Source organism: Chenopodium album, chromosome 4 (assembly GCF_948465745.1).
Source record: "Chenopodium album chromosome 4, dcCheAlbu1.1, whole genome shotgun sequence".
NCBI lineage: Eukaryota > Viridiplantae > Streptophyta > Magnoliopsida > Caryophyllales > Amaranthaceae > Chenopodium > Chenopodium album.
In genome coordinates, this window is record NC_137837.1 from 64,287,511 (window position 1) to 64,359,599 (window position 72,089).

The 72,089-nt window shown below is 37.8% G+C and overlaps 1 protein-coding gene across 1 annotated transcript; it reads right to left on the reverse strand.

The window, feature by feature from the left end:
- Window positions 1-4,806: 4,806 nt before the first annotated feature.
- LOC145629193 (uncharacterized) lies at window positions 4,807-16,771 on the reverse strand. The gene is made up of 18 exons (XM_081681732.1): window positions 16,188-16,771; window positions 14,779-15,289; window positions 14,420-14,677; window positions 14,227-14,318; window positions 13,214-13,423; window positions 12,704-13,108; window positions 11,799-11,959; window positions 11,555-11,648; window positions 11,390-11,446; window positions 10,935-11,069; window positions 10,500-10,562; window positions 9,517-9,648; window positions 8,162-8,323; window positions 7,926-8,054; window positions 7,231-7,332; window positions 7,057-7,133; window positions 6,243-6,383; window positions 4,807-5,621 (listed from the first exon to the last, which is right to left on the reverse strand). Exons 1-18 carry the CDS (start codon window positions 16,707-16,709, stop codon window positions 5,057-5,059), a joined length of 3,816 nt encoding a protein of 1,271 aa, XP_081537858.1. The 5' UTR covers window positions 16,710-16,771; the 3' UTR covers window positions 4,807-5,056.
- Between the last annotated feature and the right edge of the window lie 55,318 nt (window positions 16,772-72,089).

Consider the following 72,089-nt stretch of genomic DNA (forward strand, 5'->3'; position numbering starts at 1 on the left):
TGCTCCATATATGTCCTATATTGTTAGTAGATCTTCGTTTTTTAATTTTTTACAGAATGGCTTCCTAACCCAATATGTAGCACACAATTTTTGGGTTTTTGAGGCCCTGGAAAAAATGTTCGAGAATCATAGGGGGTTTGTTGAGTAATGCAATGCGCCTACGTGAGTGGAGACGAGACAATGGTGAAAGGAATAGTGTCCTTCGAACAAGTGTATTATTCTGATAGCGGGTTCAGAATTATTAGAAAGCTAATATATTCAGTAAGGTCAAGTGATCGGAATGCCTGGGTGGAGGCCGTTTCCGATCAGTAATATTAATATAATTAATATTACAGCTTAATCTTGACTGAACCCTTCGGGTCACACCCAAGCAAATATATGCGAACCAACTCGACGAATTAATTCGGAAGAAATTAATTCGTCGCCCGAGTGTTAAATAATTAGACGTCGGTAATTCGAGCTTAGAGCGTCGAAACCGATCGTCGAAAGTCGAGTCTAAATAATAAAAGACGAGACGCGCAAAATAATAATAAATCAACAATATTCCCGAAAATACCCCAAGCATCGGAGTGCCCCGAGCATCCGAATGCTAGGGGCAAGACGAGCCAGCGCGCCGTGCTGCAGCCACGGCTAGCCGCAGCTAGGCACAGCAGCAGTCGAGCCGCACCACGGCAGCAGCCGCAGCCGCACCATGCCACAGCAGCAGCTGGTGCGGGCTGGGCTCGGGCCAGGTGCGGGCCAGATGCGGTCTGGTTGCGGGCTGGGTGCGGGCCGGGCTCGGGCCGGGCTCGGGCTTGGCTCGTGGCTTGGCTCGGGCCATAGGGCCGTGTATAAGTGGAAGGTTGGGAGCAAGTGGGTTGCCATGTGGCACAAGGTGAGGGAGAGAGTGGGGAGCAAGTTTGGTCCCCATCTCCAAGTGGTCCTCACCTACTCTCTCATGTATGCTTGACACTTGTTGATTTATTACTAGTTTGCTTAATAATTTTATTTTAGCTTTAAAATAAAATGAGAAAATCTCATTGTCCCACATTGATGGGAGAGATTTTCATACTCCATCATTCCCTATAAATACCCAACTTTGGGCATAGGAAATGATGCTTGAGTGGGAGTTAAAAAGAGCATTCCATAATATTGGAAAAACTCTTAAACTCATATAACACTCGGGTTTTGGTCGGACCTCGCTAACCCCCAGGTAGTAGACCTTAAAGTTGTGTTCGCCTTTTTGTGGGTGGATACCGTCGGAGGCGCGGCGCTTGACGTGCTCGTAGCTTTCAAGTAAGAGCCCCGGTTTTTGGGCGAAGCTCGCTTCGAGGGTAAGATTCGTAATCTTTTCTTTGTGATTATTTATTTATGCTTTATGATTTTAATTATTGCGAGTGGTTCCTCGGGTAGGGGTTTGTTTCCGCGGTGAGTCGGACTCACCAAACCCCAACAAATGGAGGCCCTTTGAAGGTGTCAAAAGACACATTATTCCGCCTAATTCGAAAACCGTGCAAACGTGATTCAAGTGCAATGCTAGTTACTAGGTGCACTACACGTTATTTGAGTTGAATTGCTCGTTATTTGAGGATAGGAACAGACATGAGTCCTGACGAGATCTTGGACCACCGCTATAAATATTAGGGTAAATGGCGACTGACCTCGGAATAGCTTCTCGGACAGCCAAAATTGAAACCTATAGTACACGATTTTTCCATAATCTTTGAATGGGCAAGGATTGGATGAGGTCCACGATTTTCACCAAGAGATAAGGTTCGATGAGGTCCACAAACATCAGTGTGAACGAGCTACAATTTTTCTGATGCTCTCCACACATTATCCTTCGGGAAAGGCAGCCTATGTTGCTTGCCAAATTGACAAGACTCACAAAGATCATTAGATGCGCAAATTGCAGGAAAATCTCTCACTAGATTTTTCTCGTGTTCATTGAGAGCACGCATATTTAAGTGTCCATACGTCCTATGCCATAGCCATGCGTCGCTTGAGTTTGCTGCATTCACACTCTCTACTGGATAATCCCACTTCAATAGAAAGCTATTGTTTTCCATCGGAACTTTTACAATCTCTTTCTTGTTTGAGTCAATGATAGTGCAATGGTTATTCTCAAAGACAAGTGAATAACCATTGTTGACCATCTGAGCAACACTAAGCAAACTCTCATTCAAATCTGGAAAAAGGAGGACATCATTGATGTACTTCATACCTTCCTTGGTTTGAACACCAATTGTGCCTTTTCCAGTGGACTGTACAACAACACCATTCCCCATACGAACTGGAACTTTGATGGAAGATTCAAGCTTGCAAAATAAGCTTGAATTGTTTGTCATGTGGGATGTGCACCCACTGTCAATCAACCATCTTTCCTTGCTGCTACAGGCGCTCATCGCTTGACGTGCATAAAACAAATAGTCTTCTGATTCATTGGAAGCACGAGCATTTGTATTTGATGGTTGTTGCTTCTGTTTGTTCCAACAGTCCTTCTCCAAATGGCCTAGTTTTTTGCAATGGCTGCATTTCGGTTTCCCCTATGATAGCAATTTTTTTCAAGATGATTTGTCTTATTTCATATACCACATGAAGGGAATTTCCCTTTTGATTGTGGTTGTTCTTTGTCTTTTCTGTCAGATCGTGAGACTCCCTGATTCTTCCTGTTATTGCCTTTGTTGAATAGAAATTTTTTATGAGACTTTGACAGAAAAGCAATCTCCGAGGGTGGGGGTTTCGCTAAGTCATCCTTTGCAAATTTATGCTCATGGGCAAGCAACGAACCCATCAACTTCATCACACTGAGTTTTGTGACGTCCTTAGATTCAACAATTATTGTGGACATTGTGTTAAACCTTCTGTCCAAAGATCCTAAGATCTTTTGCACTATTTTTGCATCTGAGATCTCTTCTCCATAGATCTTCATTTGGTTTACAACTTCCATGAATCTAGAAGTGTAACCTTTTATATCCTCATTCTCCTTCATCTTCATAGACTCCTCAAAGTATTGAGTCGAATATTTCTGATTTTTTCATCGCCATGGAACTCCTCCTCGAGAAGACTCCAAGCTTCTTTTGCTGATGAGGCTCTCATGATCTTGGGGAAGATTGTGTTAGAAACACAATTGATGATATGAGATAAGGCTCTAGCATCCTTCATCTCATCATCACTTATCTTCTTTAATTGTGCTTTTGTGTACTGCACTCCTTGTTTTCGAACACAACCAATTTCCACTATCTCCCACAAAGCACTTGCTTTTAGAAAAAGCTTCATTTTTATGCACCAATAATCATAATTCTCTCCTGTGAAAGTAGGAGGTGCTGGCATAGAAGTTGTGGAAGAGGTTGACGTTGAAGCCATACTTCAACTGCTCAGTTTCTTCTTCTTCTCGTCTTCTGTTTTTTTTTCCAGGCCCTTAAGATCATAAGGCTCTGATACCAATTGTTAGAGCAAAGCTGGACAATGTGTATAGAAAGAAAGTAGGAAGATTTCTTATATTGTTTTGATATGTACAAGAGTACTTTATATAGGGGTGAGGGATGCCTTCTACATTATTGTGATGCAATGAAGAGTCACAACTTTTGGCATTTCAACTACTCCTAATAACTCTAGTACATTCAAGTTTATTCACTGATTTCTTCACTAATTGCTGAACACTAAAAGTCTCATTTACTAACAATTGTCATTCATGCTCAACGCTCATGTGCGCTCTCTCATTCTTTACTTGACTGGAACAAGTGTTGCACTTATTTGATGTATCTGTTGTCATGTTGGGTAGATTTAGACTCAATACTGGTGTTGAATACTGTATTTTTTTTATCTTCTGAATTCATAACTAAAACAAAGGTGTAAGTTTCAATGTAAATGTACTTTAAACAGAGTTGATTTGATGGGGTTCAAGGGTACCACTAAAACTGATGTCTAGTTGATTATAGGATCATTATTTTCATATATTGAGACTCAAAGTTATGTGAGAAATAATCTAAGCTATTAGCTTGACATTATTTTGTATGAGACAGTATCACATTATTTTGCTGTTAAGGTTGGTTTTGTTTTGTGGGATCCTAGCTTATTGGGTTTGTTCTCTGTGAGATTGAAGTCGTTTCTCATCGGTAGCTTAGTCTTTTGAGTTTTGATTTTAGGTTATTTTAAAATTTTGGAGTTTATTGTACGTTTTGAGTCAGTCTGTATCTAAAGCCAGGATCTCATTGTAGTCTTATTAATTCTTGTATTTCAAGTATATTTCATTAAAAGGGATAATTGGGATGGTATGCTTGTTGCCTTTTCTAATCTGTCTAAAAAAAGTCAAACTGCTTGGCATGTTCATTTCAAGTATATTGCAATTTTAGGGGTAGCATGAAATTTGAACTTAGTGAAGAAACCGAAATTTTAATACTTACTCCGTTTCTATTTAGTTGACACGTTCAATTTAGACATACATATTTAGGAGAGCATAGTGAATAGAGAATGAAAAAAATGATAAAGCAAGTAGTATACACTAAGAAAGCAAGGTATAAAACTTACCTAAAAACAAAACATATTAACTAAAAATAAACTTCTTTAAAAGGAATATGTATCACCTAAAAATAAGGGAGGTAAGTATTTTGCCAATGCATTTTAAAAAGGTAATGACGTAATGTTACTCAACGGATTACAGGCTTTACAGCTGAATGAGTAGTAAGTTAGATCACAAAATACAGTAGCACAGGGACAATCAGTATTCAGTATTGTGTTCCCATGAAAACTTTAAACTTTGCACACGACCTCAATATTTAATTAATTGTACTGCACAAACTATAAAAATAAACTAAAATGAATCAATTTATCATTGAATAAATTCATTCATTAATCAATTTATGATGCATCATTACAAAACCAAATCATGAATTTACATGACGTCAAAATTAGACTACACTTACATTGTAGACTCATAAGTCATAACATATGTGTACAAGGGAGAAAAATAAAATAAATTCTTTTCAAAATTCCTATTTTTTTTCCTATAAATAACACGAAAATAAATAAAATAATAGTAACAGAAAATTGAGCATTTTAACTTTTTAAGCTATCTTCATTTCTTATGAGCCTTTTTTACCTTGCTCTTAATGGAAAGTGCACTTGCAACACTCCTCCCTTCAAGCTTTTTCGTCAACTTAACAACACTACGCATACCCCTTCTAGCAGCAGCCCGGTGCTCAGGTCTACGGCTGAGCATCTTACGGTCCAGTGGCCAGTATGCATACGGCTCAAATTTGCCCTTCTTTTTCACATCTCCACGAGCCTTCTTACTAGCATACTCATTACCAGTATAGGCCCATCCTGACTCGGATGTTTTCCTGCGCTTCTGGTCAGCCTTCTTTGATTTAGAAGAAACAAAGCTTCGAACATCAGTTTTATCTTCATCATATTCATAATTATCATCATATTTCTCACTCTTGGGTTTTCCTTCCTCACGAATTATTAGTCGTCCATCCTCATCAAACTCGGGCTCATCTTCTGAATCAAGCTTCCTTTTCAGATTTCCACCAGAACGAAGAGCTAGCCTTGTTTTACGCTGGTCCAGAAGATCAAGTGGTTCATCTTCTAGGTCAAGCGAGTCTTCTAATAAGCTCCTTCCTGACCTCGTTTTCCTTGACCTAAGAGAAATTTATTGAATTAAGGTACATATAGAAAATCTCTCTAAGTTATAACTTGTTTAAATACTTTACAGATTCTTCCATTTTATTGGACCTGTATAAATCAAGAGAAACCCCAATCCTCCATCCTTAGAGGTGGCAAACAGGTTGCAGTCATTTCTGGCTATATTCCAGTCTATTGAATATTAGGTACTCTCTCCGTTTTTATCATAAGCTAGAGTTGGAATTTACACTATTCATATGTCATCAATGACTTAATTTTTTTTACCCATATATGATAAATAAATATGATCATATAATATATTGTTGGATTCGTCATAATGCAATTCTTCTTTTATAAATTTATTTTTACATAATTTTTACTAATCTCTAATTAAATATATTAATGGTCAAAGTTGTGTCTCAGAATACGTGCAAATCCAACTCAAGCTTAAAAGAGAGAGAGAGAGTATTATAGAATAAATGAATTTTGGCTGGGTCTTTCCAAGTCAGGTAATTTGGGTATCAAATGAAAGAGAAACCAATTCAGTGCAAGGCCAACAGAACAACAGAAAAAGTAAACAGTGCATACTTCAGTACCTTGTACATAAAAGATGAATTGACTAATAAAATGCAAGATACCTTGACGAAGGCGCTTTTGATTTTAACTTGGAAGATGATCTGCTCCGTCGACCAACAGATGTCCCAGCATCCATATCATCCCCATCACTAAATTCTTCATCAAAGTCAGAAAATATCTTTGTATGACCCCATCCACTTTGCCTGCAAAGTACAGTCACACACTCACACTCGTTAATCACAACACAAGTTGGTATAGACCAACAGCGTCAAATAAAAAGAGCAATCTTTACAATTCCTATTAAAAGAAAAAATGGTTAAGTCCTCAACTATAACCAGCATGCAATAACATCTACTCTATACTTGTATCACTCTAGCTAGTATACATGTTAGACATGGGTATGTCTCAGTATCAAATTCAGCCATTTATACTTTCCATACTTTTGGTACAAAATGAAGTGTGAATTGTCCATACACAATAACATCTGCTAGTATTTGTTATTCAAGTAAGATCTCGTGTTACTGTGTTAGACATGAGTATCTGTCAAAGCAAAATATTCAACCATTTTCAAATTTCCATGTTTTTGGTCCAAGTGTTAAGGATGTGACATAGGTACTTGAGGTGAAATGAAGCATCCAGGTGACAAAATATTTGTTAGAGAAAGAATGAACATAGCATTTGGCATTATGATACACATAACTAACATAACTTCAAATAATTTGCTTCGAGCTGGAGTTATGATACACATGCATTTTCGAGATAAGGATAAAAACTATAGCAATTGAAAAATCCCAAATATTGACAAGACATGTCAATAAATTTCAACCCGTAAGCACGCAAGCAATATGAAGAAAACAAAGATGGAATAACTTAAACCTGGACGTAGTTGCTCTTGACAGGTAGGAACTTGTCTCAGAATTGGCCGCCAACTTCCTTTCTTTCCGCTCTTTTATCTGGAGAGAACCAACAAGTAAGCAATCACAGACAAAAGAACAAACGTCAGGTAATAAACAGCAACTAAAAGATTAAAAATTATATTCAACTTCGCACCTTGCGGATATTAGTAAGAAGTTTCATATGATCTTCTGGCATTACAGCCTTAATAGCATCAAGGCCACATTTCTTGACAAGCATCTCCAACAAGTGTTTAACCTAGCAATAGACGTGAAACCAAACTTAGGAAGAGAGAGAGAGATGTTGATATAAGCTACCACAGTAATTCCTTTATCCATTGAAACAGAATAAATGAAGAATTACAGTACATGGACTGAAAACCCAGCTGGATCCTCACTCCTCAAGGGACCCAAGGGTACAGTTCTTAGATACACAATTTTGGCAGGGGTGAAGGGGAGGGCAGGTGGCAAATTTTACTAGCTTACGTGTACATATGAACATGAAACTAGAAGAAAAGAGGTAGAGAGGACCACCCTAACAGCCCTATCTATCATAAATTCGAATGTACAGATCCAATATTTGACTCAATTACACAACACATCTACCTTAGCCAGGGTTAGGAGAAAGAAGGATAAGTTCAGTGTCTTTACTGGTCAAAACCTAAGGCCATATACTACTGCTAACCAACTAAAGCTAGTTGAGCCAACGAGCTAGTTTCAGAGTTAGCGGATAACTAAAATGAATGAAAAAGGAAACAAAGTAATAGTGCCAAGAACACGAGCACATGACCCAAATGCGCTAAAAAAGGCTAAAAGGAAATGAAAGTCTCATAGCAACAGTAGGCCACAAACCTTAGCTTTGAAATGCTTCATGGAGTCATCTTGCCGTACTAAAATACCATCAACCATGCCTTTCAGGTAAATTTGCAGGATCTCAGATGGTGATTTTGCAACCAAAACCTTAAGTAGACCCAAATTAGCCTGAAGCAACACAACCATTCAACATAAATATCCCTACGAATAAAGTTACCAAAAAAAACCAAAAAAAAAAAAAAACAAAAACCAATGGTCAGTTAAACAGGACATACTTTAATGATCTCTTTGTCCTCCCTCTCAAGAAGTAAAAGTGAAGGGGAAAACAGATCGCATGCACCAGAAAGACAATCAGAAAATTCATAAGCCAAGCGAGCCAACCCTTTCACAGTAGCACTGATCATATGCGAACAATCGCTGGCAAGGCCTGCAGCTACCTGTTCAAATGAAAGATCCCTAAAATCATTTTGAAGTTATATTGGAAAACAAGTCTATTTTTTAGCCAGATATATGTCACAGATGTAAGCTCTTTTTTATGAAAAATTGTAACTTTCCTTTACCACACAACTCTCCCTTTTTCATGTTATAGGGAGTATGAGATACTCACTACTCAATTTTCCCTAGAAGCTTCTGCCCCACACAATTTTTAAAAAACTTATTTTGATATACCTTCCAAAAATATCAAAATATTACCCACGAAAATTATATACACAGTATTCACATTAACCCTTCTCCATTTAATACTTCCTCTGTTCTTTTTTACTTGACCCGCTTTGACTTTTACACTATTCATCACCCCTTCTTTGACCGTCTTTTGTGAATAATATGTGAGGAAAAACATATTCATGTAGGATCTTTTTGAATTCATCTCAATAAGTACTATCATAATATATAACTTTTACAATTTTTACTTATACAGAATTAAAAGTTATTGATTATTAAAGTTTTGCATTGGCAAGCGTGATAAAAGAAACAGGTCAAGTAAAAAAAAGAACAGAGGAAGTAGTACAATATTATACTCTTATTGATAATTTCATCAAGATGAGCGAAGAGAAGTTCGGCTGAGATCCATAGTGTTTTCTTTGTTGTTGTCATAGAGATCTATGCAAAAGCACTTGCAGGTGGAGACCATGTTTAGGGTTGAAGGATTTGAAGAAAGTAGAATATTTTGAAGAGGATAAATAAAATGGCAGTGGTAGATATTGACGGGGGAAAGGGGGATTTTACTGAGAGTTAAGGATTGATTAGATCAATTGAGAATTTTTTTTTTCTGCTTTTGCTGCATTGTTATCATCTTGATTTCATTTTTTATTTATTTTGTAACTTGTTCCAAAGTTAAATACGGTTTTTTATTTTTGTTTAAAAGAAAAATAAAAAATAATAATAATAATTTCATTAAAAAAAAAAATAATAATAAAGCCAAGCCCAATCGGTTCCGCGACCGGTTCACTATATTTAACCCAATTTGACCGGTTCCGAGACTGGTTCAAAATTTTCGGATCCGGTCCTGACCGGTTACCCCAAGTAAATACTTCCATAGAGTGGAACATAAGATGAAACTAGCCATATGATGAGTAAAACAAAATGAGGTACTCCAAAAACTGATAAGAGAAGCAACGAAACTACATACTTTCTCAAAGACTTGGAGTAAGTTCTTCTTTTTCCCTCCTTGATCCTTCTTTTTCCCTCCCTTCTCCTCGTCACAAGCATGACCAATTTGGACTAGAATATCATAAGCCCGATTTCTGGTTTTCTTATTAACCTGCAAATAATTTCAAAATTAGCATTCTACCTATGAATTCTACTGAAGAAAATGACTAAACAAAGTGCAAAGATACTATGAAGCTATGCCATCAGGAAGAAGTAAATATTATACTCACTCCGTTTTTTTAAGTGAAGTGTTTCTCATGTGCACGTATGCCAATGCAAAAATTTAATCAAAAATATCTTTAATAATCAATCACTAAATATTATAACAATTGAATATTAATAATCTATTCATTGAGATGATTCCAATCCACAAGACTATTATTTCTTATGTGTAAATCACTTACCTTAGTAAAAGTAGATTAGGTGAATGTGCAAAAAGTCAAAATGTTTCACTTAAAAAATACTAAGGAAGTATATATGCAGTCCACCTAAGCCAATAATCAATGCAATCAAATTTGGCATTCAACCTATGAATTCTACTTCAGAAAATGACAGAACAAGTGCAAAGATACTAGGAAGATAATTCACAGAAAATTATGTATGCAGTCCATCATAACAAGTGCAAAGATAATAGAAAAAGAATAACTATATATGCAGTCCATCAAAGCAGATATACAATGCAATCATAGGTTAACTTCCCAGCCAGAATAATTCACAGAAAATTATGAGCAAAGCAAAACTAGAAAATTTTAAATAAATAAAGTAATAATAATAGCCCTCAAAAAGTCAAACCACAAACAAAAATGAGAAAGGTTTTGTGGGATGGATGGAAATTATGATAGTACACATAAAAAATAAAAAATAAAAAACAAATATAAATAAATAAATAATCAGAAAGGAGTTAACACCATAAAAAAAATTGTAATTCCAAAAATGCAATTTCAAAAAAAAAAACAAACATACCTCTTTCAATGCAAGTACAATTTCAACTATGAAAGGACTGATTTTATCCCATCCTGCGTCATCCTATTGAATAAAAATAAGATAAATTATTTGATTAATATAATTTACTCCATCCAACTCCAAAGTTTCTTCACATGTGGGTTCAGCATAGAAATAATACTGGTAAAATTAAAGTACCAGAAGTGAATAGAAAAAAAGAGGGGGGGGGGGGGGGGGGGGGGCCAGTGAAGTGAAAGTAGTGAGAAGGAAAGAGAAAAAGGATTTATGTGATGGAGAGAATACATATTAATTATTAAGTATTACGGGATTGTCATCTTCAACCCAAATTGTAGTAACATATAATTTGGACAGCTGATCAAGGAAAATGTGAAGCATTTCGGGGAAGGAGGGAATACATACAGCTAGCATGTAGAGTTTAAGGAAAACAAATCAAACCTTGATCACATGGACAATAACAAAATACAAACAGTCAAGCCTATGACGTTTGGCTGAGAAATGGCATTTAGACCGCACTTCACTCATCAACTTGAGAACTTCTTCAATCTTCCTTGAAATAAACACATCCGAATTCTACCAGCAAACCCAAGTCAAATGAACAGTTAAAAAACTGACTAGAAAAAGATCATTATATTGCGCAAAGAATTGAACTTTCATTCTAAACCATTACAAACTCTGCTTACTTTAACCGTAACCATAGTAAATAGAAGAAGAAATAAATTATCTCCCTATTAATCAGAAACAAATGCTAAAAACCATCATCTACCTCTTAGCCAATGATAGACCCATTTCAAAAGGCTAATTAATGGGCACTTTTCATTTTTGAAGCATAAAATCCTCAATATTGTTGTGGCGGATTGAATAAATTAAATCTGTAAAGAGGTTAAATTCACCTTGAGAATCATTGAAAGAACCTTGTACGCCTTCTTTTGGATCAAGCCATCGACATCCTGCAGCTCATTATATCAAAGATGCATCAGACATACCTCACAACCATAGCTCAAAGAAAACTACAGTGAATATAATGAGATGATCATATATATTGGTGAATCACAAACCTCCAGTGCTGGAATTATGGAAGAAAACAAGATATCAGTATCCTGAGGACCAAAACCAGGCAAAAGTGAAACAGCCAGATCAAAATGCTGAGCTCTGCCAATATAAAAGAAGAAATGAGGAATTATCATTATAAACAAAGAAGAAACCGTAAACATTACACATTGGTAGGAGCAAACATGGAAAATTCATCTTTTGGCTTTAACACAAAAGACATACTACTAACAGAAAAGACAAGTAACACACCTCTTGAAAGAAAATGAATTATTGCCGGATGAAAAGTCGATCTCCATTGCATCTCTTTTATTGCCATCGTCCGTGAACTTCAAAAGTTGTTTCATTTCTTTCCTAAGTAATTTTGACACAGTATCTTCACCCGCTATTGATGCGAATTCACCTATTGTAGACTAGAATCAAACCAGAGCTGATGTAAGTTTTGAGAAGCATTAAAAAAAATTATCAGCAAACAAATATAAGAGCAACGGATACTTATGCATATACCATTTGGTATACCAAGACTGGACTACAGCTTATACCACAAATCAATTATTACTGGTCCAAGAAAGAAATTCTAACTTCAAGAAGAGGATTCTAGGTTCCAATTACATCAAAAGAAGGCATCACTATCCTTAGAAAACATATGAACCCATGAGGAGAATAGCAGTAGTATATAGCAGATTAATATGTTTTTCTAAGCAAGTTTAAAATATAATAGTTAAATATCACTCATCAGTTTAGCCCTGGGGCTTGGGAAAGATACAAAGGTATTAAGGTTGGGGCTTCCTGTGCTCACAAAGCCCATCATACCTAATTATGGCTGAGCATTGGATTATAATTGAAACAAAATCAATCAATCTATGTAGACCAACAACTTGACAGTACAGAAAATTTTGTCTAAATAGCCTGACAATGCAAAAAAAATAAAAAATAAACAAATAAACTGGAGCAAGAAAAAAAAAACCATAAACATATACCTGCAACATTTAACAGGATTGATATTGAATAATTATGTGATAAAAAAAAACAATCGACATGAATTATGACAAACAAAAATGAAGTCACTCTACCCGAATCAGCAAGCAGACACGACTAACACTATATAACAGATAGAAACTTATGACTGTAGCACGAAAAAGAACATAGAATTGTACCAGCAAGCTTCCACCAGGATCATTTGTGGAGTTCAGGAAAGCATTGAATAAAACTAACAAGAAATTGCGAGCAGAAGATCTCAGCACTCCCAAATTAGCGGAAGCCACCTCTTGATTGTAAAAACCAATAGCTCTCTCAGTGGGAGCATTTAGTTTATCGCTGGGTACATAATTGTTTCCTTCTAGAATACACTTATTCTGTTGTATGAGGATTTGCAAACTGGAGCAAATAATTCCTTGAAGATCAGGCTCTTTATACAAAGCATTGCATAAAACTTCCTCAAGAAGTCTGAAGCTTTCAGCAGTGTCCAAAGGGTAATTGCAAAATGAAGGCAATAAGGTCCACACTTGGTATACAATCCTGTCTGCGTATCTTGATGCCTGGACTTGCCCCTCTAACTTAAGCTGGTAAAGTACTTTCGTTTATCAATGAACGAGAAAAAACGTATACAATATTGATGAAAACTATGTAGAGTATTTATAGAGGCAAAGTAACAAGACTAAAAGTACCTTTTTAGATTTTTGCTTGAGGTTTTCAACCGTTCCCAGCAATGACTCGACATAGAACCTCACACGTGCACCAACTGTATACTGTTTTAGAATTGGGAAAAGCCAACCATTGATATCAGACAGAGTGTCAGCTTCCAAATTCAGTGGCAAAATGCGTAAAAAGACTTCAGGTCCCACTGCCCCAAGTGCTGATCCAATGCAATCTTGCAGCTGTACATGAGAACACGCGTCACAAGTCAAAGAGGTAGATTGAAGGTAAGAAAACATCAGATTGAAGGGGAATAGAAAAGGGAAGGGAAAAGTATTGCTATGACACAGTTTCCATAAAGCATTAGTTGCATATGCCATATCAATCATTAGAATCTGAAAAAGGATATATAGTTTGAGTAATTATGTACACTACAGCACAAACTATTAATCCATATACAACAATTTGTTGGGAAAACCAGGCATTCTTGGGAGAGATGGCAGAGGTAAACCCAGGCATTTTTGGGGTCAAAGACTTTCTTACCCAGTTGAATTTCAGTTAGGACAACATCCAAGACAAGACTGGTAACAATCAAATCATGAAAGTTCAAAAAATCTGTTCTTTGCATGAGGAACTTTCCTTGATAAGAGGAGAACCGCTCACATTGAAACACTTTCTAACTATGTGGTGAAGTCAGCAGAAGCCAGGGCTTACTAGGACACTTAGTAGATAAAACTGGATTTTAGTAATAAGGATTAAAGATAAGATAGCAAATGCTTTGGGCAAGAACCATTGATAGCTTGCAAAATAATGAAGTATGTGACAGCATTTGCCTGATATTTCATGACGATTCAAAAATTTTCTTCGCTTTCTATTCTGATCAATTAGGATATTGTGAACAGCAATGATCCTGACTGTAAATATATGACATCCCTCTTTATACCTTGTTTTAAGGAAAGCTTCAGCAGAACAGAATACAATATGAAAGTGACTAAAATGGTATCACCAACTTTCATGGGAATTGAGCTATAAGTGAAATGACAACCTTTTTCCTCTCTGGGAAATCTTCCTTGCTATCCTTTTCAATGCTTGCCAAGCTCTCCAGGCTGCCTCTTAGGAGGACAGAAGAGAAAGTACCTAAAAACAGTAACCCAAAAATAAATACAACCTACATGAGATAGAATGTGGTAAAGAAAGAAGCCTCTGTAAGTCTGAAATAAGCACATCTTTATGATTACCTAGTTTGTCAAACATCAAAGAGACAATCTGGAAGGCCATGTCCCACTCGCTACGATATCTGTTGTCGAGCAAACTTCCAATAGTAGCACAAATTTTCTCAATAGTAGACGGTGCAGACTTTCTGTTGAAGTCTAAATTACTGTTTGCTCGGTCAACACCTTTCTTTATTAGGTCTTCATCAACACAAGCTTGTATCAGATTCTTTAATGACTCGGTCGCAGCAAATTTAGCTTCCTCGAACCCAGATCCAAAAATATCTGCCAGGTAGGCCAATAGAATGCCAAGAAAAGAATGGTAAAAAATCACTAAAATAATTTTGCTTGACATGCAGAAATATGGAAGAGGGAGAAAAAACAACCTTGCAAAGCATTTAGTACAAGTGGAAGCTTATCAACGCAGATCTGCCTGTTGAGATTGTAAACCTTCCTCATTCCGACATCCAACAGACGTGCAGTAAAATTCATGCCATCAGCTGACGTTTCATCCACTGGAACTGAAGTAGCCAAAGTGCTTAGAAGGTCTACCAAATCTTCAGGTTTAACTTCCACACTAGGGTCAAGGCAAAGGACGTACAAACTATCAGTTATACGCCTTGTGACAAGGGGCTTACGCACTCCCAATAGGGTTTTGTAGTACTTCAGGATGGATGTTTTGTATTTCATAGAAATATAAGGCAAACAATCTTTAAGAGCCTCAAGGACATGCAAAATCTCCTGGGCTATCTCAGCAGGGGCACCTTTTGATGCTCCAGCAAGAAGCACCAATTTCTGAAACATGCTAGTGAATCCTTCACTTGCAGGTGCCAACAGTGGACATCTCTGGAAGCTTTGTAATACATCTCGAATACAAATATGTGATTGCTTCCTCACCTTTACAGTTCAAAGAAATAATTCTATCAGAGGAAAAAAAAAAATAAATAAATAAATAAATAAAACTTACATCTACATATTCTAGGAATCTAGGGACTGACATGAATACACCAATAGTAACCGAGCAAGGTTATGACATAGGATGATTCTCTCCACCAACACTAATGAGAAAATTAATGCTGATCATTAACTAAACCCCAGGCCATGTGCCACTAGGCCATGGCCAAAGTAAGAGTGTAAGAAAATCATAAACTTACTGGTTGTACAAGATATTTGGTCGTCAAAAGAGAGTCATTTTATGTGTTATGACACAAACATACTACCTTTTAAGTATTAATTTTCAAGCTTCCTAAAAGAAAAGGGCCATTTGGTTACACTATACTAAATCCTATGCAAATTTTAAGCTCCTCAACATCAAGACATTGGCAGCGATTGCAGCAATCAAGTTATTTAAACCTTCACCTCACCCCCAATCTAATTTTCGGATACAGCAAAGGCACTTCTGCACTACACAGAGATTGCAGCAATCCGGTCTAAATTTTTACTCCTTCCAATCATAATCTTTTTCACATTTCTTTTTTGTTCCGAAACAATAAACAGTTACATGCAATCAAATGAAACGCTCAATAAATTAAGCAATATCGGAAATTTAACATCAGTACAAGAGCATGATTAATAAAATTATCAACCAAACCACACACACCAACTAAACATAATTTGGGAGCTTAAACATTAAAAAAAAAAAAAAAAAAAAAAAAAAAAAAAAAAAAAAGCAGTATCATTCAACACCATTTGATGATAAATTTCCTAATTCAACTGAACAGATAAAAACTAATCAATCAAACAACAAAAATCCAACCTTCAAAATTAAAAACACATGATTTCGCAAACTTCGTACCTTACTATCGGAATGAGTGACGAAACCAAGAAGAAACCCATAATACTGACTAACATCAGACCAATTTAAAGAATCCCTAATAACCAGCAACCCAGAAACACAGCTCAACCCAGCCACAACAGCATCAGTGGACAAAGAACTACCGCCTCGTAAAACCCTAATCAACAAATCCAACAACAACACCTTCCTCTTCCTAAGACTCGTAACAGGAATCCTCGGCATAATCAAACTCATCAAAGTAAGAAGTGCCTCAACATTGTGGTCGGGTAACGAGGAAGAATCAGAGGAGACACAAAGTCGGTCAAGGGAAGAAACAATGGAACCAAAGTACGCCGCAGGTAAGAGAGGAACGTTGTTGTCTTTGAGACCTTGCGAAATTGTTCCGATGACATTGCAGAGATTGAGGTGTTGCTCGTTGTTGGATTTTCCGAATTGCGAGATGATTGAGGTGCAGAAATCTTCGTTTTGCTCTTCAATTGGGTCGAATTCTTCAAGGTCTAAACCTTCAATTTCCATATCCATGGCGGATGAAATTGGGGAAGAAGACGGTGTTAAACCCTACAATTGATTGGGATTTGGGAGAGATGATGGAATGCTAGGGTTTTTGGAGGGGTTTTAGGTGGCTGTGTGTGGCAGTATGAGTATCCACCCAACCTGCGACCCGAAAGTTGACCCGAAATCATTGATCCAAAAATGACCCGACTTGAAATGGAGTTGACCCGACTTGAAATGGAGTTGACCCGAATCAAGTGACCCAATATTCAAAATGACTCAACTCGAAATTGACCCGAAATTTGAACTTAACCCGACCCGAAGTGACCCGATTTTTGAAGTGAATAGGGTGGAATGGTGAATTACAAAGTAATTAGTTTAGGGCTTCTTTCTTTCCTAAGTAATAAGTACTCACGATTTTTTTAATTTTTTTAACGATTTTACTTTAGGTTGTTGTGGCAGTATGAGGGAAGTGTTAGTGACTCGGCAATCCTGACCCGAAATCATTAACCCGAAAATGACCCGAACCCAAATTGACCCAAACCCAACCTGAAATGGAGTTAATCCGAATGTGATCTGATATTCGAAATGACTCGACTCGAAATTGACCCGAAACTTGAACTTGACCCAACCCGAAGAGACCATAATCGATTTTAACCCGAAGTAACCCGACCCAAAGTGACAAGACCCGAAGTGACCCGATTCCTGAAGTGAATAGAGTGAAATGATAAATTACTTAGTTTAGGGCTTCTTTCTTTCCTAAGTAACATGTTCTCACGATTTTTTTTAACGATTTTACTCTATTTTTCCAACTATTTTTTTAAGTGAATTTATTTTGGTGACCCGACACAAACTTGATCCAACCCGATCTAATCCAGCTCGAAATTAACCTGAAAATTGGTCCTAAAAATTAACCCAACTCGAATTGACTTGATCTGAACTTGACCCAAAATGCTGACGTGAAACCCAAATTGACTCAACCCGACCAGAATCCAAACCGTATATTTGCTAACCCGAAATTGACTCGATCCAAACCCAACCCAGACGACCCGTTTGCCAAGTCTAAGTGTAACCAAGCTTCCTAAAAGAAAAAAGGTCATTTGGTTACACTATACTACTCAAATTTTAACCTACTAAACATCAAGACATTAGCAGCGACCGCAACATTCCACTTGTTAAAACCTTCACCTCACCTCCAACCTAATTTCGGATACGACAAAAGCATTGCTGCACTGCACAGAGATTGCAGCAATCCAGTTTAACTTTCTCTTCCTTCCAATTGTAATCTTTTTTGTATTTCTTTTTTGTTCCGAGATAGTAAACAGATGTTTATGCCAAAAACCGCCTAAAGAGACAAGTTTTGGTTGGAATGCCGATAACTAGATTAAAAGAGATTGTGAAATGCTAACAATGGATATAATAAAAAGAAAATAGACACAATATGGTGACGCAGAAAACCCCAATAAAAGGTGGGTAAAAATCGCATGTAACACCCCAAATCTCGCTTTACGGTATTACTAGAAAAATACGTACAATTATACCGTAGAGATAGACTTAGGCGTACTACTGCCGCGTGATTACTAGAGATGGCAATGGATCGGATTCGGATCGGGTGGAGCTTCACCCGCATCCATCCATTACTCTAATCGCTCCATCCACATCCATCCATCATCCGCTTCACCCATCATCCATATCCATCCGTCCATCATCCGCGGATGAAACGGGTGGAGCGGATGACTAATGGATGAGTATTAAAGTTGAAAAAAACTCACATAACTTTAATTTTTGGTTATTTGTACAATAGTTTTATTAATTTTATTAATTAAAAAGGAAACAATAACAATATATTGTTTGAAAAATTAATTTGCAACAAAAAAATACATATAATTTTCTTGCACATTTCAGATTTTATTATTAAAATTCTTAGATTAAAAAATTAATATATGTTAAACGGGTGGGTGGATGATTAGCGGGTGAAAAAAGTATCATCCATATCCGATCCGATCCATCATCCGCTTCATCCGTCACCCGCTTTTCATCCATTTAATTCGGGTTTTCATCCATTTATTTATTGCGGGTGGAGCGGGTTAGTGGATATCCACTTAATATTGACATCCCTAGTGATTACGCAAAGCTACCAAACTTACTAAATAAAACCAATACTTTGCAGCGGAAACTTCAATACTCTTTTATTAATAAAACCATAATAGTAACCATTTTCATGAGTATTCATAAATAAAAACAAGAACCGACATTCCTAATCTAGATAAAGACATTCCCGGGACTCCAAATGCTCACATATTGACTTCACCTGAACTTAGTCAACGAACACTGCTTACCATTTAGGTAAACAGGGCGAACCAAAACAAATAGTAAATACGAATTAGCAAAATATATGCTAAGTACGATAAGTGCAAGATAATTAAATTCAATTTAGTAGCGAACATGCTTTTAAAACCAATTCCAATAATTAACCAATTCATTATTTAAAACCAAATTCCTATAATTCAACCATTCCAATAATTCAATAATTAATAAAACCAATTTCTTTAAATCTAATTCCATTAAATATCCAAATTCCTCACCCAAGTGTGCACACCCCCAAGCCAGTCTCCTTAAATTACAAGGCTATTCTTGAGGAAAGACTCGGTCATACAAAGTCCAAAGTCTTATCAAATAAACCAAATCCACATAGTGGGATTGCTTATAAAGCGTTAATAATAATTATTCAATAAATCCTTTTTAATAATTCCAATATAATTCAAAACTCCTTTTTATTAAATTCCACATGCTTTCTAAATAAAACCTTTAAAACATGATTACTAATTTAATTAATAAATACATGATTTGAAATCAACCTTTAATTTATTTATTAAAACAATCCTTTAATCATACTTTTTATTTCATAAACCCTAGTTCACTAAAATCATAATATCAAGATCAATTTATTAAAACACGCCTTAAAATCATACTTAATTTCATAAATCATAATTCCAGTCAATTTAATTCAATCACCAATAAAATCATATAAAACATGATATTCAAACCAATCACTTTTGAAGGTATCTAGCCACATGAACGTACCTCGATTGTTGTTTAGCAAACCCCACAAAAGAACTCAAGAAGCTTGATTGAACACACCCTACAATTAAATATAATCTTAATTAATATAAGGTTAACAAATAATCACAACAATTAAATTAAAAACCTCCAACTATATGTACATGAACTTTTTAAATTATTTTCTCATAAACATCATTAAAAAACTGATTTTATTTAATTAAAACTAGTCATAATAATTTTTATAAATCCCCTATAATAATTATAATTAATTAAATAAGAAAAAATAAAAAGAAAAGATAGAAAACCAAGAAGAAAGAGTAGGAGAGTGGCGGCAAAGGAGGGTTGGCGGCGGCAGGGGTGCCGAAGGTGGTTGGCAACGTCAGGGGTGTGTAGGCATCGTTTGAAGTGCGCCTACGTTAAAGCATGTTGTGAATATGCTTGGCACTTATAGGAAGTAGGAATTGACATATACGATTAGGGACAAGGAAAGTAGGGAGCCGCCAACAAGTTTTTAAGGAACTTGTAAACCGTTCACGGATCATAAAAGGCAACCACGATAAAGGGACAACGATAGGCAACAACGATTGACCCGTGAAGGTTACACCCCATTCATAATCCATGAGATTACTAACTCCATATGGTTCGGAACTACGAAAGGAGGATCGGGGATGATGGTACGAAGTGAGTCATGGAGTCACATTCGCCCGTATTGGCCTCTACTCGATTCTTATAGTGAAAAATGATTCCTGCGATCTCAAAGGCATGCAAACAAAGATTCAATTTGCTCCAAACTATTATTAGGCTAAATTGGTTGACTATTAATGCAACATATAATTCTAAAATATTTGTGATCACTTGAATTAAATAACAAGATTAAAAAGGAACCTAAACCGGTTGTCCAAATTATCTTATTAGGCGTGATTTTCAATTACATATTCCCTTTAACATGCAATATGGTGATCATAAAAAATATAATAAAATAAACATTAATATTGAAAGCAATTTAACAATAATTCCAACAACATAAAATCGTTAGACAAATAATAGAAATAAAAGGAATATAATTCTTACTTTGATTCTGTTTGTTTGCAACTACAAAATAATAAACAAGTTAGTAACTTCAAGGAAACAATAATAAAACAATGATTAAATTAAATTAAATTAAATTAAATAGAATTGATTTGGGGCCAAACCCTCAAACAGTTCTACCTTTCACGCCTTGGCTTAAGGACAAAACCACGAGTAAAGTATGGACTCCTTGGAGTACTTGAAGAAGGAATTTTGAAAGAAGAAAGGGTAGGCTAGTGTTTAGGCTAGAGCATAGAAGACAGAAAAAACTAGAGAATTAATTGATGCCCCGTACATCAGAAATGAGGGGGTATTTATAGAGAAAATGTGTTGAGGGAACACACGGAATCCTAAAATGATAAAAACCCTAAAAAAGTATCCTGCGACACGGCAAAGTGTACCGTAACACGGGAAATCCCACCGTCAGACGGGAAAATTTCCCGTGACACGGTACAAATTTGCGTGACGCGGGAAATATTTAATGAACGGGAGGAGAAAACGCATTAAGGGTTTACGCGGAAAGGACACGGAAATCTTCGTGTCATAGCAAATGTCCCGTGTCACGGGAAACCCCACCGTCAGACGGGAAAGTTTCCCGTGACACGGTGGACTGTTGCCGTGACGCGGGAGATTTCAGTCCGTTTTTCCGTCTAAATTCATTTTAAACCCTAATTTCGTTCAGCATTTTAAGTGCCGATTGATAAATTCGGGCCATTTTCTGATTTTATTATTATTTGGGCTAAAATAAATAAAAAATTTTGGGCCAAAATAAATAATAAAACAGTAAAATAAAAATAAGGTTTTGGGCTAAAAATAAGTTTGGGCTGAAATTAAAACTATGCTTTGACCAAACATCAAGACTAATCCATGGACTATTCAAAAATACGAATTTAATTAAATACGATTTTTTAAGCACTCTCGGGATTAAATACTGAACCCGACCAATAGTGGCGATGAAAGGTTGTTCATCATCGGGTTTGGTTTTGGGGAGACATTTTTAGGTGTCTACAGAAGCCCCCACTTTGACTGAGTTTGTAGAAACGTTAGTTTCGAAAACGATAGTCAAAGTAGTCGATAGGGACGGAGAATGATTTAAGACGTTATGCGATCCTAAATCATTCTGTACACGCCGATACCTGCAGAAAAATGTTAATTCCGCAGATAAAAGAGTAAAAGGATAGAATACGTATCTGGCACCAGTGTATCGGTGACAAATGAGTTTGGCAGCTTCCTATGCTTGAAGGAATCCACCGGATAACGTTCGTTGAAACGCTTTCCATGCCTGAGGAAAGCCGACTGAGGAGTTTGGTAGTTTTCTAAGGCTGAAGAAACCTACCGGATGATACTTTCCATGCCTAAGGAAAGTCAACGTATGAATTTGGTGTCATTCTATGCTTGAAGAAATCCACCGATGATGCTTTCCATGCTTGAGGAAAGCCGACTTAGCGGTTTTCTATACTTGAAGAAAAATCCACCGATAATGCTTTCCATGCTTGAGGAAAGCCGACTTGGCGGTTTTCTATACTTGAAGAAAATTCCACCGATAACGCTCTCCGTGCTTGAGGAAATCCGACTTGGCGGTTTTCTATACTTGAAGAAAAATCCACCGATAACGCTTTCCATGCTTGAGGAAAGCCGACAACTACTGTAATCGCTGAAATTTGCAAGTGCATGATGGTTCGATTATCCCCGAACGTGGGCCGCAGATGATTCACACCTTCAAGTCGATTATCCGATCATATTAGGTGTTTAAAATATCGACAAAATTGATTTTGACGCTTCCTAGGGGCAAAATACCCTTCAACCGTCAGTTAGAATTTCCCGCGTAATTTTACTGAAAAATTAACTGTCCAATTTGCACGGAAAATCGTGCAATTTTGGTCAAAATGCCAAGAATATTCGCTAATAGCTTCAAGGGACGTGCAAGGCACGCGCGGGACCACCGTGTCACGAAGCAAGATTCCCGTGACACGGCAGATGTCCCCGTCACGCGGAACAAATTCCCGTGACACAGGAAATCTGTTGGCTGCAAATCAGTCAACTGGCATCTTTGACCAGTCTAGACCACGTGCGCCATGTCAATACATTACCGTTACATGGTAACGGAAACCGTTACACGGGAAACGGGATGCTTTTTTTTTTTGCTTTAAATTCAAGCTGCTCTCAGCCATTTTCTTGCTATTTCCGCACTTCCTCTTCTCCATTTTTTTTTACTTCTGCTTAAATCACCGAGCCACGACAAGGGTTCACCGGCGCTCGGATTTTTTTCCCATCAGACGGAGTTCCGTCCCGTGACACGGCGTTTCAGCTTGGTTTTTGTTTCCTTTTTTATTTATTTATTTATTTATTTATTATTTTTGCTACTGCTCGTTGCTGCTGCTGCTGTCGCCGTCACCTGAGGTCGCCGCTGCTACTGCCGGAGTTCCGTTACGACCCAAGCTCACCGTGACACGGGCTCTTGTTACCGTGTCACGGCAGGTGTTGACCGTGTCACGGCGGTCGTGCTGCGGTCTTCACGGCTGTTCGAGCTTTTGGAGCTCAAACCTTCATCAATTCTGCTCTAATTTTTTTGCTACTTTCCTCATTTTCGATTCTCCACAAGGATCCATGTAAGTTTCCTTTGATTTTTGTCTCGAATTCGCTTCAAACGAATAATTTCATGTAAAAACCCTTAAAAATCAATTTGGGGATTTTTTTTATTTTGAGGTTTATGGTGAAATTCTTGCCATGAATTTACTTGCATATGTGTGTATGTGTGTTTGTGAGCGATTTGAAACAAAAATTGCATGATTTGGTGAAGAATTGAGCAAATCACCATTTTTGGGTACTACTTGTGGTAAATGGTGTTCCTTGTTGTTCATGTTGTTCTTTTGCACTTGAAATGATGACATATTGGTCGTAAATCTTGTAAAATATGCTATGATGCGTTGATATATTGTTTTTGTGCAATTTTGAGACATGTATTGTGTTGTGTATGTACTACATTGTCATGGAGAACATAGTATCATGCAATTAGGAGAACATAGTATTAGTTCGTCATGGAGAAACTAAGTACTATAAATAATTCCATTATTTTGCCAATTTTTAGCCTTGAGGTAAAAATTTAGCATATAATAAATAACTAAATAACTTAGGAAGTGATGCTAAGCATTTAGATTTTTCATTAAAATGCAACTCGATATAAATAACTAAATGTCTTAGGAAATGATGCTAAGCATTTAGATTTTTATTTTTATAATAGCATGCCTAGACGACGGGATCGCTATCTTTCCACTCATGGTCGGCGTCAAGCTTTTCGGGAGGACACTCCCACGATTCCGGAGGGTATGGATGACGACGTCTTAGAGTCTGAGCCTCGGGCCTCTACGGGTAGAGGTAGGTGGGTTCCACCCCCGTGGACCTCAGACCAGTTGGTTTTCTGTCGTGAGAACCACGTTTCTCATCGCCCACTTGCCGGCATAGTTGACGGCACGCTTCGCCATCACGGTTCTGGAGCCGGATATTTGATTCCTCGACTTCATCGGATTATCACGAGGGATCCTGCTACGAACGCCTTATGGGAATCATCTGGTTTAGTGGACTTTTATTCGGCAATCGTAGGGTTTCGTAGCCCCCAGGGTTGTGGTGCGACGGTCGTTCGCGCGTTGTTGGAGTATTTTTGGGATACTACCAACACCTTTCACTTTGCTTGGAGGGAGATGATAGTGACCCCTCTGGACTTTAGCATGATTAGCGATTTACGCTTCACTGACCGGGCCGTAGCACAGATGTCTGATCTTTCTTGGGGAGCGGCTGAGGCAGCTGATTTGTTAGGTCCGATCGTTCAGCATATCAGGACCCAGCCAGTGTCTTGAGGTGGTCCTAGGAGCGGGCGATCAGAGCTGGCTTCGGTTCTAGCCCGTGGGTTTGACATGGAGGAGACATCAACTGAGCAGCGAGGTGCGGATCTTCATTTTGATTCTCATTTCCATGACTCTTTCTCCTGATAGGAGTTCACGTGCACTCCTTTGCTACCTTCCTTCTTTAGTCAGGATCAGTGAGATAGGATCCTTCAGCTGGGCCAGCCTCGGATATGCCGACCTTCTCTTGTCGTTACGTCATGGCTGTAGGCAGCTGAACGGCGAGTCCCCTGTCACTGTCTACGGTTTATGGAGAGTCGTAGAGGTGACGATCCTTTCCTCTTCTTGTTTTACTTTAATTTGTTTGATTCATGTGCTCAAAGATTTCTTTTCATTGCATCTATGGTTCTACGAGTACTTCCCAGGATTGACTCCTCGACGGCGTCGTGGAGCGGTTCATGACTTCCCTGTCGGGGCCAGCTGGCGTGACCGAGGAGAGTCACGGGTGGAGTCTGTCTCTGCGCTGCGCGAGCTGCTACGCCGAGGCACCTCTTCTGTTGGCGTAAGAATTAGTTTTGTAGCCTGTTATTTTCTCTCTTGACGTTATTTCCGGTGCTTCATGCCAACTTTTTATGGTTTTCAGGTTGCTATTGATGTCCAGTATCGTCCTTGGGCTGGGATGACTAATCTTCCCGAGGCCTTGCAGCTTTTAGCGTACCGCATTGTTTTGGTTGGTACCGAATGCTTTGTCTGGTATCTTGGGGAGCGCGTCGTTCACCAGCACAGTGGTGATCGCTTTGTGGTGCCCTTATCTCCACCGGAGTCGATGCTAGACTCGCGCTTGCTTAGGGAGTTGATAAACAGGGGAGAGCGCTACACTTTTCCTTGGCAGGAGTTTGTGCGCATGGAGGGTGATTATGCGCAGGACTTGCTTCCCTCTCAGGCTCCTCCACCCCGCCTTCCTGAGGTATGATTTCTTTTGAGGAGTTTTGTCGCTAGTCTCTGTTTAAATAGTCGAACAACTTGATTATTCGATCGTATTTTCAGATGACTGTTCGCCCCGTGGGGAGGATTGAGATTCCGCCTCAATCTGTCCGCTACCTGGGGCCGATTGGTATTACCGAGGACCACATTACTGACGCGCCAGAGGGTTTCAGACAGGCGCAGGAGTCTCTGCCTGAGGTTTTTGAGCTGGTAAGTTTTTGATGCATTATTCATCCCTTTTAACATCGCTTGTTACTGATTTTTATCTGTTTGGTTCTCAGCCTACCCGCCTGGAGATGATGGGATTCATGAAGCTGGTTGACGCTCTGAAGTACTGCATCATCAAGCTTCGGCGTGGTGCGAGTTGTCGGAGCAGTTCTGGCGATGTTCTTGAGGTATGTTCACTTTTTCCCATTTCTACCATTTGTTTTATTTTGCATTGTTAACGTCTTATGATTTTGTATCTTTCAGGAGCAACGGAGGTCCCGCTCGTGCTCGAGGCATAGAGGCTCGGACGAGGAGGAGCCTAGTCGTGGTAGACGATCTCCTGAGGTTCATCGGCATTCTCAGTCTCTGCGGGATCCTCAGATTTCTCAGCCGTTTTAGGAGGCTCAGTGGCAGCAGCCTCAGTCTTCCCAGTGCTTTCAGGGTCAGGGTCAGAGGCAGCGACAGTCGTTTTCACAGCCTTCACAGCCTGAGTTTAGGCCAGTTTTGACTCCTGTGGATCCTGGCTTATTTTCAGCTCCATCGCCTGGGGTTCCTCCACCGGTGTCGGGCTTGTTTAAAAATTCCAGTGTATGGGACGATGCCTCCACCGACGATTCCCACTTCTTTGAGTCAGTCTACACCGTTTGCCAGTTGGATGGGTCCTGCTTTGAGTTTGACTGCTGCTGGAGTTACAGGGACTAGTAGGGATACTACTCCTCGTACTCGGATGATGGCGGGACTCTTTGGCTCACCGTTCCCATATTCACAGGCTGGAGATGACACTGATCCTAACTATTCTCACTAGGTGAAAAAATAAGATTGGCACCGCCCTAAGGCCATCGGTTTTCAAAAACCGGTGGGGAAAATAGGGAGAAAAATAGGCGGGATTTTGATGGGTGATTTTTGCCACCGGTTCAAACCAAACCGGTGGGAAACCCATTATTCCCACCGGTTCAAACCGATGGCCTTTTATTATTTTAAAAAAAAACCACCCATATATAAACCCCCTAACCCTATCTAGCCCATTCACGCAGCCTGCTCTCTCCTCTCCATTCTCCATTCTCCATCTCTCCTCTCTCCTCTCCATTCTCGATCTCTCCTCTCAATTCTCCATCTCTCCTCTCCATCTCTCGGTCTCACCGCCGTCCTCTTATCTCTCCTTTCCTCTCCCTCGTCTCTCCTTCTATCTCCTCTCCCTCGTCTCGTCTCACCACCACCACCACCACGAACCACCGCCACCACCACCAATTTATCCTTCGATCTCCACGACCACCATCAATTTATCCACCCTCACCACCACGAACACCACCAATTTTCCCACCACCAATTTTTCCACCACCACCGCAACATAACACCACCACCGAAACAATAACTCCACCACCGCTACAATAACACCACGAACACATGCATGAGCAAAACCGACTTTAATCGAGGTTAGTGTTTGATTTTAATCGATTTTAATTCGATTTTAATTTGATTTTAATCAATTTAAATTCGATCTTTATTGATCTTAATCGATTTTATTCGATTTCTTCTTGGTTTTTCTGGGTTAAAAAACAAATTTATCTAGGTTTTTTAAATTGAATTTTTCAGGGTTTTTTAGATCGAATTTTTCTAGGTTTTTAAAATCCAATTCGTGGGATGTGGTGGTTTTTGGTGGTGGTTTAAGGTGGGTGGGTTTTTGTTATTTTTGGCCAAATTCGAAATGGATTTTTCTGGTTTTATGAGTTTAATTGATTTCGAAATTTTTCTGGGGTTAATTAATCTTCGAAATTTTTCTGTGTTTGATTGATTTCGAAAATTTTCTGGGTTTTTCTAGGTTTCGTAAATCTGTTTTTTCTGGGTTTGTCGAAATTTTTTTGTGATTCGTAAATGTGGTTTTTTTTCGCATTTTTTTTGTGAGTTTTATTAATTTCTGGGTTTATTTTATGCAGGTGTTAATTGATGCAACAAGGATTGAAGACATTGATTTTGGAATATTGTTTTTTAATGTTGTAATTTTTGATGTTGATGTTGTAATTTTTTTTTTATTTCTAAGTTGTAATTTTTTTTTTTAATTTCTGAGTTGTAATTTTATTGTTCGATTTTTATGTAGTAATTTTTTTTTTATCTTGTAATTTTTTTTTTTTTGGTATTGTACAATAACAATTAAATGAAAATTATATTTTTGTTGATTTTGAGTGTTTTTGGTACATTTTGATTATGATTTCTGAGTATACTAAACCCAAATAAAACAAAAAAAAAAAAAAAAAAAAAAATTATTTACATGTACATTGCCACCGGTTAACCGGTGGCAATAGTTGTTAATACCCAAAAAAAATTTTGTGGGAAGTTTTATTGCCACCGGTTAACCGGTGGCAATACTTGTTTTTGCCACCGGTTTTGAACCGGTGGCTTTTGCATTAGATTATTGCCACCCCCCAAATGACCACCGGTTCAAAACCGGTGGCATATGGGGGTTTTGAACCGGTGGCTAATTGCTTTTTTCTACTAGTGTCTAGTTCTGCAGATTTTTGACCGAGGGTCTTTATTTGTACATACTGTGATGACACTTGACGCTGCTTATTTATTATGAATCATTTTGTACATTATTCACAGTTTATGTATTTATTAGTGTGTGTTAGTGTATGCTTGAGACTCATTGTGTGTGGTTGTGTATTTATTAATGACGCGACAAAAAACAAAAGTGGAGTAAGTAGAGGGTACCGACCTTCCCCAAAAGAAAAAGAAATAAAAAGAAAAGAAAAATCTAAATAAGTTTTACAACTACTCCAAAATAAATATGTTTGGAAATGGGACGAGGTTTATAACTTCCCCAAAGAAAAATAATAATAGAAATAATAAATAATAACGATGAATAAAATAATAAAAAATAATAAATAAATAAATAAAAATAAAATGATAAAAATAAAAAAAATAAAAATATTAATAAAAAAAGTTGAGAATTTTATTAGCAATGAAACTCTCAAAAAACAGAAAAATAAATGGTGAAGATAAAATACTAAAAAAAATCCGGATAGATACAGGAAAAGATAAAAAAGAAAACGTGTGGGCGCCGCGACACGACACTGTACACCGTGTCACGACAAAATCTGCCGTGTCGCGGCACAAATTCCCATGACACGGTGGGACTTCCCGTGTCACGGTGCGCGTATTCTACAACGGTGTGGTTTACGCGTATCGAAAGATAATTTCTGAGTAGTTCCGAGTGTTTTTGCTATAAAATAGGACCAGTATATTCGTGATATGCATAATTACGAAACACAAAATAATTAGAATTTCATATTTCAATAATAATGTCTCAGAATTTTGATAATACATTGCGCGACTGGTCTTATTCTTTGACCAATGCTGACAAAAGAGAGTTGGAATTGTTTCATGTCAGGGGTTTACTAGCCCTGAGGCATGTTGCGATTGAAATTGATTTTCTTAGGGCAACATTAGACTATTGGAGTCCAGAAACACATTGTTTTAAATTTGATTACGATGAAATCTATCCCCTGCCGGAGGAATTCGGTGCCATCTTTGGATTTCCTGCTGGAAATCTTATTGCCATGCCTACCCTACGTGAGTATTATTACCAAGACTTTGAACGTCATCTGAATCTAACAGATCCAGATTTAAATAGAATTGTGTGTGGTAATGAGGTAGACTTAGAAAAACTTACAAATTTATATTTCAATCGCCCTGTCTCTGAGTCTTATCATGTATACCGTAGAAGGGCATATATTTTTTGCATGTTTAGCAAGCTTTTATTTGCAAACGGTAGGGTAAGACATGCTTGTCTAGCATCCATGCTTGAACATGTTGAATCTGGGAAGTCTCCTATGCCTACGTGCCTTGGAGAAACATTTCGTGGCCTTGACGAAGCAAAAGCTGACCGGAAAGCCATCAGGAAGGGCTCTCTAGTACTGCTGCAGGTAAAAACACGCTCTGAGTAGCCCCCGTGACACAAAACAGGCACCGTGTCACGGTGGAATCTGCACTTTTTTTTTTCGACTGATTTTATTTTTTTTATTTTTTATTATTTATTTTTTTTTTGTAGATTTGGTTGATGTAGCGTTTAGAACTATTTGAAGCCCCCGACGATATTGAAAAATATGGCCCTAACGATCTAGTCCACAGGAAGAAGAATTACTCTGTGAACATGTCGTATGAAGACTGGAAAAATTTCTTTGCAAAGAGAGAATTTTCCATTCGTTGGGTGATGCCTTGGTGGAGGCTTACTAGGATGGTTGGTACGAATGATACTCCGTATTTCCGTGTTCCTAGTATCTCAAGACTGACTTTTTATTGTCCTTCTCGACTGATGCGGCAGTATGGACTTGAACAAGTAGTTCCACGCTATAATGATAGTCCTCGTGAAGTATCGTTGCATGAAAGTAACGTTCACAAATACGAGACTTATTGGATTGGAAGACCTTTGTGGACTGTTTCTGCAAGTAACCAAGCTCCTCCTCCCTTATCTAGTGCATACAAGGCATGGTTGAATCCTAGAAGTAGGAGGGAACGAGTCGGATCACGTAAATCTGATGTGAAGAGCCGTACGTCTTGGAAATAAGAAAGCACCTCCGATCCTAAAGATCGTCTAGGTCCAAGAACACAAGGGATTGAGTTTAAGACTCCTATAATGCCGAAAAGGAAGAACTATGTGAAAGGAAAGGGTAAGGAGAAGATGGTTTATAGAGAGAAACAACCAAAGAATTTTAAGAAAGGTGAAGGGGTGAAAGTTCGACTAGGGGTGTGACGGTTCGGGCTACAAAAGACACATTAATGGTGAAGGCCGACCTAGTTGAAAAAGAGAAGGAGGTTCCTAAAGTGAAGAGGGATTAGATCAGTATTGCTTTACTTTTATGATTTATAATTTTTTAAAATAAGGCGCATGATGCCAATAATTGTAGTCACATTTATTTCAATAATAATAGCATATTTATTTTCGCCTTAAATAAAAAATTACAATGAATTTTTTTTTCTTTTTTTTTTAATATCCGAGTCAAGGAGCCGGACGCAATGGAAGAACGAAAATAAAAAACATCGAACAAATAACTGAATTCGCGTCACTAAAAAAAATCGAAAAATCTGAAATTCCACCGTGCCACGGTGAAAGATTCCGTGACACGTTGGAAATTCCCACGTCACGGCATTTTTTTTTGGTCCACCGCGCCACGGTGGAGATTTGCCGTGACACGGTACAGTTTCCCGTGGCGCGGTAAATCCCTTTTTTTTTTCTTTTTCAGATCCCCCGCGCCACGGTGGAAATTTGCCGTGACACGGTACAGTTTCCCGTGGCGCGGCAAATCCCTTTTTTTTTCTTGTTGTGACGCAATGCTGAACTGGCGCGTGTTCTTGATCGACGGAGGAAGAATTTTTTTTTTTAAAGTGACCGGGCCCCCTTGAGGGGTTGCCTACGTATCCTTAAAAAGGAATCAGGCCAAACGTAGCTCTATTGGGTCATGAACCCATGCGACTAGGCATAGAATTTCTTGAGTTGATCCAAATTGGTTAAATTGTGGAAACCGTTGCCTTCCATGTCTACCAATTGTGCCGCTCCGCCGGACAAGATGGCTTTAACAATGTACGGGCCTGACCAATTTGGTCTGAATTTTCCTCTTGGATCCAACATATTTTTGCGAAGTGCCTTAAGCACCAGGTCACCTTCTTTGATGTTCCTAGTCTTGACTTTTTTATTAAAATGTCGCGCCATACACTGTTGGTACGTTTGGACATGATGCAAAGCTACAAAGCGTTTTTCATCGAGTAAGACTAGTCCATCATATCTTGCTCTAATCCAATCGACTTCATCTAGTTGACTTTCCAACGCGATTCGGAGAGAAGGGATTTCGAGCTCTATTGGTTGTACATCTTCAACTCCATAGACCAAAGAAAAAGGGGTAGCCCCCGTTGATGTACGAACAGAGGTTCGATAACCCCAAAGGGCGAAATGTAGCTTACTTGGCCAATCCTTGTAATTTTCTATCATCTTTTCGATGATAGTTTTCACATTTTTGTTGGCCGATTCGACCGCACATTTGTTTGTGGTCTGTAAGGTGATGATCTGTGATGTTTGATATGATATTTCTGTAATAATTCCGCGCATTCGGCTTGGAAATGCGTTCCATTATCACTGATCATCTCATGAGGTACCCCATAGCGGCATATGATATTTTTCTCAATGAATTGAGCTACGTGTTTCGCCGTTAGCTTAGCATATGAGGCAGCTTCGACCCATTTGGTGAAATAGTCGATTGCTACGAGGATGAATTCATGCCCCCCTTGTCCTAGTGGCGTTATTTTTCCAATGATGTCGATGCCCCAAGTGGAGAAAGGCCATGGAGAAGTATATATGTAGAGAAGCGATGGTGGAACGTGCTGTACTTCATACATTTCTTGACGTAATCGTGACAATCTCTCTCCATAGTAGTCCAATAATAACCTTGTCGTTGAATCTTTTAGACTAACATCTTTGCATTCAATGTGCGTTCCACATATACCGGCATGAAGGTTTTCCATGGTTCTGTGTGCTTCTTTCTTGTCTATGCATAAGAGATTTATCCCCATTGCAGTCCTCTTGTGGAGTTCTCCCCTGATGAGCATATACTGTGAGGCCAGGAGCCTCAAAGCACGGCGTGCCCTTTTATCAGTATTAGGAGGGTATTCTCCTCTTGTCACGTAATTAAGGATATCTGTATACCATGACTCTTCATCTTCTTCTTGCGATTCTTGTTCATCATCAAGTGTGTGAACGTGTAGGGAATATTTCAAGCATTACCCCTAACTTGAACCCCACTGTGATCATACACTAAAGTACGGTGGCGTCCAAAGGGAAAGAAGATAGAGCAAAAGAATCGCCAACAAGTTTTTTAGGAACTTGTAAACCGTTCACGAGGTGAAGGTTACACCCCTTAACGATCCAAGAGATCGTCAACTCCATAAGGTCTTGAACCAAATAGGGTTCGGGGATGAAGGTACAAATCCAACCTAAAAGAGATTGAACATGCCCTAATAATAGGCCTCTACTTTATTCTGATCGTATTCATGTGCGCTTTCTGACTAACATGCAATCAATAGGATTAACCCTAAACCTGTTTATCTATGTTGGTTGAATATTAATGCACAAACAAATCTATTGTTGGCGATCACTTGAATTATAATCAAATTAACCCTAAACAAGATTATTAATTATCTTATTAAGCGTGATTACAAGTACCAATTCCCTTTAAACATGCATAAAAAGGTGTGATCAAGCAATAAATAATAAATATAATCAAGAAACATAATAATAATCAACAATAAAAATCATAATAAAAATAATCATGTTAAAGCATAATAGTAATAGCAAGATCCTAGGCATGATACTAACAAGATTAATAACAAACCCCTAGCATGTCACTAAGCAATAAAAATCAAATATTTAACCCTAACATGATACTAACAATCATGAATATTAGGAAGAACATAAAAGGCATCATACTTTTAATCATTCTTGATATTAAAGTTACCCTAGAAATGATACTAGGAATCAATATAAGAATGTAAGCATGATTTCTACATAATAACATCAATAAAAATCACTAAAGTACTTACTTGGATGCCTCGTACCTCTTTCCAATAACAAAATACACACATTAGTAACTTCAAGGAAAATAATAAACAAACAATTAAATTAAATAATTGAAAGAGAGATTTGGGACCAAACCCTCAGAAATTAAACCTTTCACGTCTAGGGCGAAGGCAACTTCGAACTTGGCTAGGTATGTCTAGGTCTTGTGAGTGCGGAATTTTGTATTTGAGAAAAGGCTAGTTTAGAAAAGAGAGATAGAATCAAGAAATTCTTGGTGAGAGTTGGTAAGAAGAATTGATGAGAATTTATGATTGAAAAAGGGGAGATATGACCTCTATTTATAGAGAAAAAAGAGAGTCGAAAAATAAAGAAAAGAATCCGAATTCGAATCGAAATAGAACTCGATGGACAACAGTTTTTGCGGATTTTGTTTTTATCATATGTTTTGATCTAGAAGTCCAAATAAGGCATATAATATGTTGTTGGAAAGCTCTTGAAGTATAATTTCCAATACAATTGGAATCAGATTAAAATCTTTTGTATATAAAAAGATATGTCTGAAATAGTAGGACGGTGTCAGTTTTGGATAGAGTTTCATATCTCATTCATATCTTTTTCGTTATAGCTCGGATTTAATATTATAATATATCATTGGAAAGATAATTTCAAGATCTATCCAACCATATAAAATTTGGATAAATATTATGAGGCACGAAAATAAAATCTGACTGTCTTGGAATATCTTTAAATTCGAATAGAATTAGGATTTAAGAAAAAGGAAAGTTTTAAGAAAGGAAAATTTTTATTTAACTCAAATTCTTTAATCTTATATTTTCAAAAAGGATAATTAAGATATTTTAGAAACTTATAGAAGCTTCTAATTAATCCTAATTAGTTTAGGAATAGGATTAGACCTTTGGACCCTCCACATGATCATTGGGTCGTAGGTAAAATCCAGTTTGGGCCCAGTTTAGTATTTTGGCCATAACTTACTCATTATTCATCGGAATTGTGCTTATAATATATCGTTGGAAAGGTCTTTTCAATACCCATCCAAATACACTATTATTGGACCCATATCATGGACCAAAATAAACTGGAATGCACGTTTTTCAAAAATAGGGTAAGAAAAAAAATATTTTCAAAAACAGAAAGAAGAGATATTTTAATAAAAACATCCTCATCACTAGACTTTTCACACTTTTGCTTCGTTCGATAATCAAATGACATGAAAGGTATTCATCACCGGGTTTGGTTTTGGGGAGACACATTTGGGTGTCTACAGAAGCCCCACTTTGACTGAGTTTGGAGAAACGCAAGTTTCGAAAACAAAAGTCAAAGTAGCAATAGGGACGGAGAATGATTCAGAACGTTCGGCGATCCTAAATCACTCTTGTAACGCCGATACCTACAAACTAGCGTTAGTTAAACAGATAAAAGAGTTAAGAAACGCGTATCTTGCACCGTCGAGCACACGTCTCTAAAGTAACCAATTTGTTGCTGTATTTCCGTTTTGACGACCTCTTGCAAGCTAAAGAATGCCATCCTGCTTGAAGACTGCTACGCTTGTAACTGCCTCCAATTTCCGCCTTGATAATCTTCCACAAGCCAGGGAACACTATCGAAGGTTGCTTCGCTTGAAACGATCCTCTTCCGCTTGGTGACCATCTTCCACATCTTAGGGAACACGATCGAAGACAACTTTGCTTGAAATCACCTTCAGTTGTTTGTGACAACTCTCCGCAAGCTAGGGAATGTTGCCGAAGATATCATCGCTTGAAGCTACCCTCATTTATTGCGACAATATTCCAAAGAAAATTACCAAAGACCTCCGCTTGTCGATCTTTAAAAGCTCGCTTGAACTTTGTTTCCGTTATGCCTGTACGTCGACGCTTCTGCTGCTTTTGAACCTGTATGTCGGTGCCTTTACTGTGATGACAATCCTCTTTTCTTTGGGAATAGTTTCCAACACAACTGTCTTGTATGATGTATGACAATCCAATTTAGGGAAAGTTGTCAATGCTTCGTAACAATCCATCCTTGGAAATGTTGCCACGATGAAGCGACAATCCGTATCTCGGAAAATTTGTCAATTTTTGGGAAAAGTTGCCAATGCTTCGTAACAATCTGTCATAAGAATTTTGCTACGATCGACAATCCACATCTTGGAATACAACTCTTGAAAGCAATCCACTTTGGAAATTTGCCAACGCTATGCGACAATCCTTTTAGGAAAATATTGCCACAATTGACAATTCGTGTCTTGGAACATTTGCCAAAAAAAAGTCGACCGACAATCCACTTCGGGAAAATTTTCCACTTACTGAAATGAATGACAATCCCCGTTGAGGAACTTTTGCCGATATTTATGATGAATAGAAACCTACAACAATCCTTTGGGAAATTTTGCCATAGGGAACTGGGTGTATGACAATCTAATCTAGGAAAACTTGCCAATGAGTCGATGAATGTATGACAATCCGAACTTAGAAAAACTTGCCAAACAAAGAAGGAGCACGACAATCCACGCTTGGAAACTTTGCCAGAGACGACAATCTAATCTTGGAAAAATTGTCGTTGAAGAAGATGCACGACAACACATTTTTGGAAATATTGTCAGTTGGAGATGACAATCCAATCTTGGAAAAATTGTCGTTTAAGAAGAATGCGCGACAATCCATATTTGGAAATATTGTCGTTTAAGAAGAATGCGCGACAATTCGTATTTGGAAATATTGTCGTTTAAGTGCTTGCTTTTAAACCGATACGTTGGTGCTTGTAATGAGCCGGTGTTTTAGGCGCTTAAGCTAAGTGAGACGATTTTTTGTCAGGTCAATCACTTACTACGGTTGTAATCGAGCCGACTACTAATCATGTCAATTTGCTTATAGGGGCTAACTGGCGTACCAAGGAACCCGAAATTGTTGTATGAGGTCGAAATAACCATTCTGAGAGGCTTCGAGCTCTTTTCTGCTGAAATATCTCTGGCGCCAATAATTGGCTCTGTCACCAGACGCTGGGATCTAGAGCCAGGCGCTGAACTTTGTTGCCAGACGCCATATGTTGTTGCCAGACGACAACCTTGTCGCCTGGTGCTGGAGTCGGGTCTTCCCTACTCTGTTCTTGCTGCCGCTGTTGCTTAGTTTTGCTCCGAACTTTGAGCTTTGTCGTTTCCTTTTAACCAAATCCGCTCAAATCTTTTGTAAATTAAAGCTCTTCATGTCTAATTTACTAACCCATGTAACTCCTCTTATCTTGGAGGAATCTCCTGTGTCATATTCGCGGTTTTTTTCGAAAAAAAAGATCCGAGAATGTCCTTGCTTGCTGGGATGCACCTGCATTTATATCTTTGACCATGGGACTTTGCTTATCTTTCTTTAGGATTGACCTAAGACTTAGTGTTGCTTGACTCATTGACTTGTCGTGACTCAAGGTATGAACTTGACTCGATGTGTTTAACTCGAGGTTGACTCGACTCAAAGTGTTTGACACATGTGTTAGACTCAAATCAAGGTGATATCATGACATGACTCAATGTGTACATGACTCGTGTGTGCATTGTAATGTGATCGTGCGACTCGAAAATGCAAAAAAGCAAATATTTTCCGTCATTTTTGTGGAGGGTACCGACTTTCTCCCAAAAAAGAAAGACGCGAAAAAAAAGAATCGAAGTTTTTGAATGCATGTTGAATGAGCTTAGTCAAATGTTGTTTGATACTATCTCTCAATATTCAAGGATTAATTCATCCTAGGCTATCTCAATTATTGACTCAATGATGAAAGTATTTGGATAACTTAGGCACGGAGGCTAAGCACTTCGTACTTTGTGATGCAATGATGATTGATGTTGATATGACAAGGCATGCTTCAGCATTGTATTAAGATTTCATGACAAAGGGTTCCTACAGGAAGTATATTTGGTCATGTATTTGTGCAGTGTGTGAAAGTGACACTAAAGTTAGGCCGCAAAGGCTAAGTGTGTGGAGAAAATATTATTTTTAGAAGAGTCAAATAGTGGTGACTCTTAGTCTAGGTAAGCTAATGATGTAGGGATCAAGCCCCCAAGTCTAGCTCTAAATGAATAGGGATGAACACAGGGAATCCCTTGATATGATCACGGTGTAAGTGTGTGAATGTGAATATGAATGCATTTTATTACGACCGCACCTCGATGTGAGGTTGCCTACTTATCCGTTAGGGATCAGGCCGAACGTAGCTCTAGCTGAACCTCACACAAGTGTGTGTATACCTCAAAAAGGTCCTTTGAAGGGTTGTAACGTGGTTAGGCTAAAGGTTATAGAAGGAGATAAAAGCTCAAGACCCTCGATAAGCCCCCATGGTGTGCAACCTTGCTTTTGAATATTTGTATTTTTTATGCTTGAGTTTCTACTTTTTTTTAGCTCTCTTTTCTCTCTCTTTTTTTTTTTTTTTTTTTTTTTTTTTTTCTTTAGCATTTATTTTATTTTTATAAGTGTGGGCAATCCCGATCATGCGGTTTATTGATAAGTCTAGTTTATATACATTTTTATTCCATGTCCCATGGTCATATTTATGCTTATTTGAGCTCTACGGAGCTATTTTTATTACTAATATACGTTTTCTAGTGTTTTTGTAGAGTTGGTATTATTTTGTAGGAATTTGCAGAATTATGATAATTCCCGAGCTTATTGAGCCACTACAAAGATATTGGAGCTGGATCGCATTTTATGACTGGATATTTTAAGCCCAAGACCTAGTTAACAAAAATCTAGTTTGGTGAATAAGGGCTCGATTAGTAAAGAAATCCAAGTTTTACAAGTTACTACTACGGGCTAAATAATGAGGCCACAAATCAGACAAACTACAAAGGTCCAAGAGTAAGCAAGAAGGCCCAAGAAAGGAGCCCAGTTCGCTGCCAATTATCCGGGCCCGATCAGGCATATCATGGCCCGATCGGGCAAGTGGTTTAATTGTTATTACCTACACCCCACTGTAGGTAGTAATACCTACACCCCCCCTTCCCTCCCTTTCCATGTAAGTACCATAATGTTGAAAAAATCACTCACCTTTTCTCTTTCCTCATATAAATGCTTAAACAATAAATATTACTACTACATTTTCTCTTTCCTCAAAATTTTACCCACTTTTCACTCCACTTTCTCTCTCCTAAACTACCAAATTCTCTCAAATTTCTCTTGAAAAAAAATTTGCTAGATCTCAACTAAAATATTAGATTTAAAAGATGAAATCATAATATCAAAGGAAATTTCATCAAAAGAAAGGTTGAAAATCAATATTTTTTTAAGGAAAATATTGCAAACCCTAACTTTTTTCCTTGTTTTTCATTCAATTATTTTCTCTAGATATATTAAATTTCACTAGTACTTTGCGTTTCATATATATTTTTTTGGCAAAAAAAAGTTATAACCCTAACTTTTTTTTTCCTTATTCTTTAATAATATGAAATTTCAGTACTCATAGTTCATGATTTTTATAATTTTATTATGATTATAGTAGAATGATGTTTGGTATTATTATCTATTTTAAGTTGATTGAACTTGTGGTGTGTATTATTACTTATTAGCTTATAAAATTACTGGACATAAAAAATTAAAATACAGTTCAATTGCCCTAATATAATGGACAATTTGATCTATTTTGTAGGAATAAAGAAATGTAAATTTAGTTCATAATAGATTTTTAAAAAAATAAATGTTCATTTTCATTTTGGTAATTGCTCATTTATATATTAGCACATGTTCATTCACATATGAACAAATTATCATTAAAATTCTTCACAGATCTAATACCAAAATTTCAATTAGAGTTCGTGATTTCTCATAGTTTTAATGGAAGTTATTCTTATAATAGTTATTAAATTATTTTATAAGAATTTTCCATAATTATGACATAATTTGAGTAAAATTGTTATTCGGTGAATTTTGGCTAGTACTTTTTATCAATCGTAAATGTTCATTTTAGATAGGCTTTATATTTATTTGTAGAAGGATTAATATTCAAATTATAATTGCCAAAAAAAAAAAAAATTCAAATTGTAATAACTAAATTTAAAGACAAATTATCAATTTGATTTATGATATTGAACCATCAATTATCATTTAATATTACATATTTTGTCACTTAAAGCTGTTATATGACGAATTTTGGCTAGTAAATTTTAATCTATCATAAATTTCATCATTTTAGATGGAATTTATGTTCATTTATGACCATTTTGATATTAATACATGTTCATTTAAATTTGATACATGTTCATTTTCTTTGATTTACATGATCATTCTCATATTGAAAGATGTTCATTTGCAATCTTATACAATATTAATTTTTTTTTATGTCTAAGCATATTCATTTAGTTTATACTTGTTCATTCTCATATTAAAAGAGATTTATTTGTTGCAACTTTTAATACTTGTTTGTTATTATATTAAAAAATGCTCTATTAAATTTTATAATTGTTCATTCTCGTATTGAAGATGTTCATTAGACTTTTGGTATATGTTCATTTTTATGTTGAAAGATGTTCATATAGATTGTAATACTTGTTCATTCTCATATTGAATTATGTTCATTTTCTGGCAATGTGTTCAAATTTATTTTTGTAAATGTTTATTTAATTATCCCATTTTGTTTATAGTGTACTTTGATTGTTAATAACATTTTTCTTTACAATATTTTGATCTCTTATTACACAGGATAATGAAATAAAAAAAAAAGTTGAAAATGATTAGGTATATATTGAGAAAAACTATGTATAAATTAAAGGAAAACGCACAAGCATCATAAGAGTAAGAGGGGTGCAGCCGTATGACAAGGACGATGATTCTATATACATTTAATATATATACCAAATGTATAGATTGAATATAGCACATCGTATTAAAAAGTTTGAACATTTAATGTTACAAAATTGAACACTTAATGGTATAAAATTGAACATTTATATATATATAAATGAACATTTTATACGTGAATCAGAATCTGAGACTTATAAGATGACATCATTATGATAGAAAGGGGTGCAGGTAGAGCTACCTACATAGGGGTGTAGGTAAACATGGGCACGGGCCGTGCCTGGGCGTGCCGGGGTGGGGGCCGTGTCGTGCCGTGCCTGAAATTGGCACACCCCAGCCCACGGCACGGCCCACGTGCCTTGCGGGCCGTGCCGTGCCAGGCCGCGGGCCAAACCGTGCCACCCTTTTTTTTTTTTTTTTAAATAAATGAAAAAAAACGAATTAAACGATATATATTTTTTTTAGTACAACTTAATATATGTGATTAATTTATGTTTATGTTAATGTTAATATATTTTGTTTTCATTTTTTGAACAACTTTATTTTAATTTAGGTTATATAAATTATTTATCTAATTAATAATTATGTTTAAGTTTATTTAAACAAATAAAAATAATTTTATTAATTTAGCAAAAAACAACAATGCATATAATAAAAAAAATACGAGTGCGATAATCCGAAAACACAAAAAATTGAAGAATAACTTATTTTATTATATGACGGTAGCCGGTACGAATGTACGATAATTCAATAATACAAAATAAGTAATGATAATTAAAAATCGTACAATAGTGTATGAATATTGAATAACTTCATTTATTATACGGAATACGAAGTTCGATAATACAAAAAGAATACAATAGTGTATAATGTAAATATGTAATCATGTATTTATTATTGGTCGTCTTCGTCTTCGCCTTCGTCTTCATCTTCGTCTTCGTATTCGTCTTCGTCTTCGTCTCCTAGAGGTTCAAGTTCATCCGCCAATTGAGTTGATTGAGAAATATGAGAACTAAAAGAAGTCGACGTTCCTTCATCGTCGTCGTTTTGTGCATAAGTACGATCTTGAGAACGAGTTTCGGCATCCAACCAATCCTTGAAGCAAACACACATTTCAAGTGTTTCGGGTTTTAGTCTTGTTCTTCTATCGTCTAAAACTCGTCCTGACGCACTAAAAGCTCTTTCGGAGGCAACGGAGGAGACTTGGATAGCAAAAATATCACGAGCCATTGCCGACAAAATTGGATGTTTCACGGCTTATGATTTCCACCAATCAAGAATGTCGAGGCCAAATTTCTCTTCATCGTCCATGCCTTTCATGAAGTCGTAACTTAAGTACATTTGCAACTCCGAAACATCGCTTTGTGTTCTCTTACTTGATGATTTCGTACCTGAAAACTTGGACATCATGTTAGCAGCTTGTGCAAATAAACCTTTGGCCCGTTTACTTACATTTTTGGATGTTTGAGAAGGGGCAAATCGAGACACGGTTCCATATTTACTTTCATAAACACAATATAAAGAAAAAAACTAATCAGTCACCTTATTTTTAAAAGTTTCAACATCATCTTCAAAATTCATGTTACTATAATAAATATCAATTAATAAAAAGGTGCCATCATATTTTTGCCTAGGATCTAAAATAGAAGCAAAAATATAAATCATAGGAATATCGGTGTAATATTTACGCCATTTTTCCGCCATGGATGGAAGATATCCACGATAAACATGTTGTGATCGGTGTTCCGCAAAAAGTTGTGCAAGTAAACATGCATTGCTAAGAAAAGAATGAAACAAGGATTATATACAGAAGAAAAACAATGTGTCATACCATATAGTAATTGTAAAAACTGCATATATTTTTCACAATTAACCCAATCATCTTCTAGTAAAGCACATTGTGGAAAATTCATATTATAAAAAAGTGTTAAATGAACCTTGTACTCGATTGCCCGACTCAACATTTCATAGGTGGAGTTCCACCTAGTTGGACAATCCGGTGCTATTTTTATGGTTTTTATCCGTTGTTGCCTGCAAAAACCTTTCCATTCTTGATATCTCATGTTAGAGCTATTAATAGACATAATAGCATTCCTTATTTTGTGATAAAATGGACCAATTGCTTGTGTTCCATCCTTCACACACAAGTTAAGAACATGACAAATGCATCTAACATGAAGTGCATCTCCATCTAATATAACATCGGTCAATTGGGATTTGACCAAATTCGCACTATATGTCATAGAAGTTGCATTATCGAAAGTCATAGACATGATTTTATCCCTAAGACTATATGCATCAATGGCTTCCATTAAATGATGTGAAATGTTAAGACCTGTATGAGGGTATTCAAGCATTTTGAAATGAATGATGCGTTTTTGTAACAACCACTCATTATCTAACCAATGACAAGTAACACATAAATAGTGGAGTTCGTAACCACCATCCCATGCATCGGCGGTTAAAGAAACTCTACTAGGAAGATTAGCTAATTCATTTACTAATTTCAATTTATACTCTAGATAACTCTTCATGGCAGCAGATCGAACGATTTTTCGGGAGATTTTTTTGTGTTTTGGTTGTAGTGCTCGGTTAATATAGTTGTTGAAGGCATCATTTTCGGCGAAAAGAAAAGGTTGTTCCGCATGTACAATCATTCTCCCAAGTTCATCCCTATCTCTCTCGTAATTGTAAATGAAGCCTTGTGGATGGAATTGAGAAATTTTGGGTTGGGTTGGATCACTAGATGGTCCACCACATTTTTTGAATGTCTACTAAGGTGTCCCGTCCCTCCCTTGGTATCGGCCGAGAAAATTTTACCACAAGTCCGACACTTGGCTTTCTGTCCATTTTTACTTAATTGATAATGTGACCAAACTTCACTCTTTCTTTTGGTTTGAGCAAAATCCTCTTCGGTACACCACTCTAATATGTTAGGATTTTGGGTGTTGGGCATTTGGGTGGATGATGGTTGACTCGACCCGGAGGCTTGTGTTTGGCTACCTTGGGAAGGAGGATGAAAAGGAAATTCATGTTGTTGAAATTGGCTTTGTTGAAATTGGGTCCAAGGAGCCATATCATCCATTTGTTCTTGCCCTCCCGTGTTTTGGGGATGAAAGAAAGGGGTGGAAGTGTTTGGAAAGGGCATGTTAGGGGGGGGGCATAGGCATTGAAGTGTTTGGGTTTGGTGATTCCCTACGTTTTGACTTGACTTTTCTAGAGGAGGAGGAAGCGTTCGGGTTTGATGCCATGATTAATTAATAATAATAACAATAAAAGTAATAATAACAATAATAATAATAATAATACAAATAACAATAACAAAGTAACAATAACAATAATAATAACAATTAACAACAATAATAATAACAATAACAATAAGAATTAGTAAGTAGTTTTTATATAAATTAAATTTTTAAAAATAATTATAATAATAGTAGATTACTTGGATCAATGAGATCCCAGGTAGGAGAGGTTAGGAGCGACGTTGTCCAGAGCCCAAGTCCCGCCTTAGACAGATTTCAACAATCCAAATAACCCACAATTAAAAAAGAAAGTAGTTTTTATATAATTAAGTAGTTCCAAGAATATAATAATAATAATAATAATAATAATAATAATAATAATAATAATAATAATAATAATAATAATAATGATGATAATAATAATAATAATAATAATAATAATAATAATAATAATAATAATAATAATAATAATAATAATAATAATAATAATAATAATAATAATAATAATAATAATAATAATAATAATAATAACAAGATTAACAACTAACAATAACAATAACAATAACAATTTAAAATAAAGTTGAGTTAGATCTTACAATGACGCTTCAATGCTTTCCCAAATTTATAATTTCCCGAACTTATAATTTCCCGAATGTAAATATAACAATTTTGTTTTTGGTAGTAGACTAATAAAAGTAATAATAGTAAAAATGTAAAATTTATAAGAGAGTAGGAATTTTTTTTTCTTTTCACAAAAGAGAGCAAGATTGTATGATTTGTAGGAATTTGAGAATTGAGAATTTGGGAGTAAGAAAATTAGAGAATAAGAGAGAAGAGATGAGTTGATGAATTGTGAAAATTATGGAGGAAAATATGAGGTATTTATAGGGAATTTGGGTGGGAAATGGGGTGGAAAACTAGCCGTTTATAGCTGTTGGAAAACGGCCAAAAACGGCTAGTTTTCCAACGGTCACGGGCCGTGCCGTGCCAGGCCGTGCCGGGCCGTGCCTGTGTCGTGCCGTGTCGTGCCCGGCCATGCCATGTGCCGTGCCGGCGGGTCGTGCCAGCGTGCCGGCCCACATGCCGGCCACCGTGCCGCCCGCCGTGCCACGTGCCGTGCCCGTGCCAAAATCCAGAAATTTGTTCACGGCACGGCCCACGGCCCACAGGTGGGCCGCCGTGCCGTGCCGGGCCGTGCCGGAGTCGTGTCGGGCCCGTGCCGCCCGCGTGCCGGCACGGCCCGTGCCCATGTTTAGGTGTAGGTAAAAATTTGTACAAGTGGTTGTTGTTGCCGCTAGCCGATTGGGCCTTGTTGCAAGAAGCCCAATAGTTTTAGTTAGTGAGGCGGTTAAAAGGCTGACATTAAGCCTTGTTTACCTAGGATTCTTGTACTTTGTGGGCTCCTTATAAAAGGAGTAGTAGTACGTAGGTTAGGGGGGAGGTTTTCCTAACGGTGTGTTTGGATTGAAGGAAATGGAGGGAAAGGAATGGAAGAGAAATGGAGAGATGGAGTGTCTTTCATTTGGATAGCAAATGAGGAAGGGAGGGAATTGGAGGGAAGAGAAATGGAAGGATTAAATTGTAGGAAATTGATACCTCCAACAATGGAGAGATTTGGAAGGAAAACTCATCCTTCTTCCCTTCCCTTCCCTCCCCTCCTCTTCTCCTCCCTCCCCTTCTTTTCCTTCCCTTTTCTTTATCCAAACAAACCATTAGTTTAGTTTTAGGTTCTCTTAGCTTAGTTGTAGTTTTTACTTTTTAGTTTTCTTTTTCTTTAGTTTAGTTTAGTTTTCTTTTCATATCAAGATTTTATTATTTTGTTTCCTTATTACTTTTATACTATTATTCTCTTTATATTAATTATGTGTGAGTAGTTTTCTTTCGAGGGTTTGTGGGGATCCATAAATAATATGAAGGGGTAATTTATTGTTGTTAATTGTCAATGCTAGATTAATTTCCTATTGATTGATTTAATGCTCTGTGACTTGATTTGCGCAGATCTTTTATGCATGAGTTTAACAATATTGATTCGAGATTCGACCGATGAGAATTAATGTTTAGGTCTAGTTTCAATAGGCAGGTTAATTTATAAATGGTTAAGTCGAGATTCGAAAAATGAGATTTAATACCGGTAAATTAATTGTGTGATTATAATACGTAGCGAAAGCCCTTTATGATCTGATTAATGTATGCATTGATGAATGATTATTATATTCTACCCTGGAATATTATTTATTGATGAACCTATACCCTAGATCCTTTTATATATTATTTTCTCCTTATACTTAATCTTCGTAGTTTAGTTTCATATTCAAATTCACATATTGGTTACTTTATAATCTAGATTATACTAGTTAATTAGGAATAGAAAGACTCGTTTCTCTGTGGATTCGACCCTACTTCCCTATCTACATTAGTTAGAGGATTTAGGAATTACTTTTGATTTGGGGATACGACTTTACCCTGTCATCTATCACACACTTGGCATTCATGTTTCTCAGGCACGGTACCGAGCACTCGATAAGAGACGCAATCTGAGACGTGTTCTTATCAAAGACATTGGAACACTTGCCCTTTTTGTACACTTTTATTTATTTTTTTCCTTATTTTATTTATTTTGATCTTTTGAAATCACTCAAGCTTTTAAAATTGCATAAGTTACACACCATCCCATCCCAAGGTTAGGTAGATATGGGTTGAAGAAGAAAGGTCTATCGTTAGACGAGGCTCAAAGTGGTTTATCAAAAAAGGATTGTATATTTGAAGGGTGAAAGGTAATATGATGTGGCTACAAGGGGTGCCTCAAATTATTGGTATACCTTGTGTTTAGTTTGACATGGATTTTTTTTTTAATGCAATGCAATGATCATATGCAAGGAAATAAATGCTCATTTTATTTAAAAGGAAAAAGGAAAAAATCCTACAAAATAAATCTAAGGAAAGTGAAAGGTGCCTATGCTAGACTTTATTGGGGAAAGATTTGAAAAAAGAAGAAAAAAGCATGAAATCTTGGTGAGAAGCTTGCCTTGTGCATTTGTTTCATCATTACCCTCATTTTTTTTTTTTTGTCAATCACATGACTTAAACTCGATTCAACATGCATGGATGGAAGAAGTTTGGAAGAATTAATATTGTGATATGAGGAAAGCATGTAGAGAATGGAAAAGATGATGTAGATGGAGAGATATGAAAAAATTAGGAATAGAATGTACCCCCAACTCAAATGACGGAAAAAACCGACTCATGCATGAACCTAAGACATGGTCATGGTGTGAAAAGAGTATGTACAAAGTGTGTGCTAAGACTAGTGAGTGTAGGTGACATGCTAAGACTCTTGTCATGACCATGTGGCTAGACTATGTAACTAGACTCAAGCAAAGACTAAGTTAAGACTTCACTGCACGTATATGCATTAAACTGGATAGGCTGTGGTATTTTAGTCATAACTTTTGATATGCGACTCTGATTGGGATGAAACCAACGCCAAGTTAAAGATAAAACTCGGGGATACAGATTCATAGGCTGTAAGACTCGTAGTTATTTCTAGAACTCCGGCTATGACCAAAACAAGTTGACGCTTGTGCAGTATACGGGAATAAAAATCCGGGTTGACTCAAAGGAACTATGACTCGATTTTAGACATATTTATTAGCTCAAATTAATTAATTAAGAATAGTCCTTTAGTCATTAATTACTTTATTAAGTCTTAACACAAGTCAAACAAACGGTTAGGAAAAATCACATAGAGTATGCACAACAGAAAATGCACAATTAGTCAAGTAGGCATAATATGATGCAATGAGTTTGCAACCTAACCATGGCTCTAGTTCTCTAAAGTTAGGGATATGGGTTAGTCAATAGAGGGTCCATGGTTAGTTGTCTGGATGCACCGCGCGGAAGCCTAACCGTGAAGGGTTGGCGAGAGTGGATGGGACACCGTAAGTTTAGAAAAACTCGCTTCCATGGTTTGGTGAATTCAACATTCTCGGATGTACCTTTTGTTGCTCAGAGCGTTCAATCAGGTAGATGGAGCATGAATTCCCAGGGGGTTATGTCCATATGTAGAACACATATGGGTTTCAGAAAAGTGAGAAAAACTCAATCAGGAAGTAGGATCGAGCAAACGGTGCTAAAAACTGGTCAAAATTAGAACGCATATTTCTGGCTCGGTATTGGAAGAACTTGGTGCCAGCAAACAGAGTCCAGCGCCACCTTTTGGCTTTAGCGCCTGGCGACGGAAGCTGTCGCCTGGCGCTAACGTCAAAATGTTGGCGCTAATCTTTATTCGCTGACGCTAGCTCCTACATGCCTTAGCAACTTTCTGTGCTCGATAAAATTTTCCAATTTCGCGCAGCATTATTTCGATCCTAGTTGTGAAAGATATTCCTCAAATTTCCTACGTGTAAAAATCCTATGTTTTAACTCATTACGGATGGTCTTTCCAATGAGATCTTTTTTATGCATATGACAATAATGTTAATCAAAATTACGCACATGAAATACTTAGAACTTTTCGAGTCTCATCCACTCATTCTAAATCATTGCCGAAATAAATTTTAGGAATTAAAATAGAAATCCTCCCCAGTGGAGTCGCCAAAATCTGTAGGGAATATTTCAAGCATTACCCCTAACTTGAACCCCACTGTGATCATACACTAAAGTACGGTGGCGTCCAAAGGGAAAGAAGATAGAGCAAAAGAGTCGCCAACAAGTTTTTTAGGAACTTGTAAACCGTTCACGAGGTGAAGGTTACACCCCTTAACGATCCAAGAGATCGTCAACTCCATAAGGTCTTGAACCAAATAGGGTTTGGGGTTGAAGGTACAAATCCAACCTAAAAGAGATTGAACCTGCCCTAATAATAGGCCTCTACTTTATTCCGATCGTATTCATGTGCGCTTTCTGACTAACATGCAATCAATAGGATTAACCCTAAACCTGTTTATCTATGTTGGTTGAATATTAATGCACAAACAAATCTATTGTTGGCGATCACTTGAATTATAATCAAATTAACCCTAAACAAGATTATTAATTATCTTATTAAGCGTGATTACAAGTACCAATTCCCTTTAAACATGCATAAAAAGGTGTGATCAAGCAATAAATAATAAATATAATCAAGCAACATAATAATAATCAACAATAAAAATCATAATAAAAATAATCATGTTAAAGCATAATAGTAATAGCAAGATCCTAGGCATGATACTAACAAGATTAATAACAAACCCCTAGCATGTCACTAAGCAATAAAAATCAAATATTTAACCCTAACATGATACTAACAATCATGAATATTAGGAAGAACATAAAAGGCATCATACTTTTAATCATACTTGATATTAAAGTTACCCTAGACATGATACTAGGAATCAATATAACAATGTAAGCATGATTTCTACATAATAACATCAATAAAAATCACTAAAGTACTTACTTGGATGCCTCATACCTCTTTCCAATAACAAAATACACACATTAGTAACTTCAAGGAAAATAATAAACAAACAATTAAATTAAATAATTGAAAGAGAGATTTGGGACCAAACCCTCAGAAATTAAACCTTTCACGTCTAGGGCGAAGGCAACTTCGAACTTGGCTAGGTATGTCTAGGTCTTGTGAGTGCGAAATTTTGTATTTGAGAAAAGGCTAGTTTAGAAAAGAGCGAGAGAGAAAGAATAAGAGAGAGAGAAAATTGATGAGAGTTGGTGAGAATTGGTTATTGTAGGTTGTAGATGAATATTGGTGAGAATTGATGATTGTTGATGAATGAAAACGGAGTTTTTACGACGTTATTTATAAAGAAAATCAGCCAAAAAGATAAAATATCAAAAACAGAGTTCTGACGTAAAAAACCGAGTTGGCGTCAAACGCTGACCTTAGCGCCAGACGCTAAGTCTAGCGCCAGGCGCCAATCGTAGCGTCAGGCGCTACACCTGGCGTTTAGCGCTGACTCAGAATTCCACGCGTTTTCTTAAAATCAGATAAAAATTGCCGTATAGGAGGATAAAATCGTATTTTTCCTCAAAAATGCTTTTTTTTTTTATTTTAATTAAAACTCTAAAAAGTCAACAAAAGTCAATTTATCAATACTAATTGAATTAGGAATGAAAAGATTATTCTAGAAGAATCTAGAAGACTAAAATCATTCCTAATTGCATTAGGAATGATAAATCCATATTAGGCCCTCTTCTAGATCATTGGGCCGCATATAAGGCTAAAACCAGGCCCAGTTCAGTAAATTGGCCATAACTTCCTCAACATTCATCGGAATTGGGCTTATAATATATCGTTGGAAAGGTCTTTTCAAGCCCCATCCAACTACACTACTATTGGACCCATATCATGGACCAACCAAACTAGATTGACTTTTTTCTTAAAATAAGTTTTCAAAAACAGAGAGGAGAGAAAAGAAATTAAAACTATCCGCAACACTAAACATTCCACACTTTCACTTCATTCGATTATGATTCGACGCGAAAGGTACTCATCACTGGGTTTGGCTTTGGGGAGACACAAATGGGTGTCTACAAAAGCCCCCACTTTGACTGAGTTTGGAGAAACGCAAGTTTCGAAAACAAAAGTCAAAGTATCGATAGGGACGGAGAATGATTCAGAACGTTCTGCGATCCTTAATCATTCTTGTAACGCTGATACCTGCAAACTAGCATTAGTCAAACAGATAAAAGAGTTAAGAAACGCGTATCTTGCACCGTCGAGCACACGTCTCTGAAAGTAACCGATTTGCTGCTGCGTACTGTTTTGATGACCTCCTGCCAAGAGAATACCATCCTGCTTGAAAACCGCTACACTTGTAACTGCTTCCAATATAGAAGATTGCTTCGCTTGAAACGACCCTCTTCCGCTTTGATAACATTCCACGTCCAAGGGAATACTATCGAAGATTGCTTCGCTTGAAACAATCCTCTTCCGCTTTGATAATACTCCACGTCCAAGGGAATACTATCGAAGATTGCCTCGCTTGAAACAATCTTCTTCCGCTATGCGACCATCTTCCACGTCTAAGGGAACATGATCGAAGACAACTTCGCTTGAAATCACCTTCAGTTGTTTGTGACAACTCTCCAGAACCTAGGGAATGTCGTCGAAGATATCCTCGCTTGAAGTTATCCTCATTTGTTGCGATAATTTCCCAAATGAAACTACCGAAAATCTCCGTTTGTCAATCTTTTAAAAGCTCGCTTGAACTTTGCTTCCGCTATGCCTGTACGTCGGCGCTTTTGTTGCTTTTGAACCTGTACGTTGGTGCCTTTTGTTAATGAGCCAATGCTTAGGCGTTTTAAGCTAAGTGAGACGATCTTTCATCAGGTCGATCTCTTTGTGCAATCAAGCCGATTACTAAAAATCGTGTCAAATTGCTTAGAGGGGCTAACTGGCATACCAAGGAACCCAAAATATATTGTAAAAAAGGTAGAACAACCTCACTGAGTGGCTGAACATTCTGGCACCGCTGAAAAAACATCAGCGCCACATAACTGGCCGTAGCGCCAGACGCTGGGATTAGCGCCAAGCCTATCTGTTGACGCCAAGGTCTAGCGCTTGGCGCCAGAATAGGGTATTCCTTAAATACCCTTTTCTTCTTCATTTTCGCTGATGCTCGTCGCATTTTTGCTCAAAAATTTCCAGAAATTCATTTGCTTCGTTCTTGCTCGTTTCTCAACCAAATTTGCTCAAATTTGTTGCAAATCAAAGCTTATTTCATCCATTTTCCTGATCTATGTAAGTTTTCTTCGAACTCACACCTGTTTTGATGAATTTTGCATGTGTTTATTTTCGAATTTCATGAAATTTCGAAACTTAGAATGCTTAATTCTCTTTATTTGTCAAATTTTATGCCATGAAATTGCTTGATTATGTTTATATATTGCCTTGGGCGTAATTTGAGACTTGTTTGACTCAATTTGGTGAAGAAATGAACGAATTGCCATTGTTGAACCTCCTAATGTCGGGAATACAATGTGGCTCGTTCTTGATGTTTTTGCTAGCAATTCTTGTCCAATTTGTCACAATAATTACTATAGTATTGCAAGAAATTGTTTGATTGCTTGAAAAATGCCATTATGCTCAATTTTAATTTGTGCTCTGTTTTAGTACTACGTACTCTGTTTTTTGCGAACATAATATCATGCAGCTAGGCGAACCTTAGATACTATAGAACCTTAATTTATGATAATCCTGCACAATGTAGCATGGCTAGACAGCGAGGTTCTGGTTCACGGTCCCGAGATGCTCGACGGGAGCATGAGCCCGTGGAGGACGATGCTGAGCCGTCCACTTCGCTTGGCCGACTCCCCGAGTGGGATGAGCGGACCTTGTTCTTTTCCCCAGTCCACCACATTTCTGAGAGGGTGAGACGGGGTATCACTGTTGGGAGGACGCGCTGTTATGGCTCCGGCTGTGACGGTTTGGGCGATCTGTACAAGATGTACATCGCCAGAGATGTCGAGACGAGACTCCTATGGGAGTCTTGCGGTCTTACTGCGATGTACGAGACCTCCGAGGCAATGGTTGCCTCCAGCGGGGGTCATCATGTAGTACGTGCTCTGGTGGAGTTCTTTTGGGACACCACCAACACTTTCCACTTTCCTTGGGGTGAGATGATGGTCACTCCTACCGACTTCAGTCTCATCACAGGACTGGAGTTTAGCTTCGTGCCACTACCATTCGACAACGGGATCGACGTCTTTTCCCCTGGGGTCGAGGAGCTGTTGGGGTCGATTACCATTCGGGATCGAGCTAAGGTAGAGTCGTCTCAGTTCAGCGCTTGGGGAATTCGCCGCTCGACTCTGGCAGCGGATTTTGACGATGGTGCGACCACCCGAGAGCAGCGGGTGCGCATCTTTGCGCTTATTTTGTTGTCAGGGACGTTCTCCCCTGACAAGGGTAGTAGGGCGCTGCTTTACTACCTTCCTGCCGTCCGCGATCTACATCGGATCGGGACTTATGACTGGGCTAGCTTGGCCTATGCTGACTTCATTCGAGCACTGAGGGACTCGTCTCGACACCGGTCCTTTAGGACGAATGTTGCTTTGTCCAGCTTTTGGAGGGTCGTAGAGGTAAACATTATTCCCTATAAAGTTTAGCCCTACATTTCAGCTAGCACTTGCTGATAATTTTAACTCCTTGTAGATCTAGTTCTACGAGTACTTCCCTTCTGCTGCGCCAGCGTGACCGTCGCCGCGCAGATTTCTAGTCAGCACTTCTTGGGGCAGACGCCGTGTGGGGATGTCCACTGTGTATGTCCGATATTGGATCATCGCGGTACGATTCTTTTCTTTTTTGCCATTTTGTGATGCTTTAGATAGATTCCCGCCTGATTGACGCTCTTTGCAGGAGCCTGAGGTGTTGTACCGGCTGTGGGTCGATCTGGCAGTCCTTGGGTTAGCCGCGCAGTATTCCGCTTAGCATCGCTCTTTCTTGGGGACCTATGGAGCGATCTCATACCTTGGAGAGAGGGTTGCTAGAGATCATTCCTCCGATATTTTTGTCGTTCCTGCTCCTCCACCACGTCACATGTTTAACGCCGTGAGGTTGTTGAGCATGTCAGAGGGAGCTAGTACCCCTTGGCGATCTTGCACGATCCCTGGGCAATGCTATGCGGAGGAGCTACTGCCGTTGTTAGCTCCAGCTCCTGTACCGGCTGAGGATGTGGCGGTACGATTTTTCAGTTTTTATTTTTCGTTAAGTAGCCCCCAAGTAATGCTTCACTGAATTTGTTTTGCTTTATCAGGACGATGTTGCTAAGTTCGTGCCACCCTATATGTCTATCCATTACCAGGGGACATATGGGCCGATTGAGGAGATGATTCTTCCGGCTCCTGAGGATGAGCGCTTCGTAGAACGGTCGATTCCTCACCACCAGACTCGGGTAAGCTTATTTATTTGCAACTTTGTCCATATATATTATGCATGTTTACTGACTTATTTCTTTGACAGTTCTCGCACGAGGTGGTTTCGGCGATGGCACGATGTATAGATGCCTTCCGGAGCCAGCTTTTCCGGATGAGGAACGTGGCTACCTGCCGTCGGGACGACGCCGTTCAGGAGGTAGTCTTTCTTTCATATGTTTTTGCACTACCGCTTCGATTTTGCCTTGTTTCTGATTTTAATTCCTTTTGCAGGGTCAGCCCATTCCTTCTCGTACCCGCACGAGACATGAGGTGCGGTGGGATCCGACGAGGTCTAGCTCGAGACGCCGCCGCACTACTTCAGGGGGTAGAGGCGGTCGCTCTGAGGCTGCCCGTACTGATGTAGCAGAGGGTTTAGGTTCTTCCTCTGAGGGTGTACACGCCACGCTGGTAGGCCAGGGAGAGGCTACCTCGGCTCTTAGAGGTGGTGGGATGTACGAGGTCGGCTCGTCATCGCAGTAGCCTCCGCAGCCTCAGCCTCAGGTTGATCTCAGGTGGGCTGGTCCCACGTTGAGTTTTCCTTCTCCTGCGGAGACTGGAGCTGATGCTGGAGCTGGAGCCGGAGCAGGTGGAGAGGTTACTCCTCGTACGGCGGAGTTCTATGCGATGATGGGTTTACCTCCCCCGGCGCCGTAGTTTATACCTGTGCTTTTTATTATTTATTTGACTTTGTATAGAACTTTGCCTTTTAGTTAGACTCATTTTTTTAGACATATTTTGTATATACATACTATTATGAGTTTATTTTATTTATCATGTTTTTTCATTTTTTTTATTATTATTGTGTGCATGTTTGTGTGTGCAAGAAAGTGTGACAAATAATTTTGCGCAAAAATTTCGTCATTTTTATTATTGATGGAGGGTATCCGACTTTCTCCCCCAAAAAGAAAAAATGAAAAAAGGGAAAAGTCAAATAAAATATTGGGGTTATAAAAACTTGGAAATTAATCTAAATAAAATCCCAAAAAAAAATAAATATATATATATAATTAATATAATAGCTATATTAATTAAAAAAGGAATAAAAAGATGTTTAGAAAAAGATAAGGAAGCCGTAAAGTCATTAGCAGACTCGAATTAAGGTAAAAAACGCAGTTTTAGAAAGCGCGTACGACGAGGCAAACTGGCGCCAGTTGGCGCCACACGTTTTGGTGTAGCGCCAGGCGCTACACTTAGCGTTTGGCGCCAATAGCAGCGTCTGGCGCCAAATAGCACTGACTCCATATCCTTCCCAGATTAAAACTGCTCCGATTTCGTGCATAAATAGCCCCCTGCCCAGCCGATTCTTTTCATAATTTCAGCAAATAAAATAATTCTTTAGCTTTAGAAAAATAATATCATGTCTCTAGTCACCAAAACTTTTACCCAATACACCCATGAATGGTGTCGGTCTCTTAATGCCAAAGAAAGAAAAGAATTAGATGTGTTCCACTTGGGGGGGAATTTATGGTATCAAAGGGGTAGATCTTGACTTAGATTTTATTCATACCGCTCTAGAATATTGGGATGTTGATACTCATTGCTTTAGAATAGGGTATGATAAAATTAGCCCTTTGCCGGAAGAATTTGGTGCTATTTTAGGTTTCCCTGCAATAGATCTTGTAATAATCCCTAGAATAGATGCATATTATTATAAAGACTTTGAACGCTTCTTCAATTTAAAAGAAAGGGATCTATCAAAAATAGTAGATGGCAACATAGTTAACTTGAAAGAATTTGCTCGCCATTATTTTGATAAACCTTACTCCGAATCTTTTCATATTTATAGAAGAAGGGCTTTCTTATTTTGTATGCTTAATCAATTTTTTCTTGCTAGTGGTAAAAATAATGAGGGTCAATCAATTATAACCACCGTACTAGAACAAATTGAATCAGGGAGAAATCCAATGCCATTGATAGTTGGAGAGACTATGATTAATCTTGATGAATTGAAGAGGAATCCAAAAGCACCTTTTCGAGGCTCTCCAATTTTATTACAGGTAGAAAAAATAATATTTTTAATTACAGAAATCAAAAATATATTTTTGTATAGTAATAATAATTCATTTGCATTGCAAATTTTATTTTATTTTATTTTATTTTTTATTTTTTACAAATGTGGCTAATGGAAAGGCTGGAATTAATTAGCCCTCCAGACAATATTGAGAAGTACACTCCAAATTGCTTCGTGAGGAGGAAGAAACGCTTCTCTAAAATGGGGCGCCACGAATGGAAGAGGGTCTTCGAATCTCACAATTTTGCTATCAAGTGGATCATCCCTTGGTGGAAAATAGAAAGGATGGTTGGTGTCAACAAGCAACCATTCTGTCGTCTTCCAAGCTTGTCCCGTATGACTTATTATTATCCCTACAAGGTAAAAAGACAATACGGCCTACTTCAGAATATTCTTTCCGGAGATCTTCGTCCTCCCTACGAGTCCCCTGTCTCCCAGGAAGTAGACAGATTTGATGCTTATTGGACTGCTAGACCTTTATGGGAAGTAATTACCCAAAAGGTTCCTCCTTCCTTGTCCAATGATGTGAAGAAGTGGCTGCTGAAGAAACCTTCAAAGGACTCGAAGAAAAATCAAGGTAAAACTGAGTGAAGAGTCGTCTAGGTGACAAGGTGGTTCCTGTTAGGGAACGCTTAGGTGAAAGAATTGAATTCAAAACACCTGCAACGCCTAGGAAGAAAAGTACTACAAAAGATAAGGGAAAAAGGAAAGCTGACACCACAGAGAAAAAAGCTTGGTTAGAAAAGAAGCATGGAGTCCTAGCTGAAGGGGAAACTATCTACTCTAAGATTGAATGTAGGTCCTCTAAAGGATGCCTACTAGCTAAGGTTATGGATGAGGAGGAGGAAGCAGACAAAAATTGGAAAAGGGCTAGGAAAGAAAAGGAAGATTAGGAGCATTGCTTAATTTCCAATTATTAGGCTTAGTTCATATTTTTTATTTTTATTTAAAGTTAATTTATTTAAGCTTTATTAAAATTCCATCAATAATGTAATTTTATTTTATTAATGAAATTTCAGCTTTTAATTAAATTATTTACTTTAAATTTATTTTATTAAAGCAATGAAAACCGAAAGAAATTAATTTTCCAGAAATTCTTCGAGTACAGAAGTTAATTTTGCTGCACCTCCTGACAGGATTGTTTTGACAATGTAGGGTCCAGACCAATTAGGTCTAAATTTTCCCCTTGGATCTAGAACATTTTTCCTTAATGCTTTTAACACCAAGTCTCCTACTTTGATGTTTCTTGTCTTGACCTTTTTATTAAAATGCCTAGCCATACGAGTTTGATAACACTGAGTGTGATGTAGAGCTTCTAGTCGTTTTTCATCGAGTAGAATTAATTCTTCATATCTTGCCCTAGTCCATTCAACTTCATCGAGTTTGCTCTCTAACGCGATGCGTAGAGATGGAATTTCTAGTTTGACCGGTTGTACGGCATCCATTCCATAAACCAAGGAAAATGGCGTATTTCCTGTTGATGTGCGAATTGACGTGCGGTAACCCCACAATGCAAATTGAAGTTTGTCAGGCCAATCCTTATAATTTTCCGTCATTTTTTCGATGATAGTCTTTAGATTTTTATTAGCTTCCTCGACTGCTCCATTTGCTTGAGGTCTGTAAGGGGAAGAATGATGATGTTGAATGCCGTATTTTTGTAACAATTCTTCACACTCGGCTTGAAATTGAGTTCCATTGTCACTTATCATTTCATGCGGGACTCCGTATCGACAAATAATATTTCTCTCGATAAAGAGTGATACATGTTTTGCAGTGAGTTTAGCGTATGATTGCGCTTCGACCCACTTTGTGAAGTAACCAATTGCTACTAGGATATATTCGTGGCCTCCTGTTCTTGGGGGAGTGATTTTGCCGATGATGTCTATTCCCCATGTAGAGAATGGCCATGTTGACGTGTAGGTGTAGAGCAAGGATGGAGGAACATGTTGTAAATTGGCATAGATTTGGCACTTAGGGCATCTTTTTACATATTGATGGCAATCTCTATTCATTGTGGTCCAATAATATCCTTCTCGCATTATCTTTTGGACTAACATTTTGCCATTTATATGAGTGCCACAGATTCCTTCGTGGACTATCCTTATTGCTCTTTATGCATCCTTTTTTCCTACACATAAGACGGCTCGACCCTTAGGTACCCTTTTATGTAGATCATTGTCTATGAGTACATATTGGGAAGCCAAGAGTCTTAATGCTCGTTTTGCTCTTTTGTCAGCGTGGGAAGGGTATTCTCCTTTGGTGACATAATTGAGTATATCCGTGTACCACGGTTCTTCTTCTTCTTCTTCTTCTTCTTCTTCTTCTTCTTCTTCTTCTTCTTCTTCTTCTTCGTCTTGGACTACTTCGTCGTCTTCTATAGCCTGGATGTATGCTGGTTTGTGCCTTTTCTCTATAGTTAGAGGCATCTGCTCGATTTCCGCGGGAATCCTAACCATCGAGGCTAGCCTTGCCAAGGCATCAGCAAATTGATTTTCTTCTCTAGGTAGATATGTGTATTCTACCTTCTCTAACTGATCGGTAAGAGTTTCTAGATAGGTTTGATAAGGGGCTAGACTTTCGCTCCTTACTTTCCACCTTTTAGATATTTGATTGATAATCAAAGAAGAGTCTCCGAATATCCTTAACTTTTTTACTCCCAATGTCAAAGTTGTTTCAAGGCCTACCACACATGCTTCATATTCAGCAGCATTGTTGGTAACGTCAAAGTCAAGCTTTATGGAGACTGGGACATGCTCTTCTTTAGGTGATACTAGTAATACTCCAACGCCACATCCCTTTTGGTTTGAGGCTCCGTCGAAGTACAAGGTCCAAGTATCATCTTCAGTGACCATTAAGTCTTCATCTGGAAATTCATTGTCTTGTATTGGCGTCGAGTCTTCTATTGGAAAATCTGCTAGAAAGTCTGACACCACAGATCCTTTGATAGCTTTTTGCGGCATAAACCGTACATCAAACTGGGCTAAATTGACTATCCATCTCGATATGCGTCCATTGAGTGTAGATTTCTCAAATAGATATTTGAGTGGATCTAATCGGGAGACTACAAAGACGGTATGCACTAGCATGTAATGTCTTAACTTGGTTGTGGCCCACACCAAAGCAAGGCATAACTTCTCAAGTGGTGTATAGCGTGCTTCGTATTCGAGCATCTTCTTACTTAGATAGTAGATTGCATTTTCTTTGCCTTCTACTTCTTGTGCTAGCATAGCTCCCATTGTCTTTTTGGTAACTGTCAAATACAACCTAAGAGGTATTCCGGGAAGTGCTGGTGCTAATACGGGAGGATTTACGATATAGGCTTTGATCTTTTCAAAGGCTTTTTGGCACTCGTCATCCCATATTACTGGTACATTCTTCTTAAGCTTTTTGAAGATCGGTTCACATATCGTCGTCAATTTTGATATGAACCTACTTATGTATTGCAACCGGCCAATAAATCCTCGAATCTGTTTCTCGGTTTTGCGCGGTGGCATTGACATGATTGCTTTGATTTTGGTTGGGTCTATCTCTATTCCTCTAGAGCTTATGACATAACCCAAAAGCTTGCCTGAGGTGACTCCAAAAGCACACTTAGATGGGTTCAACCTCATATTATATTTTCTTAGCCTTTCGAAAAATTTCCTTAAGGCTACTTGATGGCCTGGACGGTCTTTTGATTTTACAATCATGTCGTCGACATATACTTCGACTTCTTTATGCATCATGTCATGGAGTAAGGCAGTTGCTGCACGTTGGTAAGTAGCACCCGCGTTTTTCAACCTGAATGGCCTTACCGTGTAGCAGTAAGTGCCCCATGGTGTTATAAAAGTTGTTTTCTCCATGTCTTCTTCTGCCATGAGAATCTGATTGTAACATGTGTATCCGTCCATGAACGAGAGAAGCGCGTGATTTGTCGTGTTATCTACCAGAATGTCGATGTGTGGTAAAGGGAAGTCGTCCTTTGGACTTGCCTTATTTAGATCTCGATAGTCGACACACATTCTTACCCTTCCGTCTTTTTTCAAAACTGGGACGACGTTGGCGACCCATTCGGGGTATTTAGATACCTTGATGAAACCTGCAGTTATTTGTTTTTGGACCTCTTCTTTTAATTTAAGAGCTACGTTGGGTTTCATTCGACGTAAGTTTTGTTTTACAGGTTTCATTCCTAGAATTAGTGGTATAGTGTGTTGAGCCATTTCTCTATTATTGCCTGGCATATCTTCGTATGACCAAGCAAATACATCGATAAATTCATTAAGTATGTTAATTAAATCGGTTCTTTCTTGTTCGTTAAGTGTTAGTCCGATTTTAACTTCTCTTTTATTGGTTGAATCATTTGAGATATCAACCATCTCAGTTTCTTCTATTACCGGCGTTTTCTTTTCGAGTGTTTCAATTGCTTTAATAATTTCTTTGTCATTTTCATTGCTAGTTAAGCAATGCTCGTCATCTTTGGTTAGAGAAGAACACAAGAAATAAGGAGAAGAAGAAATAATATTATACTCTGAGATCATTACATCAAAGAGTGATATGTCCTCAGGGACTTGATTACTAACTATTCTAGGAGAAGAAATAGAGGGGGGAGGTGCTACTACTAAAGACCTAGATGACTCTATAGGGAGAGACTCCGACTCAGACTCTGACTCAGACGACTCTTCAAACATTGGTCATTTCCCTGTCGTGATGGATATTTTTCTTCCACTTGGAGTAGTCACCTTGATAGTCTTTCGCCACCCTTGTAGTGATCCTTCAGCTGGAGTGATTAGCTTCGAGGGATCGAAGCTTTCGCTTTGTAGGACTGTTTGAATGAGCGAGGAGTTATCCTCTTTATAAGTTGGCTCATTCTTTTCTCGCCCAAATAGTAATCCCATGACGTTAAAGTCAAAGCATGAGGGTGTTTTCTCCTTATGGACAGGAGTTGGGATTTCATCTGTGAAATAACAATCCAAGAAAATCTCAAATCCCGGTTGCCTTATGTCGTTTACAACAAATGGCTCGGGAAATTCATGGCATGGATAGTCCTCTCCTTCTTTTATAAATTGACCATTAAGTGTAAGAGGATATTGATCCATTGGGATTGCTTTCTTTTGAGTGCGAGCGTCTCTACGTGCCTTTGATTTTTCCTGGGCTCGCTTGAGATCTTTCCGAGTCGGTTCGAAACCAAGTCCGAAAGTGTCTAACTTAGGGAGGCCAGGTGACTCCAGCGGTTTTGCTATTCCCTTCTTCTTTCCTAGGGTCATCCCAGGAAAATGTCCTTGTTTCTTTAGAATAGCGTTTACAATCATATTGGAATGGGGGTCATGGCAAAGAGGGGTCCTTTCATCCTCCTGGATTAAGGAGACCTCTTTGTTAAAGCCCCATAAGTCTTCATCATCCTCGTCATGCTCCACATTAATTATTGGATTTTATATAGACTTGATCCTCATAGGCGAAGCATCGATGGTGATAGGAATTCCCCCAACTATAGCTTTTACTTGTTGGTGGAGAGATGAATGGACGACCTTTAGGTAATGAAGCCAAGGGCGTCCCAACAGTAGATTGAATGAAGCTTTAATGTCTACCACTTGGAAGGTAGTAGCATGTTCTATTGCTCATGCCGTTACATTCATGGTAATTTTACCAAGAGCTTAACGACGGGTGTTGTCGTAGGCCCTTATTCCTTGTGTAGACGGAGTTAAATCTTCATCCCTTATGCCTAGCATCCTCGTAGTTCTAAGTGGACAGACGTTGATGGCCGATCCATTGTCTAAAAGAATCATAGGGACGTTCATTCTCTTGCAAACTATCGTTAGGTTTAATGCCTTGTAATGTTTGTCACCTTCTGGAGGTAAATCCTTGTCAGAAAAGGTGATCAAATTGATTGGAATAGGAAGATCGTTTGTGAGGAAGTTGGATAATCCCTCAGGAGCGGTGTCAGAATCTATCCCAATTTTGTCCAAGGCATTCATTACAGCCAACCTATGTTCTCGGGACGTCGCCAAAAGTTTCCATACGTTCATTTCAACTTTTGTTTTCTTAAACTGCTTAACGATATCATTGTCTTCAATGATAGGTATGGAAACTTGCTGTGTGGTTGGCATGGGTTGTGTTGAAACGGGAGGTTGCATTCTCCCGGATCATGTGAGAACGTCTATCGATGAGTCTTCTTCATCCCAAAAGTCATCCATGGCGTATGACACAGAAGGTGGAGATCCTACTATGTCTTTTAAGTAGACGTCTTCTTCATCACTATCCCAAACTCCATTAATGCTTGCATTATCTTCTTGTGGAACTTGGACTAGTTTCTTTTCATCAATCATTTTCTGAATTAAATCCTTAAATTTAAAACAGTTTTCGATAGTGTGACCCCCTTATTGATGATACTGACAGTAATATCTATTTGTCCTTTTCAATGATTCGAATGGTCTCGGTTCGAGAGGTTTGATCTCGCCACTCTCGGAGAGCATTTTGAAAATTTGTACATATGGGATCCCAATCGGAGTGTAGATTCTATTACTCTTCTTGGGTTTTTCAGTGACTTGTAAAGGAAAACGTTTTGCCTCATAAGTCGTTCCCATGGGTGTGAATCCTCTCTTAGGTACATCTTTCGGGAGTGGAATTTCGTCATATTTCTGCTGAAGTTCCTTTATAGCCTTGAGAGTTTCACGTAGCAAATGCGATCCTTCCATCATAGACAGTGTGAGCAATTGTATATCTTCTTTACTTGCCAGTTCTGGAAGGCTATCCATGGCATCGAAGAAGATCTCCTCGTCTTCTTCAATGTCATGTATTTCTTTGACAGGTTTAATGAGAGACGAGGGGTCAACCTCGTTTTCCTCATCAGAGATAGCCAAGGCATGAGCGAGAGGTGCATTATCAATACTTGGCTTCTTAATGGCAGGGGGCAATGGTAGCTTATTGTTGTCGATTAAGTCTTGGATAGCTTCCTTAAGCTTCCAACAGTTTTCGGTGAGATGGCCCCTACCTTGGTGGTACTTGCAGTGTGCATTGGGGTTCCAATTAGCCAACCTCTTTTCAACTGGTGGGTCCCCAAATGGTCCAATAGGAGTTATAAGACCTTTTGCATTTAATCGATCAAATGCGGTGTCATAACTCATGCCAATAGGAGTAAAGTTCCTCCTAAATGGTTTCTTTTGTCCTTGATTGTTCATAGCAAGGACTTCACCTAAATTAAAAGTGCTAACGTTGTTTGAGTGGGTGGTTTTGGAAGAAGAAGGATTGTCGTTCTTCTTTCCTTTCCAGCCACTGTTGGAGTTATTGTTGGCAGCTTTTAACTTCGCCAGTTCGTCTTCAATATTGATTCCAATGTCGTAGACGGCCTTGAAGGTATGGAGATTGTTTTGATACTTGAGATGCTTGGAGTATTTTTCTTGAAGGTTTTTTATGAATAACCTTACAGACTCTTTTTCACTTGGCACCTCAATCATCTTGGCTGAGGTTTCTCTCCATTTGTTAAAGAAAGAGGTGAAGCCTTCGTTCTCTTTCTGCTTGAGGATTTCAAGTTCCCTATGGTTAGTCTCAACTTGAATGTTGCACTTGTATCTATCAACGAAAGTATTTGCTATGGACTCCCAGGTAGAGGTCTTTTCTTTCTCGAGAGAAAAGAACCATTGTTGGCAAACGGTCTCGAGAGATAGTGAGAACAGAGAGGGGAAAACCTTCTTATCGATACCCTTAATACTCATTATTGTCTCGAAGGCTCTTAAATGAAAATAATGGTTGTCGGTTGCTTTGAATTTCGGGATGTCGTTGGCATTGAACTTCTGCGGAAGAAGATCTTTGTCCACCGAGACCCCTTGTGAACTAATCCCTTGAAACTTATAGTCGCTAGAGAGCTTGCTTAGACTCTCTTGCACGAGGTCCATCTGTTGTTGCTTCATGGGATCATCAATCTTAAGTGTGAGGAGCTTCAGTGTCTCGGTCACGGTAACCAATTGGTTCCTAAGCTCATTGACTTCCTCTTGTGTTGCCATTATTGTCCTAGCTTTCCTCTTACGAGCTATGGGTTTGTCGAAAAGTTGGACTTGTACGAAAAGGTTGTCTTTGATTAACTGTCCTTTCTTTCTTGACCACGCGCTGTAATTTAAACCAATTTGCGTTTTAATTACTTGACTCAAATCGACTTGACTTTACGGTTTTAAAGAGGAAAAATTAAAAAAAAAAAAAATGGGTGCATATTTTTAGGTAAAAATAATTGTCGACACCCATTTGTGTCTCCCCAAAAACCAAACCCGGTGATGAGTACCTTTCGCGTCGAATCATAATCGAATGAAGCGAAAGTGTGGAAAGTCTAGTGTTGCGGATAGTTTTAATTTCTTTTCTCTTCTCTCTGTTTTTGAAAACTTATTTTAAGAAAACAGCACATCCAGTTTGGTTGGTCCATGATATGGGTCCAATATTAGTGTAGTTGGATGGGGCTTGACAAGAGCTTTCCAACGATATATTATAAGCCCAATTCCGATGAATATTGAGGAAATTATGGCCAATTTACTAAACTGGGTCCGGTTTGAGCCTTATATACGGCCCAATGATCTAGGGGAGGGCCTAATATGATTTATCATTCCTAATGCAATTAGAAATGGTTTTAGTCTTCTAGATTCTTCTAGAAGGTTCTTCTCATTCCTAATTCAACTAGCATTGATAAATTGACTTTTGTTGACTTTTCAGAGTTTTAATAAAAATCAAATAGCATTTTCGAGGAAAATATATGATTTTATCCTCCAGTACGGCAAACTTATCTGATTTTTAAAAACGCGTTAAAAACAGGCTTGGCGCCTGACTCCAGGCATTGGCACCTGGAACCAGGTCTTGCGCCTGGCGCTAGCCATTGGCGCCTAGCGCTAGTGTTGGTGTCTGACGCTAGTTAGCCAGGGTTGGCGTCAGCTCTGTTTTTCGTGCGTCAGACTCTGTTTTGTTTATTTTATCTTTTTGGCTGATTTTCTCTATAAATAACGTAATAAAAACTCCGTTTTCATTCACCAATTCTCATCAACATTCATCTACATTCACCTACAATCAGTTTCCATTCAATTAATTCTCTCATTCTCTTCTCTAATCATTCACCATCTATCTCTTTTCTAAAATTGCTTTTTTATATACAAAATTCCGCATTCGCAAGATCTAGAAACACCTAGACATATTCGAATTTGCCTTCGCCCTAGACGTGAAAGGTTTAATTTCTGAGGGTTTGGTCCCCAATCTCTATTTCAATTATTTAATTTAATTGTTTTGATTATTATTTTCCTTGAAGTTACTAACGTGTGTATTTTGTTATTAGAAAGAGGTACGAGGAATCAAATTAAGTGCTTTAATGGTTTTATTGATATTATGATGTAGAAATCATGTTTAAATTGTTATTATGATGTTCCTAGTATCATGTCTAGGGTAATTTTAATATTAAATATGATTGTTACGATTCTTCCTATGTTCTTCCTAATATTTATGAATGTTAGTATCATGCTAGGGTTAAAGATTTGATTTTTATTGCTTAGTGACATGCTAGGGTTTGTTATTAATCTTGTTAGTATCATGCCTAGGATCTTGCTATTTTTATTATGCTTTAATATTAACATGAGCATGATTATGATTATAATTGTTATAATGATGATTATGAATATTATAAATATTATTATTTTGATGATGTTATTTTATTTATGATTATTATCATGATTATTTCAATTATAATTTATTTTTATGATTATTGTATCATGTTGCTTGATGATTTTTTATTGCTTGATCACACCTTTTATGCATGTTTAAAGGGAATTTTGGTACTTGTAATCACGCTTAATAAGATAATTAATAATCTTCTTTAGGGTTAATGTGATTATAAATTCAAGTGATCGCCAATAATAGTTTTATTTGTGCACTATATTCAGCCAACATAGATAAACAGGTTTAGAGTTAATCCTATTGATTGCATGTTAGTCAGAAAGCGCACATGAATACGATCTGAATAAAGTAGAGGCCTATTATTAGGGCAGGTTCAATCTCTTTTAGGCTGGATTTGTACCTTCATCCCCGAACCCTTATTTAATTAAAGACCTTATGGAGTTGACGATCTCTTTGATCGTTAAGGGGTGTAACCTTCACCTCGTGAACGGTTTACAAGTTCCTAAAACTTGTTGGCGACTCTTTTGCTCTATCTTCTTTCCCTTTGGACGCCACCGTACTTTAGTGTATGATCACTGTGGGGTTCAAGCTAGGGGTTTAACGCTTGAAATTATTCCCTACAATAATGTATATATTTTTAGGGAACTAAGTATAGTTTTTAAATTGGAGGATTAATATCCGACTTACCCCCCTAAAAAAATGACGGAAAAAACGTGCATACAAGACTCTCTTAGACATGGTCAAAGTGTGTGTATCTGTGTGTGCGTTGAGTGTAAGTGACATGTTTAAGACCATGGGACTTAGTGCCTAAACTCGATTAATGACTTAACAAAGTATTATTGACAGTAAATTAACCGAATTAATTAGAAAACTGGTCAATTAGACACTAGGTGATGACTCGACCACTAATCCGAACTGTCGTCAAAACGACAGGACTGGCGTCGCACTGTGTAGCCAGACGACAGAGCTGTCGCCAGGCGCCACACTCCACAGAGTGGCGCTACAGCTCATATTTTGGCGCCAATGCCAGAACTTCAATCTGAGACTGTTTTCGGTGTTATTAATCAACAGGGGTATGCCTAAAGTCGTACTAGGTCAATTATGATTAAAATATTAGACTTTATTTACTCACATTAATTAATCAATTAATTAATTAGGCAAAGTTCTTTAAGTCATTAATTTATTAAATCTCAACACAAGTCAAACAAACGGTTAAGAAAACATATATATGCACAACAAATAATGCACAATTAGTCAAGTAGGCACAATATGATGCAATGAGTTTGCAACCTAACCATGGCTCTAGTTCTCTAAAGTTCGGGATATGGTTTAGTCAATAGAGGGTCCATGGTTAATTGTTCGGATGCACCGCGCGGAAGACTAACCGTGAAGGGTTGGCGCGAGTGGATGGGACACCGCGAGTTTTAGAAAAACTCGCTTCCATGGTTTGGTGAATTCAACATTCTCGGATGTACCCTTTGTTCCTCAGAGCGTTCAATCAGGTCGATGGAGCATGAATTCCCAGAGGGTTATTTCCATATGTAGAACACATATGGGTTTCAGAAAAGTGAGAAAAACTCAATCAGGAAGTAGGATCGAGCAGACAATACGAAAAACTGGTCGAAATTAGAACGCAAATTTCTGGCTCGGTATTGGAAGAAATTGGCGCCAGCAAACAGAGGTTGGCGCCAGGATTTAGCTGTAGCGCCTGACAGCAGAGCTGTCGTCTGGCACTACAGTTAAATGTCTGGCGCCAACTTCTGTTCGCTAACGCTAATTCTTACATGCCTCAGCAGCTTTCTGTGCTCGATAAAATTTTCCAGTTTCGCGCAGTGTTATTTCGATCCTAGTTGTGAAAGATATTTCTCAAATTTCCTATGTGTAAAATCCTATGTTTTTAACTCATTACGAATGGTCTTTCCAATGAGATCTTTTTTATGCATATGACTATAATGTTAATCAAAATTACGCACATGAAATACTTAGAACGTTTCGAGTCTCATCCACTCATTCTAAATCATTGCCGAAACAAATTCAGGAATTAAAATAGAAATCCTCCCCAGTGGAGTCGCCAAAAACTATAGGGAATATTTCAAGCGTTAACCCCTAGCTTGAACCCCACTGTGATCATACACTAAAGTACGGTGACGTCCAAAGGGAAAGAAGATAGAGCAAAAGAGTCGCCAACAAGTTTTTTATAGGAACTTGTAAACCGTTCACGAGGTGAAAGTTACACCCCTTAACGATCCAAGAGATCTTCAACTCCATAAGGTCTTGAACCAAATAGGGTTCGGGGATGAAGGTACAAATCCGACCTAAAAGAGATTGAACCTGCCCTAATAATAGGCCTCTACTTTATTCAGATCGTATTCATGTGCGCTTTCTGACTAACATGCAAACAATAGGATTAACCCTAAACCTGTTTATGTATGTTGGTTGAATATTAATGCACGAATAAAACTATTATTGGAAATCACTTGAATTATAATCATATTAACCCTAACAAGATTATTAATTATCTTATTAAGCGTGATTACAAGTACAAAATTCCCTTTAAATATGCATAAAAGGCGTGATCAAGCAATAAATAAATATCATCAAGCAACATAATAATCATCATAAAATTAATTATTAAAATAAACATGTTCATGTTAAAGCATAATAATAATAGCAAGATCCTAAGCATGATACTAACACGATTAATAACAAACCCTAGCATGTCACTAAGCAATAAAAATTAAATATTTAACCCTAACATGATACTAACAATCATAAATATTAGGAAGAACATAAGAAGCATCATAACAATCATATTTAGTATTAAAATTACCCTAGACATGATACTAGGAATTAAAATAACAACCTAAGCATGAACTCTATATCATAACATCAATAAAAAAAAATCATTAAAGTACTTACTTTGATGCCTTGTACCTCTTTCTAATAACAAAATACACACGTTAGTAACTTCAAGGAAAATAATAAACAAAACAATTAAATTAAATAATTGAAAGAGAGATTTGGGACCAAACCTTCAGAAATTAAACCTTTCACGCCTAGGGCGAAGGCAACTTTGAATATGGCTAGATGTTTCTAGATCTAATGAATGCGGGATTTTGTATTTGAGAAAAAACTAGTTTAGAAAAAGAGAGAGAGAAAGAATCAGAGAGAGAGAAAATTGGTGAGAGTTGGTGAGAATTGGTTATTGTAGGTTGTAGATGAATATTAGTGAGAATTGATGATTGTTGATGAATGAAAACGGAGTTTTTACGACGTTATTTATTAAGAAAATCAGCCAAAAAGATAAAATATCAAAAACAGAGTTCTGACGCAAAAAACCGAGTTGGCGTCAGACGCTGACCTTAGCGCCAGACGCTAAGTCTAGCGCCAGGCGCCAATCGTAGCGTCAGGCGCTACAGCTGGCGTTTGGCGTTGAATCAGAAATCCACACGTTTTCTTAAAATCAGAAAAAAAAATTGCCGTACAGGAGGATAAAATCATATTTTTCCTCAAAAATGCTTTTTTTGATTTTAATTAAAACTCTAAAAAGTCAACAAAAGTCAATTTATCAATACTAATTGAATTAGGAGTGAAAAGAACTTTCTAGAAGAATCTAGAAGACTAAAATCATTCCTAATTGCATTAGGAATGATAAATCCATATTAGGCCCTCCTCTAGATCATTGGGCCGCATATAAGGCTCAAACCGGGCCCAGTTCAGTAAATTGGCCATAACTTCCTTAACATTCATCGGAATTGGGCTTATAATATATCGTTGGAAAGGTATTTTCAAGCCCCATCCAACTACACTACTATTGGACCCATATCATGGACCAACCAAACTGGATTGACTGTTTTCTTAAAATAAGTTTTCAAAAACAGAGAGGAGAGAAAAGAAATTAAAACTATCCGCAACACTAAACCTTCCACACTTTCACTTCATTCGATTATGATTCGACGCGAAAGGTACTCATCACTGGGTTTGGCTTTGGGGAGACACAAATGGGTGTCTACAGCGGCTAGCAGGGTGGAAAACGAAATATCTTTCGTTAGCAGGGTGCATCACATTAGCAAGGGAAACACTGTCAACTATGTCATATTACTCGATGTAGACCGCCAAAATTCCAAGGTCAATTTGTGATGATATTGACCAAAAAACAAGGAGGTTTGTTTGGGGAGGCAGTGAAGATAAAAAGAAAATACATTTTCTCTCCTGGGAATGCTTGCAACGGCCTAAGGAATTAGGTGGGATTGGAATTACCTCGGCTAGACAATCTAACTCAGTTTTTCAATTCTTACCAAATTGGGGTGGAGAATGCTTAGCAAACCTAACTCTCTTGGGCTAGAGTTTTGCGTGCAAAATATTGCAAAAGGCATTGCAATGTGGATATGTTCACTCCAAAACTTGGTATGTCTAACGTTTGGAGTGACATTACTTAAAATTCCAAGGTAATTGGAGAAGGAGTACAAGTTGCAATTGGCAATGAAAATCGAACTCTTTTATGGGATCACAAATGGGTGACTGACAAGCCTTTGAGTGATTTAGCAACTTAGCCAATCCCGATGGAAATAGAAGGTGTTACGGTTAAGGAGATGTGGGAAGATGGTCAAGGGTGGAGGTAGAATATATTTGCTCCTTATCTGCCACAAGATATCCTTAAGCTCATTCAAAACCATGAAGTTCGTGCTGACCTATAACACCCCAACAATTCTCCCTTTTCCAAACAACTTAATTTAAATAAAATAGAGGAGAACCATTGGCATGTTACCTCCACGTGTTAAAATGTTAAGGCTTTATCAAAGTATTGCAGCGGAAATCCAACTTAAATCTTAAAATAATATAATTTAGAAAACTAGAAAGGAAATTCATAGGGGAAATTTACTATGTGATTACATGACCCATCACTATGTAATTTAGAAAATACGGGGGATTGCATTACCCATCACTATGTGATCTTGTTTACTGGAAAGGAAATTCACAAGGGAAATTTATTAATAAAGTCTGTGATGAGCATTATGCGACATGAAACAGATGTGCTTGATGAACAATGCTGGAACTTGGTTTGGAAAGCTCCCACACGGCAGAGAATAAGAGCATTTCTCTGGCTTGCCTGTCATGACCGAATCCTAGGCAACTTGAACATGTTTAAGCGAAAGCTAACTCACAACCCATCTTGCCATATATGTGGTAATGGGGATGAGAATGCCTTGCACATACTCAGGGACTGTCCCAATGCAAGGTTAGTCTAGAATAAAATCCTGCATCCAAGATTTCATAATCAACTTTTTCACTTGCCATTGAAAGATTGGTTTAGCTACAACCTGGGAGAAGCAAGCAACATTAATACTGAAGGGTGGGACACCATGTTTTTAGCATCTCAGTATGATGGATATGGAGATGGAGAAACTGTTGAGTATTCAATATAAGGGATGAGATTCCAATTGATCTTGGGGCATTCTTAAGGGTTCGTTTTAGAGAAGCAAGAGATGGCATGAAAAAACCAATTGCTGAAACTGAGAACATTTGCATTCAGAAGGTGGAAAAGAACATCCCTTGGCATTCTCCTTCAATTGGATGGTTCGTCCTTAATTGTGATGGTGCAGCCAAAGGTTGGGAGGAGGAGCTCTTATTCGTGATTATACAGGGCACTTTATTACTGGGTTTTTAGCTAATTTTAGCTACTGCACCACTTTTAGAGCTAAGGTAATGTCTCTTGTGAGGGGTCTTGAACTTGCTCATAACTTGCGTATCAAAAAACTGGAAGTGCACTTGGACAATCAAGCTACTGTGTGACAGTCAATGGGAAGTTAGAGTAGTGCACATCGATAGGGAAGGAAACCGAGCGGCGGATTGGTTGGCCAACTGCGGCGTCTCTCAAGACTCACAACTTAACATGATAAATTCTGTTCCGAAAGAGCTTGGGAGGATATTGCAAGAGATGCTAGAGGGGTTTGAGTTCTTCGTTTAGTTCCTCCTTAGTAGTACTGGTAGTTGCTTTAGGAATGCTACTATAGTTGTTTGTTTTTTGTTCTGTTTTCTTTTTACTTTTGCTTGTTATTCTTGTTTACTTTGGAATTATCTTCATCCTTTGAATAAAAAAAAACCTAAATTTAAAATAAAAGGTTTCCCTTGACGTAGCTAAATATGGCGCGCATCGCAAGCGTTAACCTCGCTAAATTAATTTACGCGTTTTTATTTGACAATTCTCACCCAACCCATGACCCAAAAATACCAACCCAAAATTGACCCAAACACAAAACTGACTGGACCTGACCCATACTCGACCTGAAGTGGAGTTGATCTGAACTTGACCTAATACTTGAATTAACCCGATCCAAAGTTGACTCGTTACCCAAATTAAAGCAACCCCGACCCGAAATGACTCGAAACACAAAGTGACCTGACCCGATCTTAACCCAAATTAATTGACCCGAACAGACCTGAAACCCGAAGCGACTCGAGCTATACCCGAACCTGACCCCAAATTAACTGATATTCAAAATGACATAACTGATTGAGGGCTTAATTACTTTACCCAAATAAACACTTTATCGAAAATAACCTAAACAATACACTCTTGTGTGTATAGTATTGTTGGAATGTGCATGTAATCTTTAATATTATTAAAACCCATGGGATTAACATGTTGACGACATGTGTCATACTTTGTTATCACAAAATTTACTTCCTCTGTTTTTTTATATAGTTGCAACGCTTTCCTAAAATGAAAATGTCATAATAGTTGCAACACACTATAAAAGGAAGGTGAATATTATACTTTGGTGTTGTTTGGTTGATATGAGATTTTATTTCCCATAGGCAATTGCATTTCATTGGAATTAAATTTTCACATTCAATTTCCTAGGAATTGCATAAATTTGTTTGGTTGTTATAAAGGAAATTGTAATTCATGGGATTTTGAGTTACCAAGGGGGGCCTTGGTAATTTATTTCCCATATTTTGTAGGAATTGGAAATTCCCATGAATTAACAATTCTTACATATTTCATTTTTTTATAGCCAACCAAACAAAACCCCAATTTCTAAATTCCCATGATTTTTCAATTCCCCCATTATTTTTGTTCAACCAAACAAGACATTTATCTTTATTT

Bases quoted from the DNA above. Each gene is read 5' to 3' on its own strand.
- LOC145629193 (XM_081681732.1), bottom strand. From the start codon at position 16,709: ATGGATATGGAAATTGAAGGTTTAGACCTTGAAGAATTCGACCCAATT. The intron at 13,109-13,213 runs GTACTTTTAGTC...GTACTTTACCAG, and splicing joins TCAAGCAAAAATCTAAAAAG to CTTAAGTTAGAGGGGCAAGT. The intron at 7,333-7,925 runs GTTTGTGGCCTA...GTCTATTGCTAG, and splicing joins TGAAGCATTTCAAAGCTAAG to GTTAAACACTTGTTGGAGAT.